The sequence below is a fragment of the Neovison vison genome, chromosome 1 (genome assembly GCF_020171115.1).
Source record: "Neovison vison isolate M4711 chromosome 1, ASM_NN_V1, whole genome shotgun sequence".
Classification (NCBI taxonomy): Eukaryota; Metazoa; Chordata; class Mammalia; order Carnivora; family Mustelidae; genus Neogale; species Neogale vison.
This window is the reverse complement of record NC_058091.1, coordinates 187,693,033-187,765,121: the sequence shown is the minus strand read 5'-3', so window position 1 is coordinate 187,765,121 and position 72,089 is coordinate 187,693,033. Positions and strand designations below refer to the sequence as shown.

General features: G+C 35.2%; 1 long non-coding RNA gene across 1 annotated transcript; it reads left to right on the top strand.

The window, feature by feature from the left end:
• Positions 1-15,140: 15,140 nt before the first annotated feature.
• LOC122900931 lies at positions 15,141-60,438 on the top strand. The gene is made up of 3 exons (XR_006383335.1): positions 15,141-15,345; positions 23,567-23,640; positions 60,360-60,438. It is a non-coding gene; the product is annotated as an uncharacterized LOC122900931 (long non-coding RNA).
• Positions 60,439-72,089: the final 11,651 nt, after the last annotated feature.

Sequence of the window (72,089 nt, the reverse complement as noted above, 5' to 3'; positions counted from 1 at the left end):
AAAGAAGAGGACCAAGGCCAAAGAGAGGAGAAGGAATCAGTAAATTGGTTTACATTACCATTGATGTAAGCCAACCTTAACAGTGGGTAATCATTGTCAATCTGATACAAAGAGATATTAATAAGAGAACTAGAGACATGTTGGTCCATTCTATGTCCTACATTTTCACCCTTTATCTAGTCACAAATAAAATGGCAGAAGAATCCATTGCATAATGAGCAAAAAAATGAGGGAGAAGATAAAAATGTGATTATAATGATAAAAACATCATGATTAAATAACTTAAAATCTTCCTTCATGTTGTAGTGAATGTAAGTAATTGGAAGTTGTGACTGATTTCACTCAGTTGTGTGGGCAGGAGATAATATTTAAGGTACATGAAAATGGTTAAAGTGAAGGACTTTTTCCTCGTCCTAACACATCGAATCATGACCATTCTGTCTTGGGAAAAAAAAGAATTTTACAGATTTTCTTTAACCAAAGAATGAAACCTAAATTTGTTCTAAATATGATTGTATGTGACTCTAAATTCACTTTGGAGGAGAGTCAGAAATAGGACATCAAGAAACTGGCCTCAGATTGTTTTTTGAAAATAATCATCAGTGCTGAAACCATATGCTTGCCACTTGCTGAAATTTCCACTCAAGCCTCTTAAGAACATTATATTTACTTATTAAATGATCTGCTTATAATTAAAATATCATTCTGATGAGATTAAGAGATGTGTGTTCTTCTTTCTTTTGAAACTAAAAAGGCTTAAATTATGAAGGCTTAAATTTAAAGGAAACTGTAATACCCATAAAAATTATACAGTACTGGTAGCAGCTGAGAAAAGGTTAGAAAACTATGAGAAAGGAGAGCCCTGCCAGAAGGGCAAATATAAGGCTTTTATTTAAGAAAATAAGAAGTGTTCCTTTAAATGTAAGTTTTGCTCCAACCACAATATGTTTTTTCTTTAAACCTAATTTCTATTTAATCATTCAAATCTAATAAAAACAGAAAAGTAACAGATATAACCACAAAAATACACGCTGAATGTTTTCCATTGATTCACTCTGTGAGCATGTTCACAAATATATTTTTCTGTTATGCATTTCAATGATGATCAGTTTATGCTCAAAATATACTGCTCTTGCCACCTACACACTGACAGGCATAAACTTCAAGTATAGATAATCTCTCCATATGATTAACAGTCAAACGTTCGTAAATGGGTCCTGAACACTGCCCTGCAGTATTCTATAACATAGCAATGTGTAAGTCTCTTTTCAGGTTTGAATTGCTAGAAGATATTTATCACCATATAACAAAGTTCAAAAATCTTAAAATAACTAGGAATAAAATGATCTTCTAAAAGAAAGAATTTTGGGGTCTCAAGTTATCCCTATATTCAGTGTTCTCATGCATATGTTGTCTGAAATCACAAGATAACTGTTATTTTGCCATATTCCACAATGTAAGCAATAATGAAAGATAAAAATATATATGTATAAAGTTTCAAAAGATTTATCAACACTGAAAAAGTAAAATCTTAATTTAGTACAAAAGGGGTGAAATTTACATTTTTTTCTAAATCAATATAGATGCCTTTACCTTATAAGTGGCATTCTGAGGAAGAATGCCATTCATTTCTCCCAAGTTATACAAGAGTCAATGGCAGGTGTTAAGCATGAGATAGAAATGAAAAATCTTCAAAGCAATAACAGACACATGAAACACATCCCAAAGGGAAATGGGAGAGCCACAGGAAAGAAATAAAGTGAAGTGAATACAACCTCACAACTAGTGCAAATCCCTCAGGAATGTTCCTAATATGAACCGTTAAAGCCATGTGTTTAACATTTGATAAATCTAAATTCTTCTTTGTCGAACGGGGAAGCTCCAGGCACAGTAAGCATTAACCTGATCCCATAAAAGGCATTATAGCGTCTGTCTTTACTTGCAATGCAAAATGGCTTTATAAACGTGCATCCAGGTCCTGCTTCTGTGTTTCATTCTTAGACTTAAATGTATAGATGACCTTCTTGTTTGAATATTAAGTTCAATGAGTCCATTCTTTTAAAAGATAGTTACTAAAATATATCATGTTCATGTCTACATAATGGAAACATCAGAAACAATCTCCTCCATACTTTTCTCCATACATCCTATTTTACTCAATCAACATGGCATGTCTTAAAAGGTTCAATGAGAAAACAAACTTCTCTAATATCTTAACAGCAACTTTGTTGTCAAGTATATGTCTCATCCCCACTAAGAAGGTGCCAAAAATAAAAATAGAGATATGTGTAATAGGAATGAGGTGTGACACGAAGATACAGAACTTAGAAAATGGAGGTGGAGTATCTTGTTTCAGATCCTTCATGAAGTGGCTTTGGGCAAGTCATATTCTTAAGTTGGAATTCAACTCTTCATCTACAAAATGAAATTGCTGACTGAACAACCTCTCAGGCCATTCCAGCTCTAATATTCTATATTTCTAAATTATTCTAAGCTGCTGTTAAGCACAAAGATAGTCAACTATGATTATAAATTCCAGTATGGTTGGTCTGTATATTATCCATCCCTGCCTAAGCATTGATTGTGTGCCAGGCGCTTTAGCAAATTGTTAACAAAATATTTAATTTTTGTAACAACTCTATGAGAAAGGTATTACCATTCTCCCCATCATTTTACAGATGAGGAAATTTAGAGAAGTTAAATAGTTTGCCACAAATCTTATATTAAATCCAGTTGAGTAATTCATAATAACTCCAGTTTCTGCTGCCACCTAATCAAATAGAAAACAAAACAAAAAAACAATTCTTCCAAGGAATAGAAAGCTCACCCAAAATCTTTGAAACAGACCAATTAGGAAATAAAGAGATTAAGAGTCTTATTTGAAAGTCAAGAAAGCAAAACTGGTTCCACAGAAATCAGGGCAAATTGATATAGATTAAGACTCCCATTTTGAATTGTTTCCCATAGTAACAGAGTTTGTTTGTTTGTTTGTTTTCTACCTGGAGATTGCCTGAAATGATGACCTCACAGTCACATAAAAAATGAAGAGGCAATTGAACTGAGAATAGGGGATCTTAATGGGCATCACATAGTAGAATTTTGGACAGAAACAGAAGGAAATAGTGTTTATTCAGGATTTAATACGGTACAACAGCCTAATCTGCGTCTCTAGATCCAAGTCTTCATTCATATAGCATTTAGACATTCTCTGCTTTTCTCACCATAATTCCCTCTATCAGTGTGTAAAATATCTGTTCAACTTGAAAATGCATAACATCAAGAATAAAAATTACCCTTGGCATGAGTACTTTGACTATTACTCCATCTCAGTATTTTTCCAAGATACTCCAAATTCTAGGACTGTCCTAATTGAGGGTGCTTCCTTTCCCAGGAACATTTTCAGTCTGGAAGACGTGCCCTGGAGTTTATTTTTATTTTTTAGGATGAGGTGGAAATAGCTAGAATTTTATTTCAAAGAATTTTCTGTACAGAAGGTCGTCATTTAAGTAGAATTAATTGCGATAAGTTTCAAATGTCACAAACCACACTGAGGGGGTCCAGGACAAGAGCACACTTGAGAAATTTAGTGGAAAAAATATACTACTACGTTATCCAGGGAACAAGCTACGTAAACCTTCCTCCACGAAAACGCCTGAGATTATAATCGAAAATCTGAAGAATCATGACAGTGCTTTTTTGGAGGCTTTTAAAGTTGGTGTCCCTTTCCTTTAAAATACTTTAGTGAGCTCTCTAAAGTAGTAAGACAAGATGCCTTTAGAGTGATTTATATGGTATTTTCCATCTTAACAGCTGGACTCTTTATGTTTGTAGTATTGCCCTGTGGCACACTGTTCAAAGCAATGGGGTTTTAGAAGTCCCGAAAACAGGATGTTCACTTAAGGACTATATAGAACATGTTGCAAATTTAAAATATGAAAAGGAAAGGAATTCAGTTGCAAAGAGCATGAAACCTGAATCCACAAGCTTTTCCAATGCTTTTTAATGCAGTCAAAGGGGGATGAGAAATGTTCATTATTCTAACTGTCAGCAAACATATGTATGAAGCTTAACTGGCTTCATAAGCCCTGCAGGGCCTTTTCCCTTGGTTTTGCTTCATTTTTCAACAGGTTTGAAGAATCAGTAATGTAGTTAAGCAGCCTTCCTAAAATTTTGCAACAAATCTCTGATTTTCTTTCAAAAAGGATGTTTATATTTTAGATTAGCACATGTACTCTCCAGTATATTATAAAAGTCTGATTTACCTATATTTATCTATTTTTGTAATATATACATAGACAAAGATTGTAATAATAAATATTTTAAGTAACACTAAAGCATAAATAATCTCTTGTCTTTGCTACTTAACAACTAAAAGAAGTAACTTCTAGAATTCAAAGTAGAAAAAAAATCTTAGTGTCATGTAAGTACTTTTGTTAATATTAAAATTGTACACAGGACAGATTATGCAAATGCAAAATTAAAAATTAAACTACTTTCTGCTCTTGGATCTAAAAATCCCAAAAGATCAAAAAAATATTAGTATTAATATTCAAGTTTAATTACTTGCTTTAATCATGTTTAATCATTTGTATCATGAACTATAAGACAGGAAATCCAAATATTTTATGGATCATATGTTAGAAATAATTGAATATGTGACATAAATAACCCATCCATATTTTTAAAAATTTATCTACATTCCTTTAAAGATTCAACAGCATATATATATGGCATAATATGGCCAAAGAAGATATTTCAAATTATGTGCTTTTATAAATAGTAGACATATGGTTGACTTGATCTGTGAACACTTACTATGCCAACTTCAACTTCTTGCAAAATTGATTACTAAGCTGTAATATAAGATAATGGATAAAAGAACAGCAGAATTATCTATTCACACACCCCAACTTGTGATTTTTATCATGGAGTTTACACATTTAAAAGGAAAGTCAAAATGTAAAGAACAATGACTCATATACACACATGGATAATACTCCAAATCTAAAATAATTCCATAACAAAATGTTACATTTCTCTTGCTCATGTTGGTTTCTTAAACAGCTTGCCAATGGTAGAAGCTGTTAGTACTCTGACATCAGCCCCGTCTCCAGATTTTATCTTCCCTGCAGTCATCCTGTAGATCAAATAATCAAAATATAAAATAAAAACATCTTAAAAAAAAAAGATTTTATTTATTTATTTGACAGAGAGATCATAAGTAGAGAGGCAGGCAGAGAGAGAGGGTGGGGAAGCAGGCTCCCTGCCAAGCAGAGAGCCTGATGTGGGGCTCCATCCCAGGACCCTGAGATCATGACCTGGGCTGAAGGCAGAGGCTTAACCCACTAAGCCACCCAAGCACCCTAAAATAAAAACATCTTATATAATGTTTATGTAGTAAGAGAAAGTGGTTACAGATAGATGCAAGAGGAGGAAGTTTCCTTTCACTGAAACCTCTGGCACAATCTCAGGTCTCAAGTTTACTACAATTCATGTACTCATTCATTCTTTCATTCTCCAAGTACTTACTGAGCATCTATAATGTGCTACATACTATTCTCAGTATTATGGATGGAACAGTGGGTTCTATGCATAATGACTCTGTTCTGATGACCCTATCTTATAGTATGGGAGAGACAGAAAATAATCAATAAGCAAATATATAAGAAAATTTCAGATAAATATTTTAGTATTGTAAAGTTTTAAATGTTATGAAGCATTAAAACAGGAAAACGTGATCAAAAATGATTGCAATGAGGCTGGTTAGGTGGATAGGAAAGATGTATGTGGAAAGGTTCTATTTAAGCTGAAACCGGGATGATGAGGAGATAGAGTCATGTAAATATTTTGCTGACGCATTCTATGCATCAGGGACAACAAATACGAAGGCCCGAATATGAGGTGAACATATGTTTAAGAAACAGAAAGTCATGGTTGCTGAATCTTAGTATGTAAGGAAAGAGGGAATGAGGATACAATATCAACTTAGAGAAATAGTCATGTGGGGCTCCTGCCTGTGGTAGGGCATTTTATTTGAATGGCGCTTCCCAACATTTTCAAAACCCAACTATACAATATTGTGCTGTAGATTGGATACACTGAGCTACTCTTCCCATGTTGAAGAGAAAGCAGGAAACTCAGATTCAGTCATTATTAGAACTCCTTTCCAATATCCTAGTTGTGCAAATTTCATGAGTTCTCATACCCCACTACAGCATCAAGGAGACCCCAAAACTCCTTGAGAATCCATTCAGACTATTTATCACCAATAAATACATTGTCCCAATATATCTTTACAATTGATGGCTCAAAAGTTTCTGGGCTACACTTGGGAGGAGGAATTTTTCACACCTCTATTGCTAGAATCCAGCCTCCTGGGGATTCCCTTCTGAGAACTGTCCATTTCTCAGTGCTACTATGGATCAGAGGATAGACAATTATCCTCCCTTCCCACTAAATGTATGCCAGTATCTTCTACTTGTTTGTTCTTGACAGTGGATCAACAGTGAGGGTGTCATTTCTTAGATCTGTTTACTCTAGTTCCTAAATGTTACTCCAGCCAGAAATTTCTGATTCAGCTTTGAATGACATCTCAAATATAAATATATTATTCAAACCCATCTCGAAAATTTATTGCAATACATAGTCCCAAAGCTTCAGAACACACAAGCATATGTTATATATAAATTGTTACTTAAATATAAAATGTTGGAGGTCTATGGTAGAGTCAAAGAAGCTTTTTTGCACCTAAATGTTAGTTATTATAATTTTTAAATGTATTTTTCAAATTACAAAGACATGTAATAATCATGCAGAAAATTTAGAAAATACAAAAGAAATAAGAAAATAAGAATCAAAGTGAATTCCAGCAAATGGGGATGAACATTCTTTTCTTAATTTTTTTAAAGATTTTATTTATTTATTTGACAGAGAGAGAGAGAGAAATCATAAGCAGGCAGGCAGAGAGAGGGGGAAGCAGGCTCCCAGCTGAGCAGAGAGCCCAATGCAGGGATCGATCCCAGGACCCTGAGATCATGACCTGAGCCAAGGGCAGAGGCCTTAACCCACTGAGCCTCCCAGGAGACCGAGATAATCTTTATTATATATGATGATAGCCCTGGTTTTCCAAATTTTAAGGGAAGTTGTTCTTAAAAATAGTAGCCAATGTTTATATGACATTCTCTGGCACTGTTAATGTATTATCTAAACTAACTTATCTAATCCACACAACAAGCCTCTGAAGTACATACCATTATTACTCACATTTTACAAATGAGGAAGCTAAGTATAGAGAGGTTATATGTCTATTAAAATTCCATTAATCTATTTAAATTCTCTAGTAGCAAGACATCTGTTAAAATTCTGGTATGGTTTGTTTTATTTATGCTATTGATATAATTATCACACATAAGAGAACTAAAAATTAATTGCATTTTTGGAATAACACCTATTTGGTCTGGATAATTAATTCTGCCAGTGCTTCTTCACATTCCGTTTGGAATTTTTGTGTCTACATTAATATGCAAGATTATTCTTTAATTTTTTTTCTTGTGATGTCTTCTTTTTTCTGGTTTCGGCAATAAGGTTATGCTAGATTTGTAATATTAATTGACTAGCTTTCCACCTTTTTTCTGTCTTTTGATATGGCTAATATTTCCTTAATTCTCTACAAATGCAGTTTTGATCTTCTCTTTGATCCAAGAGTCATTTAGAAGAGTGTTTTTAAATTTCATAGAGGTTTTAAATAGAAATCAATTAGCAAAATCTCAGATGGACAAAAAAGTTATTTGCTTGGTTGTCTAAGCTTTTACTAATAAAAGTCATTTGTATCACATTATGAGCATAAAATATTGACTAAATAAATACTATTTTCTAGACAAATTGAAGTTTTTTAAAGCCTCTGTTCAACCCTCATAAGCATGTTAAATCTATCTGCCAAATCTATCTGGATAGTAAGTCACCTTACACAGACAATTTGCATATCTATGTATTTACATCATGTTAAATTCTTGAATTTATATTGTTATATGTGCTTTTATGAAATATCCAAACTTATTTATGGCTATATAAGCTTTCTATTACTCTATTTTTTAGACTATCATTTAATAAAGGGTAAGAGAAGATTAAGATTGTTAATGTCTTTTGTAACAACTGTATTTTTATAAATCAACCTGTTTTGTCTTCTATATTATTTTATATTTTAGACAGATGTGTAATTTAGTTTTAGTTTTCTAGTTTAAATAGCATGTGGTAGCATGTTTTTATTTCATATAACACTTGAGGTTATAATTTTACATAATATCTTTTAACCAATTTATATATTTTTTAGGTCACAAGATGAGAATCTGGCATTTATTTGACATCTTTTTGATTTCTGTATGTCTAGGGTTTATTGCTTTTTCCATTATTTTGTATTCTATCATGTATGCACTATTTGACTTTCTCCATTTTTCTCCATTTTCTATTTCTCTAATTATTTCCTAAATCAACATGGTATTTCTTGATTTCTTCTAACATAAACATAGAAATTGCTTTTACTTCCCTGATGCTTCACTCAGTCTTTAATTAATAAAATATGATTTCGAGGCTCAAGTTTTATTAAAACATTTTATTAAAATATTTAATTAAAATTTAATAATTTTTAAAAATTAATTAAAATTAATTTTTAAATTTAATAAAAGTATTAATAAAAATATAAAAATAAAAATTTAATAAAAACATTTTATTAAAATGTATCTCTTTCTTTTATTTCTTTGAGCGTCTGTACTACATTTAATTTCGAAGTTCTGTAATTCTATAATTTTTCTTTAAATTTCTCTGCTATGAATTCATCTTCCACTTGCTGATTTTGATATTATTGGCTCTCTTCTTTAGGTTAGTTTTCTTCATGGGTTTTGGAGTTTTAGTTTTTTAGGTAAAATCAACTACAAAATATTTTTTGTTTTTGTAACTTCCCTTTTTTTTTAAAATTTTTTAATTTTTTATAAACATATATTTTTATCCCCGGGGGTACAGGTTTGTGAATCACCAGGTTTACACACTTCACAGCACTCACCAAAGCACATACCCTCCCCAGTGTCCATAACCCCACCCCCCTTCTCCCAACCCCCCACCCCCCAGCAACCCTCAGTTTGTTTTGTGAGATTAAGAGTCACTTATGGTTTGTCTCCCTCCCAATCCCATCTTGTTTCATTAATTCTTCTCCTACCCACTTAAGCCCCCATCTTCCTCATATCAGGGAGATCATATGACAGTTGTCTTTCTCCGCTTGACTTATTTCGCTGAGCATGATACGTTCTAGTTCCATCCATATTGTCGCAAATGGCAAGATTTCGTTTCTTTTGATGGCTGCATAGTATTCCATTGTGTATATATACCACCTCTTCTTGATCCATTCATCTGTTGATGAACATCTAGGTTCTTTCCATAGTTTGGCTATTTTGGACATTGCTGCTATAAACATTCGGGTGCACGTGCCCCTTTGGATCACTACGTTTGTATCTTTAGGGTAAAAACCCAGTAGTGCAATTGGGTCATAGGGCAGTTCTATTTTCAACATTTTGAGGAACCTCCATGCTGTTTTCCAGAGTGGTTGCACCAGCTTGCATTCCCACCAACAGTGTAGGAGGGTTCCCCTTTCTCCACATCCTCACCAGCATCTGTCATTTCCTGACCTGTTGATTTTAGCCATTCTGACTGGTGTGAGGTGATATCTCATTATGGTTTTGATTTGTATTTCCCTGATGCCGAGTGATATGGAGCACTTTTTCATGTGTCTGTTGGCCATCTGGATGTCTTCTTTGCAGAAATGTCTGTTCATGTCCTCTGCCCATTTCTTGATTGGATTATTTGTTCTTTGGGTGTTGAGTCTGCTAAGTTCTTTATAGATTTTGGACACTAATCCTTTATCTGATATGTAGTTTGCAAATATCTTCTCCCATTCTGTCAGTTGTCTTTTGATTTTGTTAACTGTTTCCTTTGCTGTGCAAAAACTTTTGATCTTGATGAAATCCCAATAGTTCATTTTTACCCTTGCTTCCCTTGCCTTTGGCGATGTTCCTAGGAATGTAACTTCCCTTTTATCGTCCCCCTCTTCTTCTCTCTTTTCTGTGTCTCCTCTACCTTCACTCTATTCCCCTTCTGTCTCTCCCTTCCCAACCACTAGTCTATCCAGAATTTTTTGCGATCAAGAGCACAGGAACCCACATGGAGAATTCTCAAACTAGGGAAATGTGGGAATTGCTAATTATTTGACTTTTAAAATGTAATTAACACTGGATTTTCCCCAGATAGAATGTGACTTTGTAGATTTGTTATTATCTGATATGAGTATCTACTCTATGGGGCAAGATTGTCTTAACCACATCTTGTTAGAGAAGATTAAATATCTATATATGGGCTAGGTCTTTGGTTCCAGGACAAACTTTCACTGTGAGTGATAACCGAAGTTGGAGTAGACTTACACAGCATGAGCCACAGCACCTGTTAACCACACAGAGGTTCCTTGAGTTGTTTTCACAAGGGAGAGCTATGAGTGTGGCAAACACTTAAGAGTTTTGTACATACCACTGACACACCTATCCCTGACCTCTTAATTTTGAGTCAACTTTGAGTATATTTGACACATGTGTTCTAGTTTACATTTGTATTATAGTCACAACCTTATTATTCTCTTTAGTGCTGTGGGTTTACTCATCTATTCTGTAGTTTCCCTATGTAAAAATGTTTGGGAATTTCTGGCCTATAGCAATTATTAACCACAAGACTAATTATATTCATTGTATTTCTGTTTTAAATATACATAAATTTATTCCTTAAAAATTCACAGCCAAAGCTATGGTCCAAGAAAAATGAAGGATTATATAATTAACTGGTAAATGTACTAGGAATAGTAAAATATAAACATAAATATCAACTTTAATTTAAACCATCTAGATTGGATAGCCTGAACGTCTAAAGTTCTTTGTGTACCTGCCCAAATTTATGGCTCTAGCTGTGTGATATGAGGTACACATTTTCATAAAGTACCACAGACTTTTATAGAGCAGGAAAATGATTCTTTTGAAAGAAAACTAAAGGTGATTGTTTTATAAAAATAAATGTTGGGCCAAATGTTCATCCTTTATTATTCTCTCATAGGAGTTTTACAAGATGAGAATCTGGCATTTATTAGCAGGTCATTTTGGGGTCGGTGGCTGTGGGAACCCAGACTCTTTGTCTGCATTTTATCTTCACCATATGATTTTGGTATGAGTATTTCAGTCTCATAAAGTATAATGTGTCATGAATATTTAATAATTGCATTTTTAAAACAACACAAATTAAATCACCTATCTGTTATGATACACACTATCAATAAAAACCCATTTAATTCTTCATCAGGGATTTAAAAAATATTTTTGGTTTGAGAACTCATTTCGCTATGGGTAATCCACGTGGGGGGTGTGTGTGTGTACATATGTGTGTGTGTGTGTGTGTGTGTCTATATGACAGCATTCTATGAATGATTTCAACTACTGAATATGATTTGAACCTTTGTCTCCTTAGATATTTTAATATAAGATTAATTTTATATTCCATGTAAAATTTTTAAGTGGCTTTAAACATAAATAATATAATGCCTGTATGTATAAAATGCATTTGCTAAACTGCTAGATAATCAGATAAATCTATTCTAAAATATTCACACTAAATTAAGAAATTCAGCCTAGTCTACCACAATAAAGTGGAAAGAAGAATCTATTGTTAGAATATTTTAACAAAGGTATTTAGAAATCATCTATTTTAACTTCACTGCATTCAATGCAACATGAGAAGGAGTGATTCCTGATGTCTTGTAGCTTTAGCAAAAAATAAACAACAAAAGTATAAAGATAATGTTAAGGCAATACACAGGTGAACACTAAATGGCATCTTGGTCAAAGCACAAGACTTGAGATCAGAAAAGGAGCTACTGAGTTCTGGTTTTGCCACTTACCATGCAATCTTGGGCAAGTCATAGCCTTTCTTTTTTTTTTTTTTTTTTTTTTTTTTTAAAGATTTTATTTATTTATTTGATAGAGAGAAATCACAAGTAGGCAGAGAGGCAGGCAGAGAGAGAGAGAGGAGGAAGCAGGCTCCCTGCCGAGCAGAGAGCCCGATGCGGGACTCGATCCCAGGACCCTGAGATCATGACCTGAGCCGAAGGCAGCAGCTTAACCCACTGAGCCACCCAGGCGCCCCAGTCATAGCCTTTCTTGATCCCAATTTCTTTATCTTTTAAATGGTTCTTGGGATTTTGTGTATACCATACATCTGTAAATCTGCAACTCAGCCTCATGTTCACAGTGCCCCAGTCACTCTGACCTCCTTGCTGTTCCTCAGAAACACTGAGCACCTCTATCTGGGACCTTGAGAGAAGCTCTTCCCATTTCCTGGAATGATTTTCCTAATCTTCATACACACAGCTGCCTCTTTTCCTTGAAATTTGACCTAATATTTCCACATGCTCATGCCTCAGTTCCATGGGAAACTGGAAAAAGGTGGCCAGTGCCTTGACCTTACATATGAGAGGTCATATGAAAGGCTGGCTCTGCCTCCCTTCATGATCCAAAAGATGCAGAATTTCCTTGAACAGAGAAAATGTTAACAAACTTCCATCACAAGTTTTAGGACACTGGAGCTTCAATTTCTTCTCAACATGATGGGTAAATTCTAAGAAATGAAATTTCTAAGAAATGAATAATGGTCTATCAAGAGACTTCCAAAAATAATAAAAACTTAAGAAAATGGAAGAATCAGATAAAATGTCTTGAAAACTATTGTCTTCCCAGAGTGTTGCTCTAGTCAGTCATAAGAAGCATTTATAGTGGCCAGGAAGACATGAGTTTCAGAAGAATCTTGGCATCAAGGGGGTCATGTTGCTTTTACGTAACTCAGGTCTTATTCTTTTGACTCTTTCCCTGCATATAATAGTTTATGCCTTTAAAATATATATAAAGTTAGACTAGATCCACTTAAATTCTTCCCTTGAGTAAATTGGTTACTTTGTGAGTCTATATCAGACAGTAATTTAATTTCCTTTGATAGCAGCAGGAAAAATTTACTGGGTACTGATTCATGTTAAACAGTTTGCTTTATATACATTATTGCTATTCTATTCACAATCCTGGTTTTATTATCTCTACTTTATGGATGAGAAAACTGAGGATCAAAAAGATAAAAATAATTGTCATATGGAATTGTATTTTCTGTTCTACAATTAGTCATTTATCTGGAACTTATTATGTGTTTGTTACCAGATGCGAGGCATATTTCCTCCTTCACTAAATTTTTCCCATATTCACCCAATGTACTCAATGGGGTACATCAAAAACTGTGAAGGTGACTGGAAAGAGAGAAAAATAAGAGACAATTATTTAGTAAGATCAAATTTAATTAGAGTATTGTTTTAAGATCTTTACTTTGCTTGACTCAATTTTTCAATTTTATTCCAATTTTTTTAACTTACTATATACATACACTTTAGTGCCTCAAAACCTAAAAGGATTTGAGTCATTATACATTTTGAAATACACAAGATATTTAACTATATACAAGATATTGAATTGTATTTTATAAAAATATATACAAATAAAACAATATTAAGTTTCTAATTCCTATGAGTATAAAATATAACAGGATAAAAACATTTGTAAATTCTAACTGGCATATTAAGGTATGAAGTGAACACTATTTTTAGAGTCATTATGGCTTTAATTTAAAATCAAATGTCAAAACATAACTTTCTTCTGAATAAAAATGAAACAATGTTAACTTTATAAGGCTGCTATAATTATTGCATGAGACCACATATGTAATGCACCTAGAACTGTCTAACACATAGTAGACACTCAGTCATGAAGGTGTCAGCTGATTTGCTGCTGTGTGGCAGTGATGGCACATCCAGAGTCTCTGAACTATTATTAAATATCAGAGGTCAGATGCTACTACACCACCATGCTTTTCATGTTCTGCTTTGATCTACTCTGTTAAAGTAGGACCGTCTGACTCATCTATTGCTTTATGTCAGAATCCTTTGCCTCATCTTTGGGACCAGCATCTTAATGTTCTTTGGGGCAGTATCCCTCCAATGCTCTCAGTCTGTGCTATTCGGATGGGATGTCCACTCCTATCTTCAGAAGAAGTACGGCCACATGGGTCACAAGACCCAAAATTGCCAATAAGAGTTGTATGATTGGCTAAGAATGATCATGCAACCATAACTGGATCAATGATTGTAAGCCCAGGACTGTTGCTAGAACTAAAAGGAAGAAAACAGTCCTTCCACTGAATTGTTAAACTTGTGGGATGAAAACCTGGAACCATTATAGAGCATATGAAACGAGAATTTACCTTAAAATTAAACTAGAGAAGTAGATGTAATGGAAAGAAACCGTGCTATTTGATGGCATTGTAAGTTTCAGGATCCAGTTGTGTGTGAAGACAAGCACACTTCATTTTTTAAAAGATTTTATTTATTTATTTATTTATTTGAGAGAGAGAGCGGGCATTAGAGGGGAAAGATCAGCGGGAGAAGCAGATTCCCTGCTGAGCAGGGAGCCCGATACCAGACTCAATTTCGGGACTCCAGGATCATGACCTGAGCCGAAGGCAGTCCCTTAACCAACTGAGCTGCCCAGGCGCCCTCTTTTTTTTTTTAAAAAAAAAACTATGTGAGTGAGTCTATGCTGTTGTGTGGATGAGGTCAAGAAATAAGAAACTAGGGCAGGGGGGCCAACAGCAAGGGAGGAACTGAGGCATTCAAAGAGCTGAAAGTTGCCCTCAAGTACTGAGTGATCTTGGAATGCTGCCTCAGACAAGCCCACCTTTCCACAGCCATTAGGCCAGAGCCCGGTGCCCTAAACCTGGCAGTGCTCAGTGGAGACAGCCACTACTCAACTGGGCTGAGGGTAGCAGACAAGCTTTGCTAAGGATTCGGATTTGCTCAAAACGTGCCACGAGCCAGACCCCTGCAGGGACAGAGCCTCCGGCAGCCAGGGTATGCACGTGACTCTCATCCCAGCGCTTTGCGACCGCCCTACCAGAAGTCCCGAGATCCCGAGATCCCGCGAGATCGGGCCTTCTTCGCCACAGGGTGCACTGCCGACTTCCAGCGTGCTTCCGCCTTCTTTGTGGACTCTTTCAACTCCTTGTTGCCGGTCCTCCTGCTCACTCGCCCTCTCAACCTGGGCGTACGTCACACATACACGAATCCTCCGACTGCCCGACGGTCAGCGGGGACCCTGTTTGTAGCCCTGTCAGAGCTCCTGAAGCAGACGAGCCAGATACGCCGTGTCCACATTCCCAACTCACTGAAACTCTGAGGTAATGCATGTAAGTTTGGGGGCGATGTATTACATAGCAGGAGGTAACTAACACAGTCCATTTTAGTCACTTGTGATTGGACTGCCGTCTCTAGTATCTAAGAGGGTCCTGGCAATTAACATAGGAAATACTTTCCGTGGAAAAGAAAGTAGCTGCAAGATTGAGCAGCGTTAAGAAAAGATGAATTTTCAGAGACACACCCAGTGTCCTTGTAACCGTCAAGTAAGTGACACAGCATGCATTCTCTAACAGAGTACTTTTTACTTTGTTCTTCATTTGAACCACAAGGAGATAATCTTTAAACACAGAAGGTCTGGAGAGAGTTTAGGAATAGCTTAAAATGCACTTAACAGTTGAGTACTTTAAAGACTTTCTAGAAAATGTGTAGGAACTAGCAAAAACGAAAAATTTTCCTAAAAGGGGGGGGGGGGAAGAAACCACGTTATTATTCTGTAAGGAGTATTGAAAGAGTGAGTAGGAGAAAGACTGAACAAATTTTAGGGGTAGAAAATGGAAATTAAGCGTGGTTTTGTTTTTTTTCTTTTTCCTTACAGAATCAGGAAATCACTACATAATAGGCTGAAAATAGCTTGTTTGATGTTGGGGACATTTTGATGTAGAGAACGTTTATCAAAAGACTGAGTACAAATGACAAAGTAGAAATAGCACCTCAGCTGAAACATGTAGATAAATCAAAAGTTTAACTGTAAGCAAGCTATAAGTTGTATTTCAAGTCCTTATGACCAAAAGAGACCTTAGAAATGTTTTAATCCAAAACAATTTGTGTTAAAGGTAAGGAAACTGAGGCCCAGAGCACTTCCATTATTTCAAAAGATCAAGCAATTAGTATTACAGAGCAAGAATTGCTTTTATATCTTTGAACTCCACATCCGTTTCTGTTAGAAATAATTTCAGCTATACATTACAGATACTCATGACTGATGGTGCCCTAAGAGCATTAAAGGTGAGGACCACAGAGCTCCCAATATTCTCCCATCATATCATCAGCCTTGTCATAGCAAACTGCCTTAAAAATCAAGCCCACAGATGAACCTTGGACAGATTCTTCACCATACCCTAATGCCCTCAGACAAGCCCCATCACCCAGCTCTGGCATTCAGTTAGAAAGTACTGATAACACAGTAACTGTTGTTTATAACTAGACTATTATGGTAGGTTGGTGTAATTTCTGACGGGTAAGGGACCATACCATACTGGTTATTGGAAAAATATTGTGAATGTTACCCTTGACTCCAGCCTGGTATGTCTCAGCCTTCACAAGAGGCCCTAAACTTCAAGCCATTCTCTTAGGCGTCAGACTTTCCTCTTTAAAATGCTCGGAATAGCTTCCCATTCGACCCAATTATTTCTTCCTCCATGACTATTGAAACCTTTCATTGTAATGTCTAGAACTCAGTCTGCCATTAGGAAAATGACCTCTCCAAAACAAAATTTTTTCCACTGAAGTTCCTGCCCTTTTTTTTTTTTTTAAATTTTTTTTTTTAAGATTATTTATTTATTTATTTGACAGAGAGAGAGATCACAAGCAGGCAGAGAGGCAGGCAGAGAGAGAGGAGGAAGCAGGCTTCCTGCTGAGCAGAGAGCCCGATGCGGGGCTGGATCCCAGGACTCTGGGATCATGACCTGAGCCTAAGGCAACGACTTAACCCACTGAGCCACCCAGGCACCCTAGTTCCTGCCTTTTTTGGAGTTTCATTATGGGTAGGGAAGCGGGTAGAGAAGGGTTCCCCACACACCACCAAGCAATGCTCAGGACACCAGCTGAGTGTCCGGCCATTCAACTCAATGCTAACATCAACCACCTGGAGGTAGCATCAGACTCTACCGGTTAAAGTTCAGTCCTGTAAGACTGCCCTCCCCCACCTCCTTCATATGCCACTCATAAGCCCAGTTATTACCTATGCTTAAGAATGATCCACTAAAAATTGGTGGTTCCCCCAAATCCCTCCTTGGACTTCAGATGCTAATCACAACTCCAGGTTGTTATCAATATTTCTGACCAACTGGTTATAAATCAGAGGTTCCCATGAACCTCTCCTAAGGTTCAATAAATTTGATAGAGTGGCTCACAGAACTCAGAGAAACTCTTAACTTACTAGATTACTGATTTATTATAAAAGGATAAAATCGAGGAACAGCCAGATTGAAGAGATGCTAGGGCAATGGTATAGGTATGTGGGAAAGGGTGAGGAGCTTCTTTGCCCTCTTTAGGCTCGCCACTATCCCCACATCTTCATATTTTCACTGACCTGGAAGCTCTCCAACCCTGTCCTTTTGGGTTTCTAGGAAGACCTCATACATAGGCATGAATGATTAAACCATTGGCCATTGGTAACTTAATCAAACTCCATCCCCTCTCCCTTTTTGGAGGTCAGAGGTCATGACTAGGACTGAAAGTTTCAACTTTCTAAGGCAAAAGTCTCTCAGGCTTAGGTGCTTTGCAAAAGACACCTCATTAACATAACAGAAGACATCTTTATTGTTCTCATTACTTAGGAAATTCCAAGAGTTTGGGGAGCTGTGAGACATAAATTGGATGAAGATCAAATATACAACACCCTGAACAACATGGACCAGCTTATATGGGGGTCCACTTACAATTGTTTTTTTTTTTTTCCAGCAAGTATAGGACAGTACTATAAATGTATTTTCTTTTTCTTATGACTTTCTTAACATTCTTTTCTCTAGCTTACGTTGTTGTAAGAATGCACTTTTTTTTTAAAAAAGATTTTGTTTATTTATTTGACAGGGAGATCACATGTAGGCAGAGAGGCAGGCAGAGAGAGAGGGGGAAGCAGGCTCCCTGCTGAGCAGATAGCCCAAGGCGAGGCTCGATCCTAAGACCCTGAGATCATGATCTGAGCCGAAGGCAGAGACATAACCCACTGAGTCACACAGGCTCCCCAAGAATACACTTTAGTAACACATACAATATACAGAATGTGTGTTAATCAACTTTGTTGTCGATAAGGCTTTTAGTCAACAGTAGGCTACTAGTTGTTACGTTTTTAGGGAGTCAAAAGTTGTATGTGGATTTTTGACTGGGGAGTCAGTCCCCATAACCCCCATGTTGTTCAAGGGTCAAGTGTATATGAAAAGTGTATTTTGGTCATTTGAATCACCAAATATGTATTTCTTATAAATCACAGTATTGCACTTTCTTTAATTCTAACTTTGCTGACAATGAGAACATCCTTTTTGCTCCTTTGATCACTATTTCCCCTTTCTCAAAAAATCAAATCAAATCATCTATCTACGCTGAAGTCCAAACTGTCTTGAGTATGGCCTCCTTCTCCCCCAGCTGTAGTCTTCTTTCAGCCTCCTAATCATCCCCCTCACTCACTCCCTCTTGTCCTTCCACCCATGCTAATAAAGCCTCAAGTCCCCTGGCCCATTACTGTAATTGTAAATCTTTCCCTGGATTTACTCTCCACTGCTTCCTTCTCTCTCCTTCTGCCTAACACATCAGGCAATAAACAATCCTGGGAGACTTCATCTCACCATTTATTTTTTACTTGCCCACACAGCTGAACATTACTGGAAGAAAACATGGCCATGCTAGGCTGACTGAGCATACTTTAAATTTATGATCACAGGTTTCAAAAAGACTCTCAAACATTACATTTCCCTGGTCACATCATCCTTTCTTATCCTTCAAGATGTATATAAACAACCAGAAGCTATATGCCATATATTTGCATTACCAAATTTACTAATATGTTTCTGTATCCAAATAACATGATTCCTTCCTCTGCCAATGGGTGAATTCGTTGTACTTTTACCCAAGTGTAGTTCCTGTACTTGCCCATTGGAGCCCATTCTCTTTCCTCTATCTAATTATCTCCTTTAATCATCCTTTATCTCTCCTGAAGCATTATAATTTTCATCTCTCTGTCGCAGATCATTCCCACTGGTATGTAAGGAAGGTGAAGTAATTCTGTCTTTAAAAAAGGGGGTAAGGGGAGAGGTAGGGCTGACTTCATAGCTTAGGACCATTCATTTTTCAATTACTTTTACTTGCAAAACTCCTTTAAAACTTCTTAAAAGTGATATCTGTACTCTGTCTCCTATCTGAACTTCTTCACTTCTCTTTCTTCACTCTAAAAAGGTGCCCACCCACAAACTCTTCTCAGGCTGCATTCAGCAAGGTCACTGTGCTTCTCCATGTTGCCTAACCCAGTGGTTAAGTCTTTGTCCTTATTTTACTTTGTCAGGAGCATTTAACACTGTTGATTACCCTCTCCTTGAAACTGTTCCTTTAATGGGCTTCCAAGACAAAAGAATTTCTTGGTTTTTCTGCTACTTCAGGGCCACCTTATTTTTGGTCACATTTGCCCAATCCCTTTATTTCTTGTCAATGTCCAAATACTAGCATGCTCCACATTCCTCCTATCTCTTTTTGCCTCACACTCACTTTACAGGGAATCTTAACTAATCCTAAAGCTTCAAATGATAGCTATAGTTGGACAATTCCCAGAAATATATTCTCAGCCTAGAACTCTCCTCTGACACATAGGTTCAACTGAATTCTGTTTCATTTTACTTGTTTACTAGGCACCCTAAATTTAAAATATGCAAAATCAATCCTTAATTTCCCCATCCCATATCTGACATTCCTTTCCATCTTGGTAGAAACACAACAATGTAGGCAGTTGTGAGATGTTCAGATTTTATAAACCCATATAAATTGGGGGCACTACATGGACCAGCTACTGTTTGGTGCTTCTTTTAAACACATACACAGGGAAGGGAAGAGAATATGACAGAGCCTGTGTGAAGGAGTAATTAATAGCTAAAAATAAAGTAATTCAGATTTTAGTGGATACTTCTGTTTCCGTCTGTGATGAGTAACATGGATCAAATTACCCTCCTGCAAAGAACTATGTAGCTAGATAAGAATTTTAAAATAGCATTTAAAAGCACTGAAGTTGAATGTAGTCAGGACTTGAGGAGCCAAGATCCTGGAAAGAAGGAAAATGCATTGGGATGAGCCCAAATTCATTGCAGTCTTTTCTCTCCAGGCATTTGTTGAATCGAGGTATATGACAGAGAAATCAAACACGAAGTTGGTGGCATACTCACTTGCTAGAAAGACAAAAATTGGGAGTTTGGAGCTATCAAGGGAGTACTATTCAATAGGCCAATATTCCAGGAAAAAGTGAACCCCAGAGAAGTAAACTTGAATTTCTACATACAGTTCTCCTTCAGATCACTTGCCAGATCCTAAGCTGTGAGTCTGCAGAAAGAGGGTTAACAAACCAAGCAACATGTGGCTAACAAGAAGCTAAAAAGCTAAATAGAAATCTCGGCAGTTTCACAAAGCTAGGGAGACAAAAACTGAACTTCAGTCTAGTTAAAGCGGGGCTCTTATAATCAGCACAGGCTCTCCATTGAGATCCTGAAGAGCCAAGCACTACCAGTAAGGGAAAATCAGAAATAGGCAAGTTCCCAGATCCAGCTCCTCCTGAATCAGTGTGATACACCTATACTGTACATGGCTGCCAGAAGAAAGTCAGGTACTGTGGAGGAAGAGTCATTGAAGAGCCTTTATGTTTTGTCCTAGACAACGTCAATCAATAAAAAAATAAAAAATCAAGAAGGCAGAAAAATAAGACGTAAGAAGACTGAAAACCAAGAGAAAAATAAACAAAAAATTTAGTTATTAGAGTTGTCAGATAAAAACTTTAAAACAACTGATTATTATACTCAAACAAAATAGAAAACAGGGTGCCTGGGTGGCTCAGTGGGTTAAGCCACTGCCTTCAGCTCCGGTCGTGATCTCAGGGTCCTGTGATCGAGTCCCACATCGGGCTCTCTGCTCAGCGGGGAGCCTGCTTCCCTCTCTCTCTCTGCCTACTTGTGATCTCTGTCTGTCAAATAAATAAATAAAATCTTTAAAAAAAAAAAATAGAAAAACAGATGGAGGATTTCAAGAAAAAAACTAAATCTATACAAGATAATCAAGTGGACATTCTAATAATGAAAAATACAATAACTGAAACTGATTTGATAGGTTTAATAGCAGAAGAATATACATAGAAGTAGGGTTCCTAAGTTGAAGGAGGGAGGAGTAAATGGAAAATATCCACACTTAAGTACAAGTAGGAAAAAATATACAGAAAGGCTCAAAGAGACATACTCTAAATAGGGAAAACTTCCAACATGCATGTGTTTTGGTAACCAGAAGAGAAAGAGAGTGGATTAGATCAAATATTTGAAGAGATATTACTAATAATTATTACTAAGTTTATGAGGTAGTATCAAGCAATAGACTCAAGAAACTCTGTTAAACACAAACAGGATAAACTACCCCTAAGCAACTAATAGTAAAACTAATGAAAAACAAAGAATAAGAGAAACTTAAAAGCAGCTAGAAGAGGGCAACATCACTTTAAAAGCAAGAAACTATGGAAGACAGAAGATAATGGAAAACTATATTTCAAGTGATGAAAGAAAATTAATTACCAACTTAGAAATTTTTACCTACAGAACCTGACTTTCAGAAATAAAGATGAACCTATATACTGTTAGTAGGAATGTATAACCATTACAGAAAACAGTATGGAGGTTCCTCAAAAAGTTAAAAATAGAGCTTCCATATGAACCAGCAATTCCACTTCTGGGTACTTATCCTAAGGAATTGAAATCAGAATCTTGAAGAGGTGCCTGCACTCCCAGATTCAGTGCAGCATTAGTCATAATAGCCAAGATATGGAAACAAATGTCCATCGATTGATAAAATAATAAAAATATGACATATCTATATAATGGATTATTATTCACCCCCCAAAAGAAAATCCTGTCATTCTCACCAGTATGAATGAACCTGAAGAACATTATGCTAAGTGAAGAAGTCAGACTCAGAAAAACATATACTGTATGATTTCACTGACATGTGGAATCTAAAATAGTCAAACTCATAGAAGTAGAAAGTAGAACATTGGTTGCCAGGAGCTGGTGGAGGAGGAAAAGAGGAGGTGATAGTAAAGTGGTACAGAATTTCATTTGTGTAAAATAAATAAATTCTGGAAATGTATACTGTGGCTTAGTACCTATAGCTAACAATACTATATAATACACTAAAAAAATTGCTAAGAAGGTAGACCTTATGTTTAATGTGTTTACCACAAAAATTATTATTAATTATAATGAAGGTTATGGGAGGAAAATTTGGGAGGTGATAGGTGGGTTTACAGCTTTGATGATGGTGACAGTTTTATGGGTATAATTTATTCCCAAATACACTGAGTTGAACACATTAAACATGAACAACTTTTTACATGTCAGTTATTATATCTCCCATTAAGTGGTGTATTTAAAAAAAAAAAAAAAAAACCTAAATGGAAAGGAAGATGAGTATAAGTCAGTTTCTAACAAACTAAAGCTAAGAAAATTCACTTTATGAGACCTGACTGGAAGAAATACTACAGAGAGCTCTTCAGGATGAAAGCAGATCAAAGCTCTGGTAGTGCAGGAAGGACTGACCAGCAGAAGGGGTAAAAGTGTGAGTAAATCTAAATAAAATCTGACTGTTTAAAATAATAACATTGCTGTGTGGAGTTTAAAATACAGAGATAATTAAAATTCTGAGAATAATATCACAAAAGGCCAAAGGTGAGAGGAGTTTAAATATATGGAGTTTAAAGTGTCCTAGGGTCCTCTACATGTCCAGAAAGTGGGAAAAAAAAATCACTTAAGGTAAATTCTAATAATTCAAGGATATCTGGGGTAAGCTAAGTGGGAACCACTAAAATAATAAGAATCCTGATAGAAGGGAAAAATAGAATAAGGAAAAAAAAACTTGCTTAAAACAAGAAAAGAAAGGAAAACAGATGAGATATATATTTAAATGGGAGATTTAACTCGAGTCTGTACTGGAGTCTTATGAAAAATATCAAACGATTTCCAATTCACAGTCTCCAATAAGCTCCTCACTGTTCTCTTTTCACATCTCCCACACAGCTCACCACTGTGCTAGGACTCTTTTCCCTCTCTCTCTCAACTCCCAGACCATCTCTCTAACAACTTTACCTCTGAAGTCATGAACAGACGTTAAATAGTACACGAAACAATAAAAACAAAAATACCTTATTAGAAAGTTCAAAAAGAAAAAGAATCAACATTCACAACTGCACCCTCCTTCAATCCCCCTTCCTTCATGATAAAGATAAATGCTGTGTTCTTGTTTGCTTTACTTCAGGAAAAGATAACCTGCCCCCCTGCCAGCACTCAAATTCTGGTCAACAAAGGACTGCTCTCAATCTGAACTGGCAAGTAAGACTCTCTTCCCTCTTTGGCCAGGGAGATGGGGAATGGCTACAAACATTTATAATTTAATATTTTATTGTGTCCTACTTATGTTATCTCTTCTCATTCCTTTCTCCTCAAAGTTCACTTCTGTATTCCCAATAACATTAAGCAATATAAGCAACAGGCTTTAGCATATTCATTGAGTTTTACATTTAAAAAAAGAGAGGTATATTCCCTTTACCCATATTAAAAAAAAAGTGAAAGAGGCAACTAGAAAGTTATAGTATATAAAAGATAGTCATTTTTATGTTCTTTACACTGTTATCTCCAGAAAGCATTGATGTTCAAATCGGACTCCAGGGTGGGGTGCTGAGCTATGCCAGTTGTCTGCAGTGAGACCTTGGGCAAAGTGAACCCACACTTCTGAACCTCATTTTCTTCATCTATAAAATGGAAACAATAAAATAATTGAGGGGAAGGTTAGGAAAGAAAATCTGCAGAATATACTGTGTCTAGATTGTAATATGTGTTTAGTAAATGTTAGCTCCTCTTCCTCTGCATAGGTTGGTCAGTATTTATTTCCATAACTGAACTAACTGGATATGATTTTTTAAAATTCATTTCTGAGGTCCAGACTAGCAAAGCTCACACGATCCTCTGCTTCTCCTCCATCTGTCTGCCAACTGACATTCTTTGTTGCTAATCTAAGACCAAGCCATATGTTCTCCGTATGGGAGACTCTTTCCTGCCCAGGTGGGGAAGCAGACACAATGATCTAATAAGTTTTTGCTGTCTCACTAGGGCAAGTCTTGGGAAAACTTCCAAACATTGAAAGGTTCTGATGAGACACCACAAGCTTGGGTGACTACGTTGTTCATCAAAAAAAAATTTTTTTTTTTTACTTTCTTTTTTACTCCCAAGATCCCCAAACCATGTTTCATTCCTGTCATTACCTGTTTCCTTGTCTCTGTTTAGTCTAGCAGACAGATCGAGGTTCTAAAAAAGATTTCAACATGGGATGTCTGTGTGGTGTCAAGGACGGTATAGATGAAAAGTGTATATTAAGAGCTGGAGGATTGAGTTAAGAGTCAGGCTCTGATCTACAAATCCCAAACCTGCAGCATCCCAGCCAAAGGAAATATGCCACTTTGAAAAGGATGTGAAAGGTAGTCATAGAGACAGTGCTACCAGGGGGTTATAGTTTAATGTCACCATACTTGACCAGAACTAAAATGTGTAAGCATAAGTTAAAAAAAGAAAAAAGAAAAATCCACCATGGTAATAGAAAGTGCAGAAAGATATGCAGAAAGAAAAAAGAATTAGATTCAGAATTGCATAAAAAAGGAAACAACAAATTTAAAAATAAATATTTACCTTTTAATAATGCTCTTATTCTCTGGGTCATAAGTAAACGATGTAACCCCAGAATGTTCATACAATGGCAGATTGGAAGAGAAATCTCTGAGCTATCCTGGCTATTTTGACAGTTATATAAAGCAAAATGAGGCTTTCATTTCCCATTTTCTTAATACTGCTCTCATTTTTTTTAAATATTGAAAACCCATGTTTAATTCTGTGAAGTTAATTTAATTGATGTCTAAATTCTGCAAAATTTGGGACATGTTAACTATTGGAGACATGAATTTCAGAATCAGTATAGGATTGAGTAACTAAATTGTCTCCTTATTCTATCCAGTTGCTTTCTGCTTCCCAAATTTTCAATGTAATTTGCATTGCTGTACCCCACACTTATGACCCAGGTAAACTACTTAAAATCTCTGAGCCTCAATTTCCACATCCACAACATAGCAATTAAAATCGCTGCCAGCTAATTGTCTCATAGGGAGTGTAATAGTAAAGGCATTTTTACAAAGTGTTTTACCTCTTCTGAGGAATTACACTAAGATATTCATTATCATCTGGGACAAGCAAGGCTTTATATGTTCACTTAATTGGCCCCCTGCTAAGGGTGTGACAGGCCTGACCTACAACCACGTGACCTAGCTAGGGATGTGCATCATGGTTTGGATCTGTGGGCTCTGTGCTAACTGAACTGGTCAGTATACTGTGATTACTTATATTGCTCAGAGAAACAATTTCTTCAGAAAGGACTGGAAATCAGGGTCAGTTTCTCAAGGAGAAGACTCTTTAGCTCATCAAAAACTTTACATTTCTACATGCATGAACCTGTCCAAGGAAGCTTCCTATCATTATCCTCAGCTCTTTCCACCATACACTAGCTTGCAGTTTGCTACCACTTCAAAGTAATATACAATTAACAAGAGCACATAATTAGGGTTTATGCTATATCCAGCACATCTTGACGCTTCTCACAGGTAGAGACAGGCAGCACACATTCAAAACTTGCAGTGCATCTAGGAAGTGTGCCACAGATCTTAATATTTTTCATTTACACATTTCCAGAAAGAAAATTCAACAGAAAGGTGTCTGCAGCATGTTCAGTAGCTTATGCCTCTGAATTTATCTGAGGCTCTGTTTTTTAAGCAGTCATATAACTGCTCACCGATGTGGTAATAAAAATTACTTCTACATTAGGTAGGGAGCTCAGTGTATTTACCATGTGCATGAACTTGCTTAGTTTTACCCACCAGATCTCTACAAGGATAAAAAAAAAAGGAGAGAGATTTGATATTATATTAAAGTACTTCATTTCTTTCCCAAATTAGTTCTCCTTCTGGAAGATAATGCTGGATAGTTATCCATGTAATACTTTCATTATAACAGAATGGAGAAGAATTGCATTAGCCTCAAAAGAGATATGAACTGGAAAGGTCATTTTTGTGATAATGGAATTCATCAAGGAGACTGAACAGACACTAGGAAAGATTCACAAAAGATGTCATTTTACCCCTCTGTCTGAATTTTTTTTTTCCCTGATTATCAAAAGACCTTAGTTCTTTACAAAAAGTATATTTTTTAATTCACCTGGAACCATGCTTTTAGTTTATCATTGGTCTCACTAAAAAGGCATTAGGCATTTTGGTCTAACTGTGAATTACACTGGGTCATCAAGAGGACTTGAATATTTAACATTTAGCAAAGAGGGTTCTCCATCATGTTTGATTTCTAACCATTTATATTCCAAAAATAGCTCTTCTTTTCCAGACATGAAAGTAGTACTTTGTGGGGATGTCTCAATCTCTAGGGCTCTAAATTTACCTCAGATCTTTCAGGTTCTACATTTAAGAAAACTCTTAAACTTGGAGGCCTGCTTCTCACTTTCAACTTAGGAATTTCAAATATTATCAAAACCAACTTAAGTATGTCTTGAAGAGCTTTCATGGGGCTTTTTCAAATTAAATATTAGAAATACAGGTTTCTATAGTTATTAGTAAAGCTCAGTTAAGTTTTACTAAAGACTAAACAATTTATAAATATTTGAGTTAGATTCTTCATTCTTCTCTCCATGTTTCCAACCACCATACTCCCTCAGTTCCTCCCTGTGATGAACCTTGCTAGCTATGTAATCTTGAGGAAAAGTTGAACTTCCTCCACTCTCAGTATCTTACCTTTAAGATGACCAGGATAATTTCTGCCCTATCTGCCTCAGAGAGATTTGAGGGAAATTACATGACATTATCTGTGTAAAACTTAATGGTAAAGTGTAAATCGTTCCTTATAAAGGCCATTATATTTACTTTGTTATTTTTCTTTATTTTCCCCTTTTTTTCTTTTGAGATCAGAGCCCCATCCATCCCATCCCCAAACCCATAACATTTTAGTAAAACAGACTGTGAGACATACATCCATTCTCAAGCCTTCAGGTCAAAGGAAAATTCCTCTTGGCACTTTGGGGGAAAAAAATTTCTGTAGAGATTTGCTGCTGTGGACAGGGTAGACCGGTTATGCCCTGCAGCTGCCAGCTTGCTACAGAAGCCCTGTGATATTAAAGCAGTGCCAGGGACACCTATAGACCAGTCAGGGGATGTTCAGAGATGGAAGTGAGGGGAAAAGAGAGATGCTGCTGAATGCAGACCTCTGTCAGCTATCCACTTCTCAGTCATCATCAATTCTCAAATACAGACACAATCTCGGTGCAGCATTCAAGAAATGGCCATTGTGTTTTACAGGAGAACAATGCGCTACCATCATTGTTTGCTTCCCTGTGGTTAGCCTCATTTGGTGTGGGCTACTTTCTGCCCACCAACCAACAAAATAGAGTGAGCTTCTTATATTCCAGAGTTTCATTTGGGAAGCCATTTATTTACAACCTCAAGATCATTTGCCTGTCATGGCAGCAGAGTAAGTAATACTTTGGTCTCCACACAGACCTAAAAAGTAAATGTATACCTGGAAGACTAGACAAATGATGAAAATTAGAGAAAACAGGGCAAGCAGATAACACAAAATTGGATGAAACAAAAATTAATTATATTTTGGATCTTGAAAGAAATGAGATTACTTAAAAAGGAGAGGTAGATAGTTTTGTTGTTTTTTTTTTTCCAAGTTCCGAAAGAAATTTCAAGATAGTTTTCAGGACTTTCAAGGTTTTGTGGGTCAGTTCTCTCTCTCTCTCTTTTTTTTTTTTTTTAAAGGTACATATTCCCCTGATGGTGGTGTGCCCACTCACATTTAGCTTTGATTAAAGTCACTTGAGAACTCACATTTTAGACACACAGGAAAGAGAGGAGGAGAAAGCAGGGAATAGAGACTATGGAAGAGTCCAGGCAAGAATTGCAAGACAAGGGAAAAGATGAGTTAAAATGAATATATGGCTGTAGAAGGTAGAAAAAATGTCCAAGTAGTATTGAATCTGATCTGAAAAGGACAAAAAGAAAAAAATATACCAAAATAACTCCAAATAGTACAAAATAACTGTGAACTAGCAAAGATTGATTCAAATCTTTCCATGCACCAGCTCTAAGAAAACAGTATCTTTTAAAGAAAATTTCTCTTGGAGGTCAGAAGCAGGCTGAGGATGACTGGGTTGGTATTTGAAAGGCAGAAAAGAAGGGCTAACCACATACTAATTGCAAGTTCAGAATGTTTGCAAGTTAGGCGCTTGGTAAGTTGGGGAGTACCTATCTATGCTTTAAGGAATAACATTTATGCAGGAAACCTGAAAAGCCAATCGAGCACCCATAAACAAACAAACAAAATATTAATTATTTATTAATATATAATAATTATTAATTAATTACAGCAATATAAATATCAATATAATATATAATTAATACATAAATAAATAATATATGCATAAATGTTGAAAAATTAGGATGCTTTCACACATTCTTAAGAATGTTTTACACAGAGGAAAAGTATGCAGAAAGAGCTCAGTAAAAGAAAGTGCAAATGTATTAACCATTAGGCCAATAACAGCATCTGGTATTGTCAGTTGTCATGAAATGTATTGATATATTTCAGTGGTTAATAAAAGGATATTACCATGTGATAACTGATGGTTTTATACCACTGTCTGACTAGCTACAAGTTGCTGAAACAGCAAGTCATTTTATGAGCACTCATACAAGCAAGTACTAGAAGCATACTTTTCAGTATCGAGATTTTTAAGAGTAGATTGTAGACCAACTTGCATACTTCCAAGGCTTGATGTGGTTTCCCATTAAGATGGCTGCAGCTAAAACAGCATGAGGCCAATACACATTAGGGAATGTCACAGGGGAGGCAGGACCCACTAACAAAGAGGGGGGAACAAAGATGCTGGCGTGACATCAGTCTACCCAAGTAGTAACAAAAACATCATTTTATTGTCATGACAGTTCCCTGTTGTCTGTAAGTCATTTCATTTATATTTTTTGACAAGGTTGATATTTAACAGTTGGCATAACATTATTCAAATATACAGAATAGTAAGAAGCAGTCATTGAGAATCATTCTCCAAATATTACTGTCAGTAAAACCTGTAATCCAATGTGGCTTATGATTTATATTCAGCAAGTAGGACTGTCCCTGTTTTGCAAGAAAATTTTGTATTGTCTTTTTTTTTAATACTTTTTAAAAAAATTTTATTTATTTATTTGACACAGAGAGAGATCACAAGTAGGCAGAGAGGCAGGCAGAGAATGAGGGGGAAGCAGGCTCCCTGCTGAGCAGAGAGCCCAATGTGGGGCTCAATCCCAGGACCCTGAGATCATGACCTGAGCTGAAGGCAGAGGCTTTAACCCACTGAGCTACCCAGGAGCCCCTGTATTGTCTTTATGAAGAGAATAAGAGTCGTATTTAACAATTAAATCCAAGCTAGCATGTTTTACAAAGTTAGCGTTCTGGCTAATAATGCCTTTTGAAAGATACACAAAACCCAGCCATCACATAGCAGGGTGGAAGGACATTTTTTAAATACCTGGCCTCACAAGCAAACATGATTATTATTACAAGTAACAAATTAACTTGCTATTGTACTTTTAGGAAATCTTGTCCTGTAGAAAAACGAAAAACTTCCGATAAAGTAATAGGATCATTATTACTGCTACCATTAATAAAGATTAATATTAAACTTATAAGATAAAAAATAATTATTTGTTTCTTCTATGGGCCATACATTAGGCCTTTTCCTCTAGTGTTCTTATTGCTCATAACCATCCCATGCAGAAGGTGTTAGCACATTGTTATAAATGAGGGAACCGAACCTCAGAGAGAATAAGTAGCCTAATATCAGTTATCAGGGTAGAGTTCCAAATCCACATCTGCCTGAATTCAAAGCCTGATCTTTCCTTTCATGCTACAGTCATGTGTAGGTAGGATTGCCTTCAGAGTTTAACGTACTTAGCTCATAAAAACTTAAAAAATGGAAAACCAAATTATTTGTTTATTCTGACTACAAAGATAATAAATTTTAAGCAAATAGAGGGCAGCCTCCATATTAGGAAAAACAGACACAGGTTGGGGTAACTGCTACTTTTGCTTAGTCATCTTGAATCTTTGGTGCTGCCACCCTTCTCTTAGAATAAGGGGAACAATCTTACCATTCTCAGATGATGTGGGCCAGGGGAGCTGGAAAGATCAGGTGATAAATCCTGGCTCTAACTGTGTCCCTAGAAACACATTAACATCTCTGAATTTCAATGTTTTCATCAAAATACAAAGAAGATTAGAATAGCCATTCAGGGTTGTCATGATTAGAGATGTGTAGGAAGAGCACCTCAGCGGTGGTTGGAACAGATTAGAATAATAAACAGACCCTAATATTATTCTTTCTAAGGCTGTGACTCCTGTCAAGGAGTCCTTAGCCAAGGACTAAGGAGTAGCCTGAGTGTGGAATGTTGCATGCTGTGGAGAGTACCCTTGGTTAGACATTAGTTAGAAAGAAAAGGAAAAAAGGCTTTCTCCATATTTACTTCATAACTTCCTTCAAAGTCATCATTTTCAAGTGAGCTTAACATCCTGAAAATGACCTAACAAAGCCACTGGATGCTTTTAGTTTTGGTCTCAGAATGGGTTTACCCTCAGAGTTTATTCCACAACCAAACCAGTCTGAAAAAGTAGAAGGAAGTATCCTGAGTCCAGAAAATGAGAAAAGAAAATCCATCTCCATGTAGAAAGCCTGTGTCATATTTAAAGGAGGTGAGGGTGTCCTGTTGAAGCTGATGCCTAAGTGAGCATGCCTGAATAAGAGAAACTGCATGGTGTACATAAGACGTTGTTATCAGATCAAAATGAATGGAATTCTGGTCTTACTTGGGTCTGCCTTCATTGCAGACTGCTGAGAAACCCGAGCACCTTAGCTTTCTTCAATTTTAAGAAAGAATAGTTGCTATTTCCCTGCTATTTCCCTGAACTTTGTTTCAAGTTTCTTCAAACCATTCTCATTTTGCCATTTCTGCATTATAAAAAATGCAGAAGTTTCAAATAAATTTAGTTAAAATGAAGACAGTAAACCCTGTCCTTTTTCCTGAGCAGTCAGTTTGTTTTGGAGAGAAGGGGAGAATGTGTGTAAAAGCTCTTGAAAAGTTAGAATATGTATTAATATGCAAAAGTTTGTTTCTGTTTAGAAGGAAGATGATCTTGAGTCATAGAAGGAAGGTTTCAAGATAGATTTTTTTTAAATGATGCTGAAATGTGCTGTGAGGAGAGGATATAGGAATTTCTAAAAAGATAATTATTGAAAGCTATCTCTTGGTGTGGTTTAAGCGCTAGTTGAAGACAAGTTGAACAATAAGACTTCCTGAAACGCCTGAGACTAGAATCTTTGAAATTTATCCTGGAGCTTTCAGACCACACGGTTCTTGTCTTCATTTATTGATTTACTCAAAAAGTATTTTTTGAGCATCTGCTATATGCTAGGTCCTGCGTGAAGCAGTGGGGCACACAGTGTTCAACACAATGCGGTAAGGTAAGGCCCCTGACCTGCTGGGGCACCCCTGGAGAAATTGAGATTTCTTCAAGGACAGGCTGGAGGTGAGATGGTTAAGTAGGCACAGTGTCTTCACCAGTTTCACCGCTCCCTCTACCAAGCTTTGCCTGCCTTCTTTTATTCCCTAGCTGAGGTCTGGCCTGTCTTGCAAAGTGGTTGGCTGCAACCTCTTGCACTTTCCATGTCCCCTTTCCCAGTTTAAGGTCTCAGATGGAAGGATCTTGAGTCTTATTAAATGCATTCTTAACAAACATGTAATCCGTAACCATTCCATCGGAGGAGAGGGGATTATACTTTAAAAGATGATATTTATTACTACAAATTAAGAATTCTCAATGATAACATAGAAAATAAAGCAAAATGAAGAAAAGATATTTAGTCCAGATGTGGGAGATAGTTGATGAAAAGTATAATCCTTGGTACTCTTTAAATCACACCACTATAAAGTTTGATCGTACAAGGCCAGCCTTTTGTCGTTGCCCTTTTTCCTCAGGGTGCCAAAACTAAGGGCCAAATGCTGAGGTGCCATCGATCATCTGCCTAAGTGTGGCATACAGCCCCCTACATCATGCTGAGTAGATGTCATTTTCTAACCCTGTGGATTTGTTTCAGTGTAAACATTTTACTACTTTTGGGGATCCTAAAAATATGTTCTTCCATGATTTAAGCTCAATTTATCTCAGGGGAAACAAAGTGTCTGAAGCAATAAAAAAAGGTGGTGTTGAAATTCTGTTCGTCCTTGCCTCTTCAACTACCACCCAATTCAGACTAGACATAGACATGGCCTGGGTCTGCAGCATTTGAATGACAAGTGAAAACTGCAGTAGACGTCTGGATGTTTCCAAGTATCCAAGTGTTTGGCATTATGTAGACAAATACATGGATGGCGGTATTTTTTTAAATGCTGGAGATGGTTTACGAAGACTCCTTCTCATTACCCAGAGTATTCAACAAAGGACAAAATATCTTCACTCTCATCTTCCTGTGGGGACGATGTAAAAGTGATTTTGAGAAAAGATAAAGGGGGCCTGTCTTCCTGTGTAGTATCAGATACTGGCCCAGAATAAATGCTTTTGGCTAGTCTGATAGGTAGAATTATCTACTTCCAAATTTCAATGTCTGGCATTCCTCCACTGTAGCTGACCCTATGATACTCTATTACCTGAAAGGCATTTCTTTCCTCCCTCAGCTTTCCCCATTAGCTAGGAAGCGTGGATCAGACTGGTCCTGCAAACATAGGTTTCTTAAAAGCAAAGGCTATTAAAGCTTTAGTTCATTCACATTAATTTTTAAAATTTCTACATTTGGATGAAATTAACCCTATTCATAGCATAAAACTGACAAGTCCATACAGACTTTTAACACTCCATTAATCTTACTTTGTTAGACTGGGGCATACACCAGCCAAAAACTGGAAATTTGATTAGCTGGTCCCATGCATTAGCTATCTCATTGGTATGGCATTTTAAAATATTTTCCAGATATACAAAGCCATGTTAGTTTTTTCAAGGTCTGTGTGGGGTTAGCAAAAAATATACCAAACAACCTCCTTATGAAATAGTTCTACTTTAGCTACCAAAAACTGATTTTCTTCTAGGGATTTTTTTCACTGATAAATAATAATCTTGAAGAGGACTATGCAGGCTGAACTTTGATTTGTGGTAACCTTTCAGCTCAGGGCATTTTTTTTCCCTAATCCTCTAGATTTATCAGGATCTAGTAAAATTTTTTTCCTGTGGCAATTTGATAATAATTTTCAATTTTATACAATACTCTGGGGTTTTCAGAAAATCCTTCTGATGGACATGAATCCAATTGGAGTCATTTTGAAATGGATAGTCAGTTTATTGGATTAGCTGATAAGGTGATGAAAATCTCTTCTAATCAGATGGATATCTTTAATGAATCAAAAAAGGCTTTTTCATCCATCTCTAACTCATTAAAGCCTTTGTAAATCTCGTGGAATGACTTAATGGTACATTTTATGTCCCTTTCTTCTTTTGTGATTTTTAAACAGCTTAGCAAATTGTTCATAGAGAAAACTGTGTATCACAGCATAAATGCTTCAATTCAGAAGCTAATGCAGCCCCCTTGCTCACAAGGAGCTAGCCAACCAAGCTGAAATCAGGAGGACACCAAAACTAATCTATTTTAGATTCTCGGAGACCAGAAAAATAAGTTGTAATGCACAAGGGCATTTGCTCCTGGAGGTTTCACCTGAGATTTCCATCTCTTCTCTCATCTCCACATTAAGCAAAAAGAATAGAAGCGTGGCCTGAGGCAAAGCAAGGCCTTTTCCTCTAAACTCCTGAATAGTGTCACAGTTGGTGAAAGCAGCTGATTTAACAGAGTGACTTACAACAGATATATTCACCTGAGGATTATTTCAGCTTCTCAGCAAAATGACTGGACAGTTGAAAGCAGATATTCTCTTTTGCTGCCCTCTTCTTTAGCCGATATTCACATGCTCCACACTTCCACAGTAATAAGTGATACCACTAATAAAGCGAGCATCCATTTCCATTTCACTGGTATTCAAATTAAAAGGTATTAGTACCCTTTTCATCTCTGGAAGCCTGGAATATATCCTTTCTGTCGCTGAGAAACTGCTGTGGCCTAAGGAGCTAATAGCTCAATAAGCAACTGCAGTTATTCTGAACAGATAACTACATTCACTTCAAACAGGGAGACAAAGGCAAATTTGATTGCTGTTTTTGGATGCCAGGTCGCTTCCTATAGCATATGGACCAACAAAGGACCCTGTGAGTCTTATCTCACCTCTTAACTCCTCATCCAGCTCTTACTCAGTGACGAAGTCACCAAATACCAGACTAGAGCTGATGACTATTTTTAATCGTTAAAGGTGTACAGCTATTCTCTTGTAATACAAAAAAACCATCAATCATATGACATTTTGAACATATGTCATTCTAAAATTCACGAAGTTTTAAGGTTAGCTCCTTTTAAGCATAAGATTCTTTTCTTAGAACTTGCATTTCAGAAAATAAATCTAATCATGCCAGAAAGCACAGCTTTTAAATTTGCAAATGCCTATAAATTTGGCTGTGTGAGTTTTTATAAGAAAATCACAAATTTATATGACTCTTATGTATACTATTTCTCTCCATCTGTCCCTGGCCAAAACCATCCATGTATTTTGTTAATAACCACTTTATTACACTATTTGCATTTTTAAGTATACATTTTGGGATTGAATTTTAACCTGTTTCCCCTGCTCACACATTCCATGTCTTACTTGAAAGAAACGACATGAGCTTCAGCTGCAGAGTTTCACATATTCTCCTCATCCCAAATGCAGTCTCTAGGGAGAAATTTCCTGTGGGAAGTAACTGTAGGAGTATCTCCGTTGTTCTATGGAAAAGTAAGAACAGCTGCCAATTTTTTTCTTTTTTTTCTTTTTTTTTTTTAAGAATAACCTATATAGAAAAAATGTCAAACTATGGGCATTTTTGCCTTTCCCGTGACTAAATACAGCCATCTTCTTAAAGCGTTTTACTAAAAGGGAATTTGTTAACCACGCTGATGTCTCGAAAACAGGCCAGAAACCACCAAACAGAAATTCAATAGTATTTTTCTTAGCACTGTTGAAGATTCTGTTAAATACAATTTATCATGTCTGAGTTAAGATGATTAATGAGGTGTAGATTTCCTTTTTCTTCCCTCTCTTTGTCTCTCTTTTATAATTAGTGATAGCATACCAAAGTTCTAATACCTTCTGGGTTTCTGGTATAGGGCAGAATTACTGAAAAGAGATGCTTATCCCACTATATCAAATGGGAAAAAAATAGAAACAAATATATAACATTATGTTTTTTATGTAAAAAATACATAATATCAATTATATATGCACACACATGTAATTTCTTAATTTTTCCCATTTGGTTCCTCATGCTAAAATAAAAAGGGAATTTATAACGTACATATAAAACATTTTGTAACGTAGCTTCTATTTAGTTCTTTTGTTCATAATGTTGGAATATTATGGGGGCATTGTTTGTTTAAACAAAATTTGCTCTGAACTTGGTAAATTATCAAAGAGCACCTAAATTATGTCCCTGGGAATTTCTAAACTGTACTTAAAATTTTGAATATTCTCTTAGCGGAACATCTGTAAATAGTCTGATACATGAGCTCACTTGCAAACATAGCCATTTTGGTATTTTAAATAATCACCCCAGAATTTTTTTTTAAATATCATTTTGAAATCAGACAGCATAGCAGGGAGGTAAGTGTCAAAATTAAACACAAATGGAGATGAGGTCATTACTTATACATTAATTTTTTTTATTCTTTGGGTCTTTTTTTGTTGGGGTCATATTTATGTTGTCATTTCCTTCTGAAAGATGGAAAAAACAGATTATTTAAAACACTGTGCTATGTTTTTGACAGCATTGTCAGAGTCAAGGTATGAATTTTATTTCTACATAAATACACTACAATGCTGAATATTTTCCCTGAAATGGAGGTATAGTAAGAATTTCAATTTAGTGGTAAGATTCAGAGGTTTTGTAGGGTCTTTTTTCATTAATAAAAAATGCAAATAAAGAGAAAAATCCTGGGAAATATTCCGACAGAGTGCATAAATTGCACTAATTTAGCTTCTTATATGTCTGTCTACTTTACTATGTCTCTAACTGCTGTGAGTGAATTGGATCATTTTTTTTTTCATTTTGTAACTGAACCACAAAAAGAGAAGTTTATTAGATATACAAAGGAGATGATATATAAATCATCAAGTGTTGACTAGTATGTTATAACGTAGGATAGAAACAATTGAAAGGATATGTGAAAATAATGAAAAAACAGTTGGAGGAATAAGATGTATATAGTGAATATTTTACCAACCAAAGACAGATGCAGTTGTGTAGCTAAGTGTTTGTAGTAGAATCATATTATATTAAAGGAAAGGCCAAATTTTGCCCTATCTTACTTTAGTGGGGAAATAATTAGATCTTGCAGCTTTGGTCATTTTTCTGTTCATGTTAGCAAATAAAAAATATGTCAAAGGTTCTCTGAACTTATTTCCCTTTTTTAAAAAGTCAGTATCCCAAAGAAACTTGACTTTTATAAGACCTGACCATCTCTTAATAGTCAAGAATAATGGTCATGATCATGATTATCATGATCATGAGGTGGTGTAGGTTAGGTTCCCTGGTTGCAGTCACTGAATTAAACACAAGCTCAAATAAAATAAAAGCTGTCAGGTTTCAGGGGTCAAACAAATTAAGTTTTCTTTGAGATTTGGATCAGCATCTGAGCCTAGTAACTAAGTTTCTTAATTGAATATTAAGAATTGTCACTCAAGCATGGGGAAAACAGTGATGATTCTGTAATGGCTTACTATTGAGATTATTCTTGTCTAGCATATGGACTATTTCACATCACACTTCACAAGTTTTGATACCTCTGACATCTTAATCTAAAGTAGATACTGTTTAAAATCCTGTGATCACTAAAGTGCTCTAAAATATGAGCTATTTAAATATGTATTTCCTGGCAATTAATGCCTTTACCGGTGACAGTGACCAAATGTTTCATTACAGGGTGGTTAATGAAAAGAAACCATAACTGAAGAGGAACATAAGAGAATTAACCTAGACTTTTTTCCCCTGTAACCTTTCACGTTGCCACAAAATAAACAGATTTAACACAGTAGTTCTTTAATCTTCTTTAAAAGCCTGATGATGGGAAATTTCCTATATAAAATATTGGATCCTGAATATGGTTATTAATCAAATTCAGCATCCAATTCAGGAACTGCACAAGAGGTTGTCAAATTTACAGAGAAAAGGTCAAATTAGTTTACATAGTATGAGTAAATTATTTTCCCATCTGACTAAATGATTTTTTAAACTCAGACATTATTTTTGAAGCCTAACAGAAAACAGAACAGTGGATCACAAAGGGTAGAGGAAATGTAAAGTCACTGAGTTAATGCTATGTCTGTTTTAATTAACTACTCAATACAAAAATTTTAAGCAGGTTATAAATACAATGTGCACATAGAACAAACAGGATTACAACTCATAGACAAAAAATTTAACCTTGTAAAGAAATAAGAATAGAAGAAAATGCACCATGTTTGAGCAGTAAAATTGTCATTAAATTTGTTTCTCTTCTTTTGCTTTACTTTCATCTTAATAAACAGAATTATTTTTTAAAAAATGTATGTTAGTCTAAGTATTTTAATTAAGATATTTCTTCTTAAAAAATATCCGTTTCTACTGATACTTTTCAAGAAATGCGAGAGCCACCTTAAGCTGATGTGTTTTAGTGGTTGTTTCTGAGAAAAAAGTCCCAAGTGCGGTCTGGTAGGGAAGACAATTCCTCATGTACATGGCCTTAATTTAGGAGTTCACAGGTTCAAATCACAAATTAAATGGCTTCCAGAAACATTTAATATACACAAGATTACTTCTGTGTTTCATTTTACTTCTTCAAGTATGTTATCTTTTCAGTGGTAAATGCTGGCCTCTTTTCAGTAAACAGCGCATTTGGCAAGAACTGAAGCATTTTCTCGGCTGTGCAAGTGATGATTAATGTTTCAGTGCTCAACAGCATCATGATAATTTTCATGGATCTTTGGTTTAAAAATATATATTGTTTCTATTTCCCTTCTTCAAATTTATGTATGTAAAAATTTTAGCAAGATCCAGCTAAAATCACATAACCTAGAGATAGAGAATGCATTTAAATATAAGTATTTCATCTTCCTGAATCAACTCTACTTCCCCCAATTCATGGAAAGTAGAACAGTGTATTAATATATTATGATGCATGGCATTTCTTTAAATAGCTAAAAAATAAGGATAGCCCTTCCTTTGATATACATAATGCTCATATATGTACCCTTAAAAGCAATAGTTTTCTGTGATACCAACACACTCTGAGAATAGACAGAAACATACAAAAATAGTACCAGTATTTATTGTTTGATTTTGAAGTACCAGGTACTGGGCTGAGTGTTTATAAGATACAGTTCACTGAGGCTCTTCTGCATCTCTCAGAGTAGAAGATGAAGCAGGAGACTCCAGACAGTAAATAACTTACCAAGTTTCACAGCTCTTGAGAAGTGGCACCGGGTTTGAAATGCATCCTACGTGATTTCAAGACCCAGGGAATTCTGCTAAGACTGGTGCCACCTTCATATTGCTTGAAAGGGGGTGAGTTGGGTGGTAGGCCTCAGTTAGAGCCTTCAAACAACCTTGTCATCATGGCTGAGATGTTCATTTATTCTACATTTAGCAAATATGAAGAGAAAAATCTTTCCAGACTAGAAGAAAACTGAATGTTCATCAGTGAAGAGAGGTTGAATAAGATTGAGAATATAGTCTTTAGGTTGGTTTAAAGGAATTTCTTGGAGAGATTTTTTAAGGGGGAAAAAGTAAATTTCATCCCTCAGCTTCAAATCTAGGGAAAGGGAGTTACGTGAGAACAGTCAGCTGGAAACTTCTTTCTGTGTTGAGAATAGCTTTTAGGAAATAGCTTAAGCAGCTATTATTTCATTATTTCTGCCTCTTTAACATTTAAAAAATTCGACCTTCAAAGAAAAAAATAGACCAACACTAGGAGGGAAAAACATGTTTTAAAAAGACAAATGTTTCTTACAGCAATATATTCCTGTTTTTTAATTGGTTCGTTAATAGATTGATTAATTGGTTTGGTTCTTCAGGGTTTGATTTGTCAGTAGTTTGGAGATGTTTATTATCCTTGAAAGCCAGAAAGGAATTCACCCTAAGCATTTAATTTTCAGAATGAACACAGTTTTAATATTTTTCCCGGGCACTTTGAGAAATCCAAACAGTGTAAAAAGGTCAAACAATACATAAAAGTGAAAGCAAGTAAAACACATGCTGCAATTGTACCACCCTGTGATAATCATGATTAACATTCTGATGACCAAACTTTCTTGCATGACTTTATGTATGATAGACTAGATAAATAGGTGGGTCGGTTGGTAGGTAGGTAGGTAGGTAGGTAGATTAGATAGGCTAATCTAATCTAGACTAGATTAGACTAGACTAGATAGATAAATAGATAAGAAAGAAAGAAAAGAAAAAAGAAAGGATGGAAAGAAGGATAGGGAGGGAGAAAGGAAGAAAGGAAGGGAGAAAGAAGAAATTTTACATAAATAGAATCACAGCATGCCTGTAGTTTTGTTTTTAAATGTTTTACTTTTGTTAACCTTCTGCCTGCATCTACATAACTGCCTCTCACTGTTAGTCCTAGGTGGTTCATATTAGGAATTTGTTTATTGGGGCACGTGGGTGGCTCAGTGGGTTAAAGCCTCTGCCTTCGGCTCAGGTTATGATCCCAGGGTCCTGGGATCAAGCCCTGCATCGGGCTCTCTGCTCAGCAGGGAGCCTGCTTCCTCCTCTCTCTCTGCCTGCTTCTCTGCCTGCTTGTGATCTCTGTCTGTCAAATAAATAAAATCTTAAAAAAAAAAAAAAAAGGAATTTGTTTATCTTTTCCATATTTTTCTCATTATGTAATCACTTGCAGTGATAAATGGAAATTTTGCAACTTTATTTCACAAAAATTAAGTCAATATTTCTTTGTGTCATTGCTTTCCTCCTTAAGGAAACCTCTTTGTGTAAATTGGTTTAAATATAATTTATCCTTTTTAATAGCTGAATAATATGCTGTAGTGTACCAGTATAATATTTTATTTCCAAATGATGGTTCACTTAGTGTATTTCTATTTTTGCAAAGAACATTAAGATGAATATCCACAGACCTCTCTGTTTTTGATATATAAGGCTCTTGCTTTAATTAGATAGATTTTCAGAAATAGATTATAAGCCAAAAGATATGTGTCTGTGTTAATTATACTAGATACTACCAGATAGCTTTTCTAAAATCCTGTAAGAAGTTCCATTTAACGTGGGTATATTAAATGACAAAGCAATATATACTGCTTTGCCATAATCAGAAGTAAGAGATATTAAAAAACGTCTCTCTCATTCTTTTTTTCCATTTAATCATATATTCAGTGAGTACCTAGATGCCAGGTACAAAACCAGTTTTTTAATTCACTTAGGATCACCAGAAATAAAAACTTAAATTTCTAAATCCAAGAATCTACACAGTTTCAAATACTTGCAGTACCTCTCAAATACACCCTTCAGAAGAGCATTTGTCAGAATCATCTGTTCATGTCAGACAACTGACTGGTTGGTTGGTTGGTTAGTGTTCAGGCTCCTCTACTCCCCCCAACTCAGAGCACTACTGTCACCATGACCCCCTTATTGATAGAAGTGTCCCATAATCTTCAGGTGTGTTGTACTAAAACAAAGATTAAGAACCAGTATTGCAGGCTTAAGCCACCTAACCAGACTCACTACAAATTACTGTCTGACTTAAAAAGCTACAGAGGTAATTAAAAAAAGAAAAAAAACCTACAGAGGATTTCTGTTCCAGAAATTAGATCACTTGCTTTTTCTGTTTGTATTCATATGCCATTATCTTAGAAATGTTTACAAAGTTTATCTAATCAAGTTTTCTGAAATAAACTAAGTTTAAAACAATTTGTTAAATGCAACCCATGTAGAAATTATCACTTAAAATATACATAATAGATTGTATAAGGTTCCTTCAAAAGAAGTTAAAGATAGCAGCAACCTCAGAATTCAATATAGAAACTTTGTAGAATCAACATAACTTACATATTGCTCTGTGTCTGATCATCTCATACAAAGCTATTTTGAATTTTATTTTTAACTGACACAGAGGAGAAAATGCTTTATTAATTGAGGAAAGAAATCTTTGAATAGGAATAGCATTGACTTTTAAATCATTGGCCTTATCTTGCTCTTTTATGTATGCTCAGAATAGTGACAGCATTTTCAACAATGTTCCAAAAGCCATTTAGCTTACAAAGTGGAATTACTGTGATACGGTACACTTAATGCATTTCTTCTTCATAGCATCTTATTTCATAAAAATCAATTGGATTTTATGCCTTGCATAGAAGGCCCTTCTTCCACAATGAAGTTAGAGTTATTATGGGTAAGCTGGCCAGATACCATCAAATGCACTCGAACCTTTCTATAGTATTTATTGTTGCACAGAATGCAATGTAAGGCACTCTACCACACTACAGTAAGTAGCACTTTCTCTAGCACATCCATTGTAGCAACTCTTTATAGGAAGCTATTAATATTACAGAGATAGGCAAGGATATCTTGAAGTTTTTCCAGAGAGTAGATGTACTCAGGTAACAAAAAAGCTGTCCTAATACAAGTTTACAGATAGTGTATCTAGTGTGGTGCCTAGGCCATGGGAGGCAGTCCACAGATATTTGTTGAACAAATGAATGCAGACAGTTTTCTAACATGTGCGATGATGACCCAAGGGCAAGACATAAACAGACACAGGCAAAGGATACAAGTCCCGTTGATGTAGGTAAGGAAATAATACTGGATTTTCATACAGTTAGAGCTGGGGGACAAGGAGCATATTTCAAATTGTAGAGACAGACTTCCATGTCCTTGGGGAGCCCATCTACCAGTGAAAGTCCAGGTTAAAATTACATTAAGCTCTTCTGAAAGCTTGTTTCCTTATATTCTCAAGGGGCCTGGTAACCTCCTGGTGGCTTTCACCTCTTACAGAGTCCCAGTTGATATGTCTGTCTGATCACCAAATGAGGTGACCCGTAACAACCACAGTGCCTTCCTGATAATTTACTAAATAAAAGAATCTGAGGAAATGTTCAATTTACCATCTCCCATTTTTAATGAGTCTGGGCTTCAAGGCTTCTTGAAGTCTATTCCTAGAGTGTAAATCCCAAAAATGGAGTTTTAACAAGGCTCCACTACATGTTAATTTCCTTTAAATATCCATGGGAATATTTTTAAAGATATTTAATATATTTAAAGGTATTTATGCCAACACTGAAAAATAATGAGATATATGTGACATAGAATCTCTATGATAAAATTAAGGTGCTCAAAATGTATTTTCTCCTTTTATGACACATATTAATATAGATACCTATCACAACTTTTTCTCTTTTTTTTATTAATTTTCTTTAAAATTCTAGGTACATAAATACATGTGGTTTCACATTAACACATAAATGGCATTATATATTAGGAATTCATTCAGTATTTTTGGTTTTTTCCCCCACTTATTTCTTCCTAGCTTCTCTTACCTATAAGGTATAGGATATGAACTACTTCATATGCATACTTTTATACTATTCTAATAACATATAATCATAAATGAATATCCATATATAGATATATGCATATATAGATAGATATAGGGCTTTTTTTTCCAAAAATGGCATATGTTATACATACTTCTTTCCATCTTGCTTTCTCATCTGAAAAACGCCTCATGAAATAATTTTAAATCTACCTTTGTGTTTCTTTTTCATTCTTTGATGTGTTCTGTAACAGTTTTAGGGCCTTGATGTACCGTAATTTATTCCACCATGATTTAGTATGTTTCTAGTGTTTTGTTGTGAAAATGCATTCAAAGATAAATTCATTTCCTTCTGGATACATTCATACATATAGGTGTTTTTCTTTCAGTGGCACAGATACATAGGAATGAGATTGTTAGAGAGGTGGGGGAAGTAGATAGATGATGAATGATGAATGGATTTGAGTAGTGTTTCCACACTGTTGTCCAAAATGGCTAAAACATTTCACATTTCTCTCAGTAAGCCTTTATTCCTATCACTGGCCTTTATTTTTCTTTATCAGGTAGTAAATATGAAGCCTTCTCCCATTATCGAATTTTGCTGAGTATTAGTTTATAGCTTTTCATACAAGAGCAGGGTATTTGGTTTGCTTTCCTGAAAATTGCTGTGTCATATTCATTCCTTCTTGTAGTTTACAAATATAATTTTCTAATAAATTTTGAAGAGATGCATATTTGCTGTAATATTCAACACTTATCTTCCATGTTTAAATATTTTTCCAAATATATTGTTTATCTTTTGTTTGTATATTTATCTCTGTGTGATTTTACATGGTCTATAGTAGCCATCTTTAATTTTATAATTCCTTTTTTTCTTATTTAGATTAACACATTTTTCTTTCCTTTTTGCTCAGTCTCCCAGACTGAAATAATTTCCCTAGATTTTTTGTATGGTTTTTTTGTTTCACTCTTTACATTTCAGTTTTTACCCCAGCTGGTCAGCTATTGTATGGTGTAAATTCGCAATACTGATTTATGTTACTATATTCCAGGTAGATAGAATCTAGAACTACTCTTTTCACTCTGAATTGAAATGCCATCATGTTCTGTATTAACTATTCATATACCTTAAGATTTTTTTTTTAATGAGGAGGTCTTTATTTTTTTTATTAACATATAATGTATTATTTGTTTTAGGGATACAGGTCAGTGATTCATCTCTTACACAATTCACAGTGCTCACCATAGCACAAACCCTCCCTGATGTCACCAGCCAACTACTCCATGCCTCCACCTCCCTCCACTCCAGCAACCCTCAATTTGTTTCCTGAGATCAAGAGTCTCTTACGGTTTGTTTCCCTCTCTCGTTTTGTCTTGTTTCATTTTCCCTCCTTTCCCCTATGATCCTCTGTATTGTTTCTCAAATCCTTTATATCAGTGAGATCAAAGGATAATTGTCTTTCTCTGATTGACTTACTTGGCTTAGCATAATACTCTCTAGTTGCATCCAGTTATTGCAAATGGCAAGATTTGGGGCTTTTGATGACTGTATAATATTCCATTGTATATATATATGTGTATATATATATATATCACATCTTCTTTATCCATTCATCTGTTGATGGACATCTAGGCTCTTTCAATAATTTGGATATTGCGGACATTGCTGCTATAATCTATGTTGGGATCTTTTCTTGGATTTACTAGTCTATCTTATATGTACCTATACCAATACTGTATTGTTTGGAGTTGAGGTGTTTTGTGCTTGACTTACTCTTTTATAGAGCAAGTTTCCTTTATTATTATTTTCTTTCATGATTTTCTTAGTTTCTTAAGACTTTTTTTCCATGTAAATTGTAATTATCCAGTTGAAAAAAAAATACTGAGACTTTAATTAGTGCAATCTATTTTTTATATTAAGTTTTCTTAATCTAATTGAATAACCTTCCCCTTTTTTTAGACATATTCTTTACATTTTGTATATAATAAGATTTCATTATTTTCTTTATGTAGATCTTGTTTCTTTCCAATTAACCTAATTACTAATAGTTTTATGCTTTTTTTACATAGTACTATTAAAAAGATATTTTTGTTATATCCATTTTCAGGAGCTTATTGGTTTTTGGAGGGGTTTTTTGTTTGTTTTTTAAAGACTTTATTTATTATTTATTTGACAGAAAGAGACACAGTGTGAGAGGGAACACAAGTAGGGGAGTGGGAGAGGGAGAAGCAGGCTTCCCCCCTGAACAGGGAGCCCAATGTGGGGCTTGATCCCATGCTGAAGGCAGACACCTAACTGAGCTACCCAGGCACTGCCAGGAGCTTATTGTTAATAATAAAAAATTCATAATTTTGTGTTTAGCCATTTATCCAATTTATCACATACTTTTTAATTCTAGTGGATTTTTCCAAACCAGAGTTCTTTGGGCATACATAATAAGATTTACTTCTACCTTTTTTTGATACTTATACCAGTCATTTAATTTTATCATCCTAATGTTTTATCTAGAATTTCCAAGACTGACAAATAATAGTAGTAATGGCAGATATCTTTATCTCATTCTTGATTTTAATTGTAGTAGTTTTGCCACTTAGAAGAATACTGATTTTCATTTTTATTAAATGATCTTTATTATCTTTAATTAGGTTTCTTTAATTGCCATTTGACCTAGGGATCTTCAAAAGCTGGATGCCAAGTTTAAGCACACTCTTTCTATATTCTATTTCTGTAATTATGTTATTTTTTAATTTGTTCATGTAATGGATTATGCTGCTAGATTTCTGGAATAAACTTTATCTCATATAAGTGCATTATTTGTTTTCCATGTTGTTGGATTCTCTTAGCTAATTTGACTTATTTGTATTTTTGTTTTTAAGTGGGATTAGTTCTGTATAATCGTTATTGGGTTTGAGATTAAATTTACACCAACTCTAAAAATTTACTAAAGTTTTTCATTTTCCCCATGCATGAAACAGTTAAATTGAATGATAAAGTTAAACTGTTAAAAAGCTAGATAGAGTTCATCTATGAATCCATCTGGTCTTTGTGAAACTTTTAAAGATAGCTCTGTGATCACCCGTTTGAATTGTTCAATGGTGAATGGACTGAGTATTCCTTTTTAATTGATTTTGTTGCTTTATACTTTTATAAAAAGTAGTTTGTTCCAACTTTTCAAAGTTTTAGCCAAATGATCGCAGTTTCTTCTATAATTCTTTTCATTTTTCCTGTCATTCAACTTCTTTCCCACAGCTGATTTTTATATTTGTCCTTTTTTTCTTCATCAGTTTCATGATTGAAATACTTTGATCTCTTTAATTGTTTGTTTCATAAAATCAGCTTTTTAAATGAATATTGTGGCTACCAATATTTTTTTTCCACTTTAGCAATTTCAGATTCATCTTTTTCTAATTCTTTTTTTACTTCCTTTTTATTTTTCTCTTCTTTTGTAAATTTCTTAAGGTAAGTATTTGTTATTTTACTATTGTTCATACTTTTGTCCTGTTTAATATGGAATGTGATGAAGGAGATACAGTTTTTTCTCATTTTAGTGATGCGAGGCAGTAATTTAAGGTTCTATATTCCCTGCTTTCTTGAATTGGTAATGTCAATTGTTATCTCCTTTCTGATATAAGAAAATTAAAAAGTATGTCTTAAAATTTTTAAATAGTCAGATTGACTTCTTGTATTTACTGGTTAAATTATTTTTGTTAGGGGCGCCTGGGTGGCTCAGTGGTTAAAGCCCGACCCCTTGGCTTAGGTCATGATCCCAGGGTCCTGGGATCAAGCCCTCATCGGGCTGTCTGCTCAGCAGGGAGCCTACTTCCCCTCCTCTCTCTCTGCCTGCCTCTCTGCCTACTTGTGATGTCTGTCTGTCAAATAAATAAATAAAACCTTTAAAAATAAAAGTTACTTTGTTAAAGGATGTGATCTCTAGTTGGATATGATCTAATTTGTTTTTATTCCTGAGGCTTTCTTAATGTTAAGGTATCTCATCAAGCTTTTTAAATATTCCATGGACAAATAAAGAAGATTTATGTTTTCTTTTGAAGAATGCAAGTTACTATTAAAATAAGGGTACTGATAATAATATTCAAATTCTGTATCATTTCATATTTTTATCTAGTATATCCATTCAATTTTGAAAGGGATATTTTATTACACTATATCCATTCTTAGTCCATATAAATTTTAACTCATTGAATGCCACTTTATCTGTTTACATATCATTTCTGTATTTTTTTGTATACAATTGAATTTTTTTTTCCAATTTATTTATTTTCAGAAAAACAGTATTCATTATTTTTTCACCACACCCAGTGCTCCATGCAAGCTGTGCCCTCTATAATACCCACCACCTGGTACCCCAACCTCCCACCCCCCCGCCACTTCAAATGCCTCAGATTGTTTTTCAGAGTCCATAGTCTCTCATGGTTCACCTCCCCTTCCAATTTACCCAAAAGCACATATCCTCCCCAATGTCCAATCAAGAAATGGGCAGAGGACATGAACAGAGGTTTCTGCAAAGAAGACATCGAGATGGCCAACAGACACTTGAATTTTTTTTTAACCCGTATTTTTATTTTCTACTTTTATTTTCTACGTATTTTGTTTTCTACCCGTATTTTAGGTGATTTCAGAACCTTGCTTTTGAACCTAATATTGGAGTCGCCATTTTTAACAAAGGATTTACCTTACACACATTTGATGAAATAAAGAATGTTTTTATTTTATTCTTTCTATTTTATATTCAGTTGGTGGTTAAACCATAGAGGTTTGAACTGCACAGGTCCAATTACACACAGATTTTTTTTTTATGAAAACAGTACAGTACTGTAAAAGTATTTTCTCTTCCTTGTGATTTCTTAATAACATTTCTTTATTAAAAACTATATCATATATGTAAAATATATATGTGTTAATTGAGTATGTTATCAGTAAGGCTTCCAGACAACATTAGACTGTTAATTAAGTTTTGGGGAAGACACATGGATTTTCAAGCACAAACGGGGGTGGGGGAGTCACTTACCATATGTTATTATAATTAATTACACATATATCTGTCTTTGAAGTGGAAGGTGTCATTTATCCCTGAGCCCCAAACTGTTACTGTAACACTTAGAGTAGGTTTGTAAGAAATTGTTAGTTGCATTTGCTATCAAAGACTGATTCCTTAAAATTTAGTGTGAAAAACATTTTCTATTTAAAATTTAAACTTCACCTTTCAAAAATTTTATCTACAGAACTAGGAAATCACATTTAAGGGGGAAAGTAGCATTTTTCAGAAGGAAAGAAATCTGTAAATGTTACTGCAATCAATTAATAATATTTGTAGAGAATGTTACTTGAATTAATTTTACTTCACCTTAAAGCAGTGGTCTCTTTTAAACCACAAAACCTGGCTTTTGAAATAAGTAGATGATAAACTAAATCACCACCTTGAATGTATGGTTGAAACTTTTCCCAGGAACAATGATCTTACATCCTTAACTTAATCACCAATAGTAGGTGTATATATAAAACATATGGCTAATGCCAAGACCTGAAGTACAGCTGTAGAAAGGGGTTTTCTTTGTGGTGGACTTTGGAACCATGCAGTTTGGGATTGACATATGACTTTGACATTACCAGCAATGTGAGAAAGTTATTTAACTCTCTGAATTTGTTTCCTTATATATAAAATAAGATTAAAACTACTCACCTTATAGTGTTCTTATAGAGATTAAATGTGATGGTCAGTTAAAGTAGCTGACAATTAATATGTTGCTATTGCTTTTACTGCAATTAGCAATATTCAGTATTAATTTGCCAGTCTACTGTATAGGATAAAAACCAATGTGTTGCTCCAGTAAATGCATTGAGAATAATTCCTAGACAGTGGAAAAAGCATGTTGAATCATTGAATCTGAGCACTTAAAATAAAACAATAGTAATAGTTATGCTGAATTTAGATGACAGGAACAAATTGATATTGCTTATTATCAAAGCAAACTTCAAAAGAAAATGAATTTGGGTTTATGTTTTGTAGGTAACTAGATGATCTAGAATAATAGATGTATCTTTAACTCTCACAAACTTTACGTAGGTTAAAAATTGTCTGTTGTTTCTCTGATCATGTCTAAAGGTGAAAATCTCAGACGTTAGATATAGCAACAAAATATTCCAGATAGAGTACTATCTAATCTGGTGAATATTTTCTTCTTAAACACATACACATACTTTCTTCCTCCCTCTTCTTGCCCTTCTCTCTCCCTCTCAGTTTTGTTTGAAAGTTGCTTCCTCTCAAAGGTAAGCTTGTCTACATTCTCATAAAGCTGAATGACTTTTTAAAAAAGAAATAATTGAGAATATGAAAAAATATTATGGAAGCAGTGAGATATGGTACATGGACTATAAAACATCTTCAGTATGCTCTCCTCAACCTTTTGCCATGATTGTTTGATTTCAGTATTACTTAAAGTAGGGATCTCTAAACATTTTTATACAGTACTTTTGCAAGATAAGTATATTTTTATAAGCTGATCATAGTTATTAATGCTATACGTATTTTTAAAGTATTATGAATATGTATTTTTTAAAGAATGAAATAAATATAAATAAGACTAACATTTCCCTCTACTTCCTATCTCCTGCTGTTTTAGCTCAGAAGGCTTAAAAGGGAAAGGAGGCGAAAAGGACTAGATGACACTCTGACTTCCTTTCTGGCCCAGTAGTTCTGGTTCCGTCTTTATGCCTTTATGAGCAGTTTCTACATGTGTTTTTGTATGTCATCATCCAGTGATAGAATCCAGTAGCACCAAGCATCATAGCAAAATACAATTTCATATTCTTTCTAGATTTTCTAAATCAGATGCAACATATAAGCCAGTACTGTCCTATGCTAGCAAATATGGTAAATTATTACCTGATAGCAAATGATAAACACACAAATATCATTTAAAAATTGTAGTTTATCTTAAAATATTTTCATATTATGTATAATAAAGAAATTATATGTAAACTGAAACCTATTGTTAATTCCTAAATATAAGAGTATATTAGTTTTGTGAACCCATTTAACACCATTTCTACACTACTTAAGATAGTAAATAACATTTTCTTAACAAGTAGGAAGACACTGAATTTCATTGCATAAATTGCAGTACAGAATTATTTACAGTATCTAAACCACTGTATTAGGCTTTAAGTCAAGAGATTTATAATGGGAATCAGGGTTTTGTGATTTTTTTTTTCTTTCTTTTTTTTTTTTTTTTTTGCTAGCTGGCACAGATAACAAGAAGTTCAGTGATTTGCAAGTGTAAAGGTTTATCTTCTCAAGCAAAAGGGCTTCAGATTAAATCTTTCCTTGTCTTTAAGTGGAATGATTGGAGCTAAATAAGATTTTGCGGATTTGTATTGCCCCATATTTGTAAATTCAGTATGTTATGTCATATGACAGGGGTGAAATTTCTCCAGCTTGGAATATTCCCTGTTAATTCTCAAAAATGTCTTGTAAGGGTCTATGAACACGTCCAGTCAGTAGATTAAAATGGTTCAAAATAAATCCACAAAATCTTATTTAGAATCACATCTGAAGTGATCCCAATTCATTAAGATCAGAAGTGATTGTTAAGTAGACTGGAGAGAGCTTCCAGAGTAAATCTTTTCAGTGATTTGACAGAAAAATTACTGACCAGTGAGAATCAAAGTTGTTACTTACATACGTAATTTCTGAAAGGTGGAAAACCAAAAGAGGAAAGCAGCTCTATACGATCATAGACTATCTTCCCTCTCAATCAGGAGGCTTGAAGAAAGAGCTACAAACCACAAATGGGTGCTCCAGGAAAATCATTTCTCTAACAGATTTGACACATCTTGCAATGGATTCACACTGCCTTGGCAAGCAAATGGATTAGCTTTGATGGTGTTGCCAGTAAAGCCACAGTCTTTTGTTGCTGCGCAAACACATTTCTCTCTTTCTTTATATGGCCTCCAGCAAACTACACATGTTACTTTTGTTTGGGTAATTTACGGTCTTGGAAAAGGAAGTATGAAACTACTTTTCAGAGTAAACCATTGAAACTCCTTGGCTTGGCAGCATCAGAATCACTAGCTTCAGAAATATCACCACAAAGCTTTCTCTGATCAAATGGAAATTACTCAGGGGGAGGGGAGAGGGGGGATCCTTAAATCCCAACCAGCAAAATTCCCGCAAGTCTTCGTTCATAAAGCTTGTTTTTTACAAGCCATCTGTTTTCCAAATAGACCATATTCTTGGCCTTGAACATCCCTCTTCATGTTCCTTTCAACAATGTTCCCCATTATTCATCAATAAGATTAGTAAAGATCTCTAAAATGAGAACACTAACCCATTTCATAGTCTTTAAATTGCTGTTGTGTCTTGAAGGTTTTTAAAAAATTTAAATTAAAAAATTTATACTTTATTTCTTAATACTCGCTCCAACCATTGCTTTAGTCAATACCTATAGTTTACTTGTTTGATAGCTTATTTGTTTCTTACATTTTCTTCATATTTTAGAATTTTTTTTAACCTAATGAGAATCTGCTACTTATACAAACTGGAAATGAGATAGTAAATTAGCAATTTACAGGATGTAGAAAATATTTTTCCATTGTTTTTATCAAAAGAGTAGTTGTGATTCTCTTTTATCTATAAAACAAAATTAAAATTTTCTTTTAACGTGGTGATTTTTAAGTTTTCCTTAAAAATATAGTAATATTAGATCAACCCAAAGGACATTAAAAAGGAATTCCAACTCTGATTCTAGTGTTGATTGGAATTAAAAACAAACTTAAAAATTCTTTTCTTTTGTGATGGTTAGCATATCCAGTGATTTGGGAAATGCAGATCAAAACTACAATGAAATCACTTCACATCCATTTAGATGGCTATTATTAAAAAAAAAAAAAAGTACATTCTGTGAAAAACATTATTGCAGTTCTTCAGAAAATTAAACATAGAATTACTAAGTGATCCAGTAATTCCACTTCTAAGTATTCATATATGCAAAAGTAAAAGCAAGGACTCAAACAGATATTTGCACCAATGTTCATAGCAGCATAGTTCACAATAGCCAAAAAGCAGAAACACCTCAGTGTCTGCTGATGGATGAATGAATTAAAAAGTGTAGTATATACATACATTGGAATATTATTCAGCCTTTAAAAGCAGTGAAATCCTGCCATATGCTACCATATGGATGAACCTTGAGGGTACTGTTTCTAAGCGAAATACATTAGACGTATAAGGGCAAACATTGTATGATTCCACTGATAATGAGGTACCTAGAGTGGTCAAAATCATAGAAACATAAAGTAAAATGGTGTAGTTACCAGGGACTGCAGGGCTTGGAGAATGAGGATTTGTCTAATGGATAGAGTGTTCAGTTTGGGAAAAGGAGAAAGTTCTGGAAGTGTATGATGGTAATAGTTGTATAACGGTGTGAACATGCTGAACGCCAGTGAATTATACACAGAAACATAGTTAAAATGGTAAGTTGTGTTGTGTATATTTTACCACAATGCAAAATTTTTTTCAAAAAATAGAGATGTTTCTTAATGTAGATTAATTTAAATAAAATTAAGTATTCACATTATTGTTTAAATTATTTTCTCCACTTGACCCAGCAGGTTGATTAACTTCATGATCTAGGATATTAAAATAAATTCGAATACTCTATTCTGGGCTTAAAAGCATTAAGATCTAAAAAAAAGCATTAAGATATAGTGGAGTTGTCTCCATGAAGGGTAGGTAAATGATAATGGTCATGTTCATGTCTAAGAAACACTGAGGAATATTATCGTTATTAAATATTAATATATTAAATAATTAATATTTGTTATTTATATTTATATTTATTATAATATTTAATTAATATATTAAATAATATTAAATATTATTAATGTTTCTTAATGTTATTAATATTTAATAATTTATATATTTTTAAAAATATATTAATATATATATGCTTTATATATTAATTATTTTTAAGCCCAGAATACTCTATTCTGGGCTTAAAAGCATCAAGATCTAAAAAAAAGCATTAAGATCTAGTGGAGTTGTCTCCATGAAGGGTAGGTAAATGATAATGGTCATGTTCATGTCTAAGAAACACCGAGGAATATTATCGTTATTAAATATTAATATATTAAATGATTAATATTTAATTGTTATTTATATTCATTATACTATTTAATTAATATATTAAATAATATTAAATATTATTAATGTCTCTTAATGTTATTAATATTTAACTATTAATATTTAATAATTTATATATTTTTTAAAAATATATTAATTTATATATTAATATATATATGCTTTATATATTAATTATTTTTAAGCCCAGAATACTTTATTCTGGGCTTAAAAGCATCAAGATCTAAAAAAAAGCATTAAGATCTAGTGGAGTTGTCTCCATGAAGGGTAGGTAAATGATAATGGTTATGTTCATGTCTAAGAAACACTGAGGAATATTATTGTTGATGCCCTGAGAGTCACTTGTAGGGGATCAGATGAGAATAAGCTTCTGTTAGCCCATGAAGTAAATATCCCCCAAACTGCACTATTTTAGAAATTTCTCTTAAACGTGTATATAGCCTACATGTTCCAAAATACATTTCTGTGATTTGTGTGGACCATATAACTCAGACACAAAAGCCCTTTGTCTAGTTTATTTACTTCCCTGAACCACTTTTGATTCTTCTTTCTTTTCCTTTTATGCTCATTATTTGTTTTTATTTTGCTTTGATTTGTCTTGCTTTGGTTAGGGAAGAAGTTAGGAAACCATAATGCTAGGTACTTATTAAAGGGATTTCATAATAAATTCTGCCACTTGAGGCCATGTTTAGAACACTTTTATTTATTTATTTAATGATTTTATTTATTTATTTGAGAGAGAGAGAGAGTATGAGAGGAGAGAGATCAGCGGGAGAAGCAGACTCCCTGCCGAGCAGGGAGTCCGATGTGGGACTTGATCCCAGGACTCCAGGATCACGACCTGAGCCGAAGGCAGTCGCTTAACCAACTGAGCCACCCAGACGCCCCAAGAACAGTTTTAAATGTTCAGAAGGTTTTGGTTATTTATAGCAAATGGATAGTCAAACCACAAAATAAACAGTATCTAAGTTATTTTAAAATGACCAATGTCCTGTGGTCTTTTTTGTTGTGTTGTTAGTGGTTTTAAGTTGCTGTTGTTATTATAGGAAATAAAATCATTTTTACTACCATTAAATATCCCATACATTTACTATGTAAGAAAATGAAAGGGACATGTTATTTTTCCTCACTTCTTGTTCTTAGAAGGTGAGCAACTGTAAACTGAACATTTATGTTGCGTATTCTTTGAAGAGAAAAGTACAATAGAAGGGTTACTAATTATGAAGGAAAAGAACATACTGTGTGGACACTATTTCATTGCTTTTTAGCCAGTGTAGACTTCTACAAGGAGTATGTGTGTCTCTGTGCCAGTGCACCTGTTCATCTGCACACATACACACATACACAGCTGGTTACCCTTACTTTGAGCCCTGTACATTTATATTAAGAAAACCATTTTTGACTTCTGAGAGTATTAAAACATTTTAGTGAGTCTAGAAAGTCGTTTTCCAGTATTTTGATTCCGCATACTCATGGATGTTCACATAAATGCTAGAATAAACAAAATCCAGTTTTATAGATTCAAGTAAACCAAATTACTGGATCATCTTTTATTGATCTGAATAATATATTTTGAACATTTCTTCTCTTTTTGGTCTTATAATATATGAATTTAAGATTTCTGATAACTAAGGACAAGAATGTTATAATTTTCCTATTAACTTGCTATTTTCAAAGGCTATGTATTCTACATTTCAGCCTGTAGGCATAACTTCATCAGAGCCATTCTAGGCAGACGTCTCTTTATTCCGCTCGTCACCCAGAGAGCAATCCTGTTTCTCCAGCCTGCAAAAGGCGTTCTGGATGTCTTTTAGGACAGAACACCCTCTTCAGAGAACTATATTCACAGCTTGTTTGGGGAGAGTGCCTCTCAAGGATAAAACTGCTTCAAATGTTTTACCCTGTTAGTAACTTTAGGCCAGTTCCACTAGCTACTACTTCAACGAGCTTCAACCAGATTACTCTAGGTTTTTGTTGGGGCGGGGAGAAGATCAATTGTTTTGAAGGTCATTTGTATATGATCCTTAGTTTAGCTGTTTTTCACTGCCAATGTGAAATATACTCATTGTATTTTCTGCTGCTATCCCACTGGATATCCCAATGGATATCCAGACATTTTATGGATTTGTTAGCGTTTTACTAGGTTTTCTATCATTTTAGTAGGATTTAGGGAAAGAAGAAAGTGTTAAAGCCATTTTAAATAAGAAACTCTGTTATTCATGGTCTAGGCAAGAAAGAGTTGGTGCAGTCAGACGGGCTTATTGAAGAAGGCTATTGACAAACCAGTGAGTATGGGCTATAAGGGATGATTAAACATGTCAGGGTTGGCAGGAGTAGAAACTGTCACCTCCTAGGCGTAAAGGGACAAGGGAGAGAGGACCTGTACTTGAGAGAGTCATAAGGGAGCTATGAAACTCAGCTGAGGAACCCAGCCAGCCAGCAACATTCCAACTGGGGGAAGCAGGAAAATAAATGCCTTTACTTCATTCCCCTTATTCTTTCTATATCCAGTGGATTACTCCCCATATACAAATCTGGCTGGAAGCCAGAGGGCATGTGAGCCTGTTTGTGTCATCTGTGAAGGACAGCCTCCTGGGGGATAGAGAAAACAGAAAAGGGTGAATAAGCTTAGTGGTTCTTGAGGGACAAATGTAAATTACCTGGTCTTTGGAGCTTCTCTATTATCCTCTAAATCCGTTTTTAGTAGTACTTTTATTAATGGGTAAGTTTGTGGTATGCACGTGTATATGCAGGGAGTGTATATAAAGACAGAAAAACTGAGAAGACACAGAACAAACATGCATAATAATGAATACTCAGCTAGCCCTGGGTATGTGACAGCTACTGTTTGAAGCACTTTACATATATCAACTCACTTATTCATTGTAGTTATTCCATGAGATAAGTACTGTTATAAATTCCCATTTTTCCAGATGAGGAAACTAAAATATAGCTTGAGGCACTTCTCTGTCAAGTAGCTAATAAATGGAAGAAATGAGGCTTGCCACATATTGGGGCCAATCAGCAAAGCCAGACAGCTGTGCACATGTGTTTGGCAAGTATAGTCATACCAATGTGCATATTTCCTCTCCTTTTTCATTAGAAATGCAAATAATTAATTCCAAATACTCATGCCTCACCTGCCCTGCCTCACTCATCATTACTATTACGTGCTCTGAAGGAATGTGAATTTGTGACTAGAGACTTGCTGATCTAATGGAAAAGGTGGTTGGAATAAACTTCATATGTTTGTTTTTCCTTAGCCAAATCTTCAGTTAAATATAACTTGACAAGGGTTATAGATTCTCCTTCCTCAGCAAGTACATCAAGTACAGGTATTCTTTGTTGCCAGTTTTAAAGATATGTCTCTTAAAAGATAGCTTACTCTCTAGGTTCCTAAAATCAAGTCTCTTAATTTTTCAGTCAATTCAAGGGCAATTCAGGACAACTTGACAACCGAGTCTTCTTAGCTACTTTTGTCCACACCAGGAAGTTCCTTCTTCCAAAGGAGCCAACTGGATAGCAGGCACATTTGCTACATAGAAGGAAGAGAGAGTCTATAAATTGGTCCCACAATGTAAAAAAGATGGAGGTTTCCCTTCATATGTTTCTGAAAACAAAGGAGTTTTTCTTTCAAACATATTAAGTGGACAGATCTGAATTTAGCCAAAAGGAAAAGAATTAGAAAATGTTTTAACCAAATTGCCTCTTCTATCAATTCCTAAAGGACCTGGGAAGTATCATTTTCAATTTTATGTAAGACCTTATGGATAGCTTTATAATTCCATGAAATACTTAAGCCAGAGAAGTAAAATACTCTCCTGTTGTTTAGTCCAGTTTGGTCCCATTCCTTCCCTTAATTTTTTGTGGTATGTTAGGTTTAGCCTTTAATATGAACTCTGGGGAGCTAAGCTGTGGGTGGTGCTTGGTTTTATTCTGTATATAGTATTTTGGGCATTGTTAAAAATGTTTTATTATTTTCACATGGAGTAGTAAAAATCCTTTAAAATTAAACTAAACACATGGCAGAATTGAAGATAACAAATAATTCAGGTTTTTTTGTGGGAAATTCCCACTGAAAAATAGTTATGTCTGAACTGTAATTTGTCTCAGCCATGATGCTAAGCAAGCACCAGGAACTAGGCTGGTTACACGCTAAAGAAATTGAGATAATTGCTGAGGAGGGAAAGACAATGGTATGAGAATCATAGATCTTTATGATTAATACAATAAAACTCTGCCTGGTTCTTTGCTTTTCCTGTTGTGACTATTGAAAATTCTTAGATATGTTCTGAACTTATCAAAAGGAAACTTTCGCCAGCATACAATCAAAATTTTAAATATTCACCTGTTCTAGTTGAAACCATGCATTCTCTCTCATTATAGCCTGTTGTTCCAGATACAGATGGAAGGCAACTGACAGCACAATCTTAAGAAAACTGTCTCCCATAGGGCTTCTACAGATGCACATAGGAAATCAATTCCTATATTGACAGGATAGGAAAACACAGAAGTCTGAGCTGGGTAACTTTCCTGCTGTGGCTTTACCTCATACCACTCAAGAGCTGTGTAAATATTAAAAGGATAAATTCATTTTATAAACAAATCTAAACATCAACCCAGTGAGACATATTCACCTCAAAGTAATAAAGAAATCAATTTGGATCCCTTTGTGGGGGGAATTAAAAACAGTTAAGTTAAAGAGAACAAGCTTATATGTTTGGGAGAAACATTTTTATGGGAGGAAGGTTGGAAGTTGAAATGATAGTGTTTGGGGGAGGAGGACAGAAATAAATGTAGCAAGACTTAAATAGTTCTTTTCTTTTTTTAGTGCTGAGGGATATGGTATTTAACCTATGATTCCTTTGTTTGTGCACCCGCCTGTATAACATTGTGCCTTGAGGGTAATTGCAAAGGCACAGATATTGATTTGCTCCCTTTAAAAGAAAGGATAATGTTCTTTCTTGCATTTAGCCAAAAAAAGAGAAGCGAAATTATTGTAAATGTATTCTATTCTGATCTAACATTTTTTAATTAAGCTACTTTTCCTTTTATGGTTACAGTACTTAGATTAATCAGGAGTGTAACAGCTGCAGCAAAGAATCTATGGGTTCTTTATTCTAGCATAGAAAAATAAGCCTCCCAAAATAGGAGACTACGTAACATATTCTTTTACAAAAAGCCTTCGATAATTACTCCCAATAGTTAAACATTTCTTTCAACCTTTTACTCTATTAATCTGGATGTCATATTTCTACCTTTAATAATAATTTCGGTTACTCATTTGCAAGTGTATCTCCTCAGATTCAGATAATTCTTCATCCCTATTTGACTTATTACCGTCTGCTTCTTCCGCTAAAGATAGACCATGTTTAATGACAATATTATGCAAAATATCACCCGGCAGGAATTTTTTGCCTGCTTTACGAGGGCAAAGAAATAATGTTTCTCCAGATTTGCCTAGACATCAAAACCTCAATTTTAGGATATTCTCTGGAGTTCTCTCAGTAACCATTCAGGTAAAAAATTTGATGCTTTTTATTTATTTTTTTTTTCCAGTGGTAGAAATATTCAAAGTGGAAGCAAAAAGAGGCAGCTAACTTGAAAAACAAACAATCTGAAGTCTATAATTGTGTTTTAAGGGAAAAAATTAAAGTTATAAACAGCATTTTATAGAATTACTCAAAAACCAAATTCTCTCAATTTATAAAAAGCCATGCATTTCTGAAGCAGATTGTCTTAAGATGAATGAATCATGACATGATCCTGGGTACTTAGCTATGACATCTGTTAGGTGGTAAATTGCATCGCACGCCACATGCATAATGAAGGAGAGAACAGTTTTTAGTTCCTAGAGTGTTCCTCATGTGAAGATGTACAAATAGAGGCAGCAAAACCCAGGCCAGATGGAAGAGCTGTGATGCTAGAGACTGCCTGTGACTTGCTACCAGTGCTAGGTATCTCTTAAAAATGTATAACCTGATGAGGTCTCCAGGGAAATATATTTATAAGCTTCTCAATATTCCATATTATGACAAGTCAGTGCTGTTACCATGAAGAATCAGTGCCAGAAGTTAGACCACTCCTGTGAGAAATACTACTTTGGTAATATATTAGTCTTTTATTCTTCACAGTGTGACATATAGGAAACATTTTGGAGGTTAGTATAAAAATAAGTATGCACTTGGATATAAGAATAAATTAATTAACACCCACTTCGAAGATTAAAGACTGGCTTTGTATTTTATAAATGAGCAGATGCTCTGTTTCCTAATTAGGTTAGATAACAATTGAGTGATTTGGTGTTGGGTCAAGAAATAACCCACCATGTTTCACTTTTTACCAAGCTAAATATAACCCTTAAACTTACTAAGAGGAATGTACATGTATAACATACCCGTACATGTAATATACATGTGTACAAATGTGTGCATTTGTGCTCTCTGTACACACATAAATATGCACATACACCTTTACATTTTAGTTGATCAATTAATCACTATACTTAAAATTAAGGTCTAGAACAGCCTGTTAAAAAATGCTAAGACTTTGATCTTCAGGGAGCTGGGTGAAAAAGAAGTTTATTAGAAAGTCCTTGTCTTTAGAATGCACATCTACTCCTACTTTGAATTGTCTTCAAGGGAGACTTTGCTGTCAGTCATACAGTCAGTCGCTCATGTTCCCAGGTTTTAATTCAGCTAACTCAGTGGTCATAAAACAGAACCAACTTAAAGACTTTGGTGTATCCCTGTAATTTGAAAAATTTAAAAGGCACAAAATCAGTTAGTAGGAATTTTGAGTATCAATTTTCTTTTCAACTGTTCTACAGTGGGCAACTTACTTAGTGCCTAAATGCTCTTTCTCTGTTCCTTTCACTGGGGCACAATACTTGACAGTGCTTGGTTTGCCAGGCCTGGTGATAGATTCTCTGCGAATTTAAAGCACTGAGCATGATTTACACTTTTGGAAACTGTAAAATAGATGTGCTTACATGAGTTCAAGTGGAAGGAGTGTATTACTGCCTTTTGCTAAAGTTGGCACTTACACAATGCAGACATAACACAGAATTTGTCTTTCCCAAATAGGATAGAGGGAAGTGCTTTGAAGACTGGGAAACTCTGAAAATCCTTTCGAAGGCAAAATTAATGACCTAGAGACTGCTTCTTTCAGGTATGTAATTCTTCATTCAAGTAAGGCTTGACTTCCTATCATATGGAATTTAGGGAAAAGCCTCAGAATCTGGAGGTTAAAATTTATTTGTTTCTCTAAAGCCAAAAAAGAAGAGTCAGAGCGAATTTTACAATACAGAACAAAAATAGTTTTCATTTCATGAAAATACAGTTTTAAAACATTTGTCTCACCATAAAATTGTATATTCTAAAGAATATTTCAAATACATAGAAGTTTATATTTAGAAATTAATTACCAAGAGATCCACCAGCCAACCACTATAAATATTTTGATGCATTCCTTTTATTTTTTTTAATCTATCGGTGAATGTTTGTCCCCAAAGCTCTAATCATAATGTATGTTGGATTTTGCCTTTTTTCATTTATTGTATACTACTCATGCTTTTATTATTATGTATTCCTCTTAAGCAATGATAAATTCTAAATAATCTATCACATAGATATGTTCATAGATATCTACTTCTTTATCATTGAATATTTAGGTAGAATAAAAGTTTTTGCTTCTATGAATACTGCTACTATTAATATTTTATTGATTACATTTTACTTCATATATACATTATTCTTTCAGGAGAGAGAAAATAATTTATATGTAGATCAAAAGACAATAACATCTAAGAGTGTGGTCATTATCACTGTATTGCTTTCTAAAATTACCACTGGGCCCCCAGGGTAGCTCAGTCGGTTAAGCGTCCGACTCTTGATTTTTGGCTCAAGTCATGATCTCAGGCTCCTGGGATTGAACCCCACCTTGGGCTCCACACTCAGCAGGGAGTTCGCTTGAGATTCTCTCTTTCCCTCTCTTTTTGCCCCTCTCGCTCCTGCGCTTGCTCTTTCTCAAATCAATCAAATAAATCTTTAAAAATCTTTTAAAAATTTTAAAGAAATTAAATTATCACCAGCAATTTATAAAATGTCCGTTTCACTTCACTCTTATAGCCCCATGGTTTTCTTAGTACCTTTTTAATTGTTTCTGTAATTGATAGGTTATAGATAGTAAATCATTTTAATTTGTGTTTAGTTTTTTAGTGCAATTAAACATATTATTCCAGATACATGTCTTTGGTTCTAATTTCTCTTAAACATAATTTTTTGTGCTTTGGCCCATTTTCTCAAGTCTTAATATTGGTTTGTTCAGTTTAAGGATATGATTTTTATATATTTTATTTGATATTTGTTATAACCAGTATTAGCCTTTAATTTTTACATTGTCTCATTTGCTTTTCTAAAGTATCAAGTCTTTTGATTTGGCTATATTATGCAGAAATACTCATTTTTTACTAAAATTTATCAGTTTTTTCCTACCTTTGTAGTTTTTTAAGGCCCTTTCCCCTTAAGACTGCAGTTCAGTGTTCATTCCCAGATTGGTTGTTTTTATTGCTGCTACTGCTGTGGTGATATGATGGTGGTGGATATTCAGCCTTTTGGTGATTTGATCTTTAATATTTAACACTTCAATTCACTTGACATTATTTTAGGTGGTAAAGTGTGAATATATAAATTTACTTTTGTTCAAATAGCTAATCAATTATCACAAGTACATAATGCAGGTAAATTCTAAAGACTTATATGGGTGGGAGGGAGTTATTTATTTATTTATTTATTCATGAACATGGGAGTTTAACCAAATTAAAAGATTCAATACTCAATATGTTTATTGCAATAAAAAATTTTAAAATGGGGATGCCTGGGTTGCTCAGTCGGTTAAGTGTCTGCCCTCGGCTCAGGTCATGATCCCAGGGTCCTGGGATCGAGTCCTGCATCGGGCTCCTTGCTCAATGGGAACCTGCTTCTCTCTCTCCCTCTGTCTGCCACTCTGCCTGCCACTCTCCCTGCTTATTATCTCTCACTGACAAATAAATAAATAAAATCTTTAAAAAAAATTTTAGAATGAAAAGTTTACTACATCAAAAGTAAAATTCCCTGACTTTGACATTTATGGAACAAGAAGCCATAATCACATAGGTGTCCTAGGATTTTGTAACCATGAAAGAACTCTCTTTTCTTTCAGTACCAATCAAAACTTTATTTTCTGTGACCTTGACTTTATATAAATAAATCAGTTGATGGCAATAATCATTCAACTCATGAATAACCTTTTAAAAAAAATCACATAGTATTAGTGAGAGTGCAACATTTAGTAAAGCATTTTGACAATGTCTATCAAATTTTTAAAAATATATATTTTTGACCAGAAATAAATCTATTTGATTCATACCCTACAGGTACATACCTGTAAGTGTATGCAGAGATAGAGACTAGGATGTTCCCTGGGACACTGTTAGCAATAGCAAATAATGTAAATATAAATAAACTAAATGTCAAGTGGGGACCTATTTACTCAAACTATTGAATTTTGGAACAGTACAGCACTGTGCACCTACTAGAAGAGATTGAGGTGAAGCAGATATGATGACAAGGAAAGATCTCCAAGGAGATTTACAAAAATAAAAACATAGCCAGCCCAAGATTGAGTATAGTATAATCTCTTTTACATACATTGCAATATATATGTTTGTGTGTGTGTATGTGTAGTGTTTGTGTGTGTATTGTTATCTATATAGATACAGAAGTGGAAATGAATATAGATGTCGATGTAGATATAGATATACATAGATTAAGAGCTGTGGATGAGAGCATGGATATGAATATAGATACAGCAGTATCCCTCATTTTCCAGAATTTAGCATGTCCCCGGTACTCAGACACTTGACTTCTTTGTATCTCTTCTATTCTCTAGTTATGGTCTCAACCTTAATGATCTCATCCAGAGTCTTGACTTTAAATTCAAACTTATATGCTGAAAATGGTAAAATTTATGTCTCAAGGTAATCTACCTTGAACTGGTACATGTTCAAAATCATTTATTCAAGAAAACACAGTATCAAAGTAATGTATATTCTACAGTAAAAAAGACAGGCCTTTATGGAACTGAATTTCACTTATCCACTTAATAATTATTAAAAAATCAAGATTTCCAACACTAACCTCTAGATTTTTCTCACACATCCTCTCCTCTCCCCTATTTCCCCATTTTATTAAATGGAAATGTCATTCTTCCAGTTGTTCAGGCAAATACAATATTTTTTTGCATCCTTGATTGTTTTTCTCTTATTACATATCCTGCACTTTATAGGACCAATATTACAATTAATAAGATGTGAATGTAATATTTGCTTTAATTTATATGTTGGGATTCTTTATGTTGTTTTCAATTCTAAAATACTAGTGATGTTGGTTTAGCTTGATTACTAATTATGCCTGGAAACACCTCTGAACAATATGTGGCTTTATGGTTACACAGTTTTTATCAACATTAAATATTTTACTACTTAAACTGTTAAAAGTGCCAACTCTAATTCAGTGATTGTACATACCATGCAAACCTGGAATTGCTTTTTTGAAGAATGGAAGTGATCCTTTGGTAGTATACAAATGTTTGGTTATTTATAGTAATAAACCCTCTTTCCTGTTCTTATGTATGAAGAAAAATATTTAAGGATTAAGGGTCTATTTCCTACTGAATCTAATTCCCGTAAGGTCTAATATTCATTAGCATTCCAAATCAGAACCTCTGAAAATAGTATTAACTTTTCCAGACCACAAGCAATGCATAAAACTAAGCATGAAGAAGTAAAGAAAAATCTCCAAACACTCAGGTGGTTTATCCATTTGTCCATAGTCCCAAAAGGACTGAATTGAAAACCTGTCAGGGTACTGGCTGCTCTCAGTCTTTTCTTTCTCTTCCTCCCTCCCGCATAACACAAGGTACATACATATTCCTTCACATTCAAAAGACAAAATCATATGAACAACTTCTTAAGAAATTTCATCACTTTCACATAAAGACCTACTGAACAGAAATATATCACTAATAATTAAAATCCCACCGGGGCACCCGGGTGACTCAGTGAGTTAAAGCCTCTGCCTTCGGCTCAGGTCATCATCTCAGTCCTGGGATTGAGCCCAGCATCGGGCTTTCTGCTCAGTGGGGAGCCTGCTTCCCTTTCTCTCTGCCTGCCTCTCTGCCTACTTGTGATCTCTGTCAAATGAGTAAATAAAATCTTTAAAAATAAATAAATAATAACTAAAATCCCACCAATACTAATCAAAATATGAATCTATTAATTTGAAACATTCAGACTATAAAGAATAGCATGGTTCCAGGCAAGTAATGTAAGCAGCTGAAGTAGGAAGTCACAAGCAAAGGGGCTGGAAGAAGCATTTCCAAATTGACTAAAATGAAGCTTCCAAAAACCAAGTGGCCAGCTGGGGAGCCCAGCAGCTGCACACCTATTAGCCATTTTCATGTAAATTATGAATCCAGCAAGCAAGTCAAAAATAGTGACAAACACTTAAGCTAGAGTTATAGTCACTAATCAGAGTCTTGCCTTCACCTGTGCTCAGTGGGAACGGTGCTTTATTCCTCTATTGGCCTTTACTTTCAAGCTAACGGAACACAATTAACCAAAAAGAAGCACAATTAACCAAGAAAAGCCATCAAACAGTAAGTTATTCAGGAAAATGCCATGCCAGTGTATTTCATTCTTGGCTCCCTCTAAAGCAGACAATTTTATGCCCTTTTTATTAAGAATACTGATATATAGCACTCCACTTTGTTTCTGTTCATACTGCTGCTGTTCCTCATGCCTCTGAATCCTCCTTGAATTTCTTTGCTGATTTCTGTCCCTCTGATAACAAATTAAAGGTGAATAAAACTTAAGTATCCATCCTTGCCTTCTGTCTTCCGACTGTACTCTTTCCTGTGACAAATATCACCATCCCAGTGATTTGATTTGTTTCCAAATGTGGTCTTCCTGAGAGTTGCTCTTACAACTCTCCAAATATATGTCCCAGGTACTTCAACCTTATCGTGCTGACTAGTTAATTCACTTTTAAAAAACCATGTTGCTCTGGTGTCTATTGTATCTCAACTAAAGCCTTTTCAGTTTTCTAGATTCTTCAGGGCCACAATCATAGATTTGCCTTCTACTTATCCTGCCCCTCATAGTAAATTAGTCACCAAATACTGTTGGTCTGACTCTAAAATCTCCCTTAGTCATTAGCTCCCTGCTGTAACCTTCATTACCTCTCAGCCGGAATATAAAGATCATTATAATCGTCCAAATCCTATCCGCCACATGGGGATCTGAGGCTGAAGAACAATCCAAGTGACTGGCAGGGGTTCTGCACGGTAGATGGCCTTCTAGGAGAGGGAAAGGTCAGAGTCTCTGGGGGATAAGAAGGATCCAAAGGCCTGGAAATTGGAATGTAGACAATCCAAAGGCAAGAAGCAAAAGTTAAGAATTTAAATTCGAGTTGAGCGGGTGTGGAATGAGCAAGAGGGCACTAATAAACAAATGTACCGAATAGCGTGACAGCACCTGTAGTCTGCCTTGTCATTCAGTGAACTTCTGTGTATAGCTAGCTGACTGAGGAAGAATGCCAATCCATGATCTCACTGCACTCATTCTCTGCCCTGAAATCCCTTCTTCTGAGTGCTGCTGGCATCATCTTCTCAAAGCCCAACTGTGATCCTGCCGGTCTTTTGCTTAATGGGTCCCCTGTGCGTATAGAATAAAATATGAACTATTTCCTCTTAGGATTCAAGATCCTTCTCAGCTCAGGTTCAGTGGATCCCCTTGCCAATCTCTCATTATTGTGAATTGCCTCCACAGTGATGAGAAACCCTGGGAAATGTGAGGACAAACAAAAGGATGTTATTATTATGGCAATGGTGGGGCAAGTTCTTTCATGCTTTTTAAATACATCATCAGAATTAGAAAGCTGCTTCACAAGGTGCAGTGCATGAGTATTAAAATCCTGTGCTCTCAGTTACTAATTTTTAGCTAAAACATGATTGAGGAAAGCCCAAGATAAGCCCATCTCCCAGACCTTGAGGAAACAATTAGGTCTCCTGCTCACCAGTGTGACATTTGTACAAAATGAAATGTGTCGTAATCAAAAGCTTATTTTTAGTCACCCTTTCTTTGATTTAAGACCTAAGAACTCAAGCTTCTTAGCTCCATCACTTTCAAAATACCAGATAGCATCTTTTTCATCAGTAGCATTCATTTCATTTGTATTCTTTTCATAGTTCCCCTGAGATGTCTTGAATTTCTTTTATTAAGACCCTCCAGGCCTTTCTGTAATATGTAATAAGGGTATATTTACATCACACTCCCACTGAACAAATCAGTACAACATAAGTAAATTATTCCAAAAACTTTCTCAGAGTCTGGCTCCTTGGCTAAAAACCATGTGTATCACAGTTTTTACAAAAACACATACCACTTCCTCAATAGAATAGGGTGGCTCCATCTGTGTGATTCTATTCAACTATTGTACAGCATGTGAACACATATTTATGAATCATTTGTCCAACAGACCTTATTGGATCATTAACACCTGCCATGTAAAATATATCTGCAGACATAAGATAAAAATATTTCAAACCTCATGAGAAACCAAAACAAAGCAGTTCTTTTTAAGTTTAATGTAGCAAAGAAATAAATGTAGTTAAAACATGTTCTTGAGCTGGACTTGAAGCAGTACCACATTCAAAAGACCATAGTAAAGAAACCCTTAGAAGACTCAAATTGATGAGTATTAGTGATGGGCAGGCCCCACGGGAAGCACAAGGGTCTGTCTACTTCAGAGGAACCAGGCCGTGAAAACTCCCGCTTTCTTGTGACATCTGCCTTCTCATTAATTTTTAAACCTGTGTTTGAACTTTGAAGGAAGCTTTACCTCTTTCGTCTTTTACCTTTGTTGTCCCTTCAGTTTGCTATTTCTTCTAAAAGTAATACAAAATGTACTTAATATCGTAGTGCCGATACCAAAAGTGTTAAAGTCATAATTTCACACTCTTTTTGCTATGAATAGTAGATTGCTAGTCCAGATAGCATCTATCCACACAACCATCTTATGACCTGAGTTGTTTTGGTTCATTCACCTCTCCTGCTTTTCTCACTATAGCATTACCCACTCAACACTGAAATAGCTAATCATTTCACTGACAGCTATCTGACTGATTTGTAGATAGAGTACTAAACAACTGGGTTGTCTGCTATTTCCCTCTGCATTTTCCCCTACATTGATCAAATAATCCTGAATCACTGTGTAGCAGCCTTCTTTCTCACCTATTGACTTCATGCTCATTTTCTTCTCTACAGACTCTATTTCATTTCCTTTTTATCTGACTCAGCCTCGTTTTCACTTTATCATAGGTAGCAAGTCAATTTCCAGTCACGGGGTTATCAGTAAAGATTATCAGGGTGGACATCTGTCTCCCACACCAAAAACAACAAAAAAAAACGAAACAAAAAAACCCCTGGATGACTAGATGTATAAGGACACATCACACACACACACACACACACACACACGCACCTGTACTACCACCCTGACACATCTGTCAGGTATCACTCTGGGCTCCTACTAGTTATTTCACTTTGAATACCAGTGGCCTTCAGGTTAAAAGGTGCAAGAATAAGGACAGGGAAAAGTCATAAATAAGTTCCTCTGACACAGAAGATTTTATCACTAACAGTGGTGTGATCACTAAATACAAAGAGTAATGAAAGCTTAATTCTTCTTACTCTCTACAGAGAAGACACTTAAACACATTTTAAACCTCTTGGGTGCAATACTTTTTTTGAAGGAAAGAAAAAGAAATAGAGAATTAGCTCACCCTTGTTATTTGAGATTTAAATCAGTTTGATAGTGTTGAAATTCTATGAAAGAGTTTACTGTGAATGTTTGAAATGGAACAGAGTGACACAAAACTCTAGTTTTTTTTTTAATTAAATTAGATTATTAAAAAATACAATGAACCCAGTAAGAATCTAGAAGGTTTGAGCAACACAAATGAAAAATGACTAACTTGTATCAAAATGAATTCAGAATTACTGGGGAGTATACAATGGAATGTTTTTTTTTTGTTTTGTTTTGTTTTGTTTTTGAAATACCAATATTTATTCAATCAGTTCTGTATTGGTAGAAATTTATGTGCATTTTTTTTCTTTTGCTATTATAAACAACAACTTTACAATTTAACTTTTTTTTTCAATTTATTTATTTTCAGAAAAACATTATTCATTATTTTTTCACCACACCCAGTGCTCCATGCAAAACTCTAGTTTTTAACACTAGTAGCCCATGACTACTATATCCCTCCAATGATAAAAGTTTAGCAGTAATTGAAATGAGGAATTATATTGCTATTTCTTATACTTGGAGTTAACATTACTATCTTTATCACTTATCTGGAAGAGGCATTACAGAGTGATACTCTCAAGTTTAAAAATTAAATGGCTCTTTTGGGAAGTAAAATGGAGACACCACGCAAATAGACTCTAGTGCACTGATTCTCATTTGGGGTAAACTCTCCCCCCCACCATGGAATATTTAGTAATGTCTAGAGATAATTTTGGTCATCATGATGTTGAAAGGGGGTTGCTACTGGCATATAATGGGTAGAGGCCAGGGATTGCTGCTGTACATCTTAACCATGCACAAGTTAGCCCTCCCCACCCCCACTGCCCACTACAGCAAAGAATTATCTGGCCCAGCAGGTCAACGGTGCCAAGAATCAGGAACTCTGCTCCATTGAGAAAGCACCCAAAGCCCAAGGAGACCTTGTCCTTCAAAACAAAGAAAGGTAAATTTGGAAAATAAATTACAGAGAGATGAGTTCTAAACTACCAGTTTTTCTTAGGAAAGAAAGATATCCTAGAAGTTTTGAGTTGAAGAGACATGAGATATTATCCAGTGAATCTTCACTTAACATAGAGTAGCATGGCATGGTACAGTGAGAAAGCATGTTGCATGTTCCCCATTGTTTGCACACTCCTGATGGCAGTGGTGGGAGGGGAAGAACAGTAGATGGACTGGAGGTTTAGGGGCCAACACAGTCCTAAAGCCCCCCAGGAGCCATGAGAAACAATCAGAGATCCTGATGGTTTAATCTGGACACCAAAGAATAGAAAAGGAGTGCTAGTAGTGTGATTAAGGAAAGCAGAGGTGAACACATATTCCTCAAATGTTAATATACAAGAGTTAAATAACCCTTAGAGCTTCAAAGGGTAAATTTAGGGGAAAATACTCTACATATCCTTTATACATTTAGCAAATTTCTGAAATTTGTTACTCTAAAGATTCAGATTTTAAAAATTAATAGAATTTTATGCAAATTTATGGGAGAGATATTCATAGCTATATCCAAGATGAAACCAAGCTATTTGGGAGTTGGATTAGGCAGAGCTGTACTGGCTCAGGCTGTTTGAGACACAAAGGTGTCAATGAAGAATGCCAGGTAGTTCACAGAAATGTCAGAAAGGATGAAGAAGCGGGCTAAAGACTATTTTCTTTTTTTTGTTGTTTTTTTTAATTAATTATTTTTATTAACATGTAATGTATTATTTGCCCCAGGGGTACAGGTCTGTGAATCATCAGGCTTACACACTTCTCAGCAATCACCATATCACATACCCTCCCCAAAGTCCATGACCCAGCCACCCTCTCCACACCCCTCTTCCCCCAGCAACCCGCAGTTTGTTTTGTGAGATTAAGAGTCTCTTATGGTTTGTCTTCCCTCCTGATCCCATCTTGGTTCATTTTTTCCTTCCCTACCCTCCAAACCCCCCACTTTGCCCCTCAGATTCCTCATATCAGAGAGATCATATGATAATTGTCTTTCTCTGGTTGACTTATTTTGCTCAGCATAATACCCTCTAGTTCCATCCATGTCTTTGCAAATGGCAAGATTTCTTTTATTTTGAAGGCTGCATAGTATTCCATTGTGTATATATGCCACCTCTTCTTTATCCATACTTCTGTTGATGGACATCTAGGTTCTTTCCATAGTTTAGCTATTGTGGACATTGCTGCTATAAACATTCGGGGTGCAGGTGCCCCACTGGATCACTACATTTATATCTTTAGGGTAGATACCCAGTAGTGCAATTGCTGGGTTGTAGGGTAGCTCTATTTTCAACTTTTTGAGGAACTTCCATGCTGTTTTCCAGAGTGACTACACCAGCTTGCATTCCCACCAACAGTGTAGGAGGTTCCCCTCTCTCTGCTTTCTATCCAACATCTGACTTGTTAATTTTAGCCATTCTGACTAGTGTGAGGTGGTTTATCTTGGTTTTGACTTGTATTTCCCTGTTGCCGAGTGATACGGAGCACTTTTTCCTGTGTCTGTTGACATCTGGATGTCTTCCATGTAGAAATATCTGTTCATGTCCCCTGCCCAATTCTAGATTGGATTATTTGTTCTTTGGGTGTTGAGTTTGATAAGTTCTTTATAGATTTTGGATATTAGCCGTTTATCTCATATGTCATTTGCAAATACCTTCTCCCATTCTGTCAGTCGTCTTTTGGTTTTGTTGACTGTTTCCTTTGCTGTGCAAAAGCTTTTGATCTTGATGAAGTCCCAATAGTTCATTTTTGCCCTTGCTTCCCTTGACTTGGGAGATGTTTCTAGGAAGAAGTTGCTGTGGCTGAGGTTGGCGAGGTTGTTGCCTGTGTTCTCCTCAAGGATTTTGATGGATTCCAGTTTCACACTGAGGTCTTTCATCCATTTTTGAGTCTATTTTTGTGTGTGGTATAAGGAAATGGTCCAGTTTCATTCTTCTGCATGTGGCTGGCCAATTTTCCCAACACCATTTGTTGAAAAGACTATCTTTTTTTCTTTTTTTAAAGATTTTTTATTTTTATTTTTTATTTATTTGACAGAGAGAAATCACAAGTAGACGGAGAGGCAGGCAGAGAGAGAGAGAGGGAAGCAGGCTCCCCGCTGAGCAGAGAGCCCGATGCGGGACTCGATCCCAGGACCCTGAGATCATGACCTGAGCCGAAGGCAGCGGCTTAACCCACTGAGCCACCCAGGCACCCCAAGACTGTCTTTTTTTCATTGGACGTTCTTTCCTGCTTTGTCGAAGGTCAATTGACCACAGAGTTGAGGATCTATTTCTGTGCTCTGTATTCTGTTCCATTGATCTATGTGTCTGTTTTTGCGCCAGTACCATACCATCTTGATGACAGCTTTGTAATAGAGTGTGAAGTATGGAATTGTGATGCCACCAACTTTGGCTTTCTTTTTTTTTTTTTTTAATAAAGATTTTTATTTACTTATTTGACAGAGAGAGATCACAAGTAGGCAGAGAGGCAGACAGAACGGGGTGGGGAAGCAGGCTCCCCAATGAGCAGAGAGCCCAATGTGGGCCTTGATCCCAGGACCCTGAGATCATGACCTGAGCTGAAGGCAGAGGCTTAACCCACTGAGCCACCCAGGCACCCCAACATTGGCTTTCTTTTTCAACATTCCTGTGGCTATTTGCAGTCTGTTGTGGTTCCATATAAATTTTAGGATTGTTTGTTCCATTTCTTTGAAAAAAACTTGATGGTATTTTGGTAAGGATTGCATTAAATGTGTAGATTGCTTTAGGTAGCATGAATATTTTCACAATATTTGTTCTTCCAGTCCATATTTCTTTGTGTCTTCCTCAATTTCCTTCATGAGTACTTTATGGTTTCTGAGTACAAATTCTTTGTCTCTTTGGTTAGGTTTATTCCTAGGTATCTTACAGTTTTGGGTGCAATTATAAATGGGATTGACTC